Raw genomic sequence first — 72,089 nt, forward strand, 5'->3', positions numbered from 1 at the left:
AGACAGAAAGGACTAAGGTCCTTGGGCTACTGAGGCAAGAGATGGGAATGTATCTTCTTTAAGGTAACTTTTAATCAATAAAATAATATTTTCTGAAGTTGAACCATGTGAAAAACAACAAAGTCTGATGGAGATTAAGAGGTGGTAAGTGAAAAATTAGTGATGTTTCATATAGTGTGTAACAGTGATGGAGGTCTGGATTTAAATCTCAGATCTGCTATTTACTACCTGTGTGACCATGAGCAAAATCACTTTGCCCCTCTAGGACTCAGTTTCCTGATCTATACAATGATTTGGAGGTTGGACCAGATGTCCTCTAAGGTCATTTCCAGCTCTAAATACAATCTATGGTCCTATAATATTAACATTCATATTGATTCATAATGTACCACGTGAGCAGGAGCAACTTCTCTGGACTTCAGTTGAAAACAGGTTTCAGGAGAACCAAGGTTCAAATTTGGCCTCAGACACTAACTTGCTCTAAGACTTTGGGTAAATCATTTAAACCCCATTTGCCTAGCCCTTATCCTTATGTCTTAGAGTTATTATGAAGGCATAAAATAAGGGTTTAAAAGAAAAAGAAAATTTAGGTTGTAACTTGCCCAAGGTCACACAGCTACTAAGACTGTGACATTAGTTAGAAATTCAGATCTTCTTGCCTCAAAGGCCAGCATGCTATTCTCCCTGTGTATTGAAGACTAGATGATTTGAAGCAGTATTTCCTGCTCAAAATCGATAGCCTGTGGTTTGAAATTAATTTAAATATAAATAATTATCAAGCACATTTAGTTCTATTTGTTTTCAATATTCCATTCTTTTTTTTTTCTTTTAAACCCTTACCTTCTGTCTTGGAATCAATACTGTGTATTGGTTCCAAGGCAGAAGATGGTAAGGGCTAGGCAATGGGGGTTAAGTGACTTGCCCAGGGTCACACAGCTAGGAAGTGTCTGAGGTCAGATTTGAATCCAGGACCTCCCGTCTCTAGGCCTGGCTCTCATTCCACTGAGCCACCCAGCTTCCCCCTCAATATTGGATTCTTAATAAAGTATTTATATATATATATATATATATATATATATATATAGTATTTATATATATATAAAGTATTTATATATATATATAATAAATTAAATTTTAAAAGAAGTAAATCTTCAGGAAAGGATTTTAGTTTTAGAGAATATTGGGTCCTTAAAGTTCTCAACATGGAGTTATTGGTCACTTCACTGTGATTCCCATTAAAGTCTCACCTTCTAGAGGAAACCTTTCCCAAACCCTCTTAATTCAAGGTCTTTCTTTCTGTTGTCTATATTCTTATTAGCTTGTATAAAGTTTGTTCCTACAAAGCTGTTTGCATATTGTGTCCCCAGTTTAGAAGGTGATCTCTTTGGAATCAGAACATGTCTTTTTTTAAAGTTCTTACCTTTAGTCCTAGAATCAATACTAGGTATTGGTTCCAAGGCAAAAGAACAGTGAGGGCTAGACAATTGGAGCTAAATGACTTGCCCAGGGTCGCATAGCTAGGAAGTGTCTAAAGTCAAATTTGAATCCAGAACCTCCCATCTCTAGGCCTGGTTCTCTATTTATGAGCCACCTACCTGCCCCAAGAAAATATCTATTGATTTTTTTGATATCTCCTCTATTTATAGTGGCTGACACATAATTGGTCCTTAATAATTGTTTATCGACTGATTCTTTCACCTCTTAAGTACATTAAATCCTGTCTACCTCCAACTTAAAGTAAATTCTATGCCCCTTCTTGTCTATCCTATCCATTCATGCATATTACTACCATTTTCTTGTTTGTTTTCCTTTTAAGACCTTGGTCTCCAGAATAAAGAAGCGCCCTGATTTCTCTGTCACTGGCCAATGGGATGTTGAGACAGAAAAGGATGGGAAGCAGGAATCGGCTGTGTTTGATGGTGTTCTAATATGTTCAGGACATCATGTGTACCCCAATCTACCAAAAGATGACTTTACAGGTGAATCTAAATATGGCATGCAGTGAAGGCTTGATAAAACTGAGAGGCAAAACTTTTGATTACTTCCTTTGTGTGTGTGTGTGTGTGTGTGTGTGTGTGTGTGGTTGCTGCTCTCGTATTACTTCTCTAAATCCTAGGGTGGTAAAAACAAATCTCTGCTTTCCCCCATCCACTTTGAACCAAACCTAGTCATACATCATCAATGTGGGGAACTCCTTGTGTGGAATCTCCCTCCACTAATGTAGATTAATAACAACTTTACTCGAGAGTTTCCAGGGGAGTGCTGATAGGTTTAGTGATTTACCTATGATCATACAGTCCGTATGAGTCAGAGGCAGAACCTGAATCCCAGCCCTTCTGATTCTAAAGGCAGCGTTCCATCCACTGCTTCTGAAGACCTTTCTTTCTGAACAGCTATTTTTCAAATTGTCCATAGGCTTCACCGTAAAAAGTAAAGTGCTGCTATGAGAACATGGCACTTGCAAAATAATTTCTGCAGTTTGCCATAACACAGAGAGATGTAAAAGAATTGTAAAGATTCAAAGGAAAATATTTTTCCCATTTTCTTGCATAAATGAACTCATTTATTCTCCACTTTTCCCCTCAGGGCTAAAAGGGTTTAAAGGTGAATTCTACCACAGTCGGAAGTACAAGGGACCAGAAGGATTTAAGGGAAAGAGAGTGCTTGTGATTGGTCTGGGGAATTCAGGTTGTGATATCGCTACAGAGCTGAGTCACACAGCAGCACAGGTATGATTTTCCAAGATGCTTTGTCTTTTATTCTTGCCTTAAGTATCATTCCTATGGTAGGAAAGTACTATAATAAAGAGTCTGGGTTCAAATTTGGCCTCAGGCACTACCTAGCCTTATGACCCTGAGCATGTCACTTAACCACAACTTCTTTGTCCTTAGCAATCTTCTGCTTTTAGAATTGATGATTAGTTTCAATTCTAAGACAGAAGGTAGGGTCTTAAAAAGAAAATAAGGAGCCTGCAATGGCATAGTTGACTTGGAATTCAAGCCATTTGGATTATGTCAGTCTCCCTCTAAAAGTAGACTCCAGGGGGCAGTTAGGGAGCTCAGTGAATTGAGAGCCAGGCCAAGAGATGGAAGGTCCTAGGTTCAAATCGAGCCTCAGACACTTCCCAGCTGTGTGACTCTGGGCAAGTCACTTAACCCCCATTGCCTAACCCTTACCACTCTTCTGCCTTGGAATCAATATATAACATTGGGTAAAAGGTAAGGGTTTAAAAAAATAAAGGCAGAAGGTAAGAGTTGTGGTTTTTTTTTTTTAAGAATAAAAAATAAAATAAAAGTGGACTCCACCAAATATTAATATCCATTGGCTGGTAAAGTCAGAATATGCCTAAGAAAGTACCATTATAGTAAAAATCTGTTTCAAGACATCAATGTCTTCCTTTACAAATATTCTCACCTTGCCTTAGTTCCCATATGCTCTGGATTTTAGGTAAAATCTATCAATAATTCCTTAGGTCTGTCCTAAAGCCAATGTTATAAACAGTGAGAGTTTATCCCTAGAAATCATATCTAATGCTACTAGCCTAGGGGTTCCCTGCATGCTTCCAATACCAGAATCACTGAGTCTTATGGCTAGCAAGCATCATAAAGATCATCTGATTGGGGATGGAGACTCTAAATGATCACCCTGGTGAAATTATCAATAATACGGAAATAGGTCTTGATCAATGACACAAGTAAAACTCAATGGAATTGCACGTTGGCTATGGGGGTTGGGGGAGGAGGGGAGGGAAAGAAAATGAATCAGGTAACCATGGAAAAATATTCTAAATTAATTAAATAAATTTTTAATTAAAAAAATCATCTGGTTCAACTTGTTTGTGAACAAGAATCTTCTGTCCAAAATCCTAAGTGAATCAGAGGTAACCTAACACTATTTAAACTTCATAGTGCTGGAAATAAGAGAGTTCAAGTTATAAAATCGAAGAATTTCAGAGGTAAATGAAATCAACCCTACTCATACCCTACAATATTCATAGAGGATAATAGATTGAGAGTTGGAAGGGAGTCAGAAACCATCCAACTCAAAACCCCTGGTTTTACAAACGGGGGAAAGGGTTCAAGAAAGGTAAATGTTTTGCCCCAAATCACACAGTCAGGGTCAGATATGGGAAATGACCCCAGATGTTCTGTCTTGAGAGCCAGTGGTAGTTCTATTTTACCCTTCCCTCTTTAAAAATAGGAATCGTGGGAACTTTGCTTCCTGCAAGGCAGCCCCATTCCACTTTTGAAAAGGTCTAATTATTAGAAAATATTTAATGACAGCAACTCAAAAGGGATATTTCTCAAAGCAAAGAGGAGGTGTGACCCACATTGATTAAGCAAGTCTCTTGTATATTGACAATGTGAAAAAGCAGGTAGCCATAACTAGATCAATTAACAATAAGTGAATATTTATGAAAAATTTATTATATCTAAGGCACTGTGGGGGATCCAAAGAAATACAATCAAGAGTCTCCTTCTGTGGAGGAACTTGAAATCTTGCTGAGGACACTGCAAGTAGAAAGTCAAAGTAACAATACCAGAAAACAGCAAATAATTAAGCATCCTGAGGGAAGTGTTTAATGTTGTGAGAGAAAGAAGGAATTGTAGAGCAAAGTCTCCCAAAAGAGGAGGGTCTGGAGCTAATCTTTAAGAAATGAAAGAAATGAGACAGGGAAAGAAAAATGGAAGGGCATCTGAGGTGGGAAGTTAAGGCATGGAGGCAAGACTATGCTTTGTATATTTGGGAAACTGTCTAGTTTGATTAGGCCAAAGTATTTGTGATCAGGGAATAACGGGAGATAAACTCGGAGAGGTAGATTGAAACTACACTATAGAGAGTCTTGAATATCAATACTTGACCAAAAAGTGTAGACTTTGCCCTTTAAGGAACGAGAAATCACTAACAAATTTTGATCATGAGGACATGAGCAAACTACAAAATAAAGATAATTTTCCTTGAAAGATGGACTGAAGAAAAAAGTTAGAATTAGGGAAATAGGTCACCGATTTTTGAAATCACCTAGGTAAGTTTACCCAGTAACATTTTTTTTAAACCCTCACCTTCCATCTTGGAGTCAATACTGTGTATTGGCTCCAAGGCAGAAGAGTGATAAGGGCTAGGCAAGGGGGGTTAAGTGACTTGCCCAGGGTCACACAGCTGGGAAGTGTCTGAGGCCAGATTTGAACCTAGGACCTCCCATCTCTAGGCCTGGCTTTCAATCCACTAAGCTACCCAACTGCCCCCCCCCCCCCGTAACATTTTTAGAGAATATTTATCTCATAGTTGACAAGCAAAAAAAAAATAGGTCTGGATTCCTTCATATATATAAAATACTATGTACACGTACTTTATAAGGAGACATGTATAATGTCCCTTCTTGTGACCTCAACTTCAGAGTTTGTTGGGAGAGGTAAAATTAAAATTCACTTATCACCATCCTTCTATATTGAGAAATTGGTTAATAGGAAAGTGTGCTTGTGAAATAGAGTGATGATGATAGCATTTATATAGCTCTTTAAGGTTTATAAACAAGTACTTTATAAATGTTATCTCCTTTGATCTTCCCCATTTTATAGATGAGAAAATTGAGGCAGAGGTAAGTGACTTTCCCAATATCATACAGCTAGTAATTGTCTAAGGAAGGATTTGTACTCAGGTCTTCCTGACCCCAGGTTCAACTCTATTACATCCCCCTAACAGTCTGATATTGTTTATTATTACCAGGTAGGAATTTAATTCTACTTGCTTTCTACTTTTTTTCAGGTTGTCATTAGTTCTAGAAGTGGCTCGTGGATAATGAGTCGTGTCTGGGATGATGGCTATCCTTGGGACATGTTATATATAAACCGCTTTGATAACTTCCTAAGAAATAACCTCCCTACAGTCATTTCTGATTGGTGGTATATGAAGAAGATGAATGCAAGATTTAAGCACGAGAACTATGGACTAATGCCTTTATTTGGGTACAATATATTCAAATTCTTACACAGCTGAATCTTTTCATGTTAGTGCAAGCATTTTACAGGAGAGTTATTTGATTCTCCATCCACACACCTATTCACAATAGACATGAAATAACATCAGAATGGTGATTAAACCTCAAAACTTGGATCATGAGAATGAAACCCTCAGCAAAGGCATGTATTGACTGAGCCAGAGTTTACTTGAGTTCAGTAAACAATCTTGGGATGAAACTAAGACAAGGAGAAAGGAGGAAGTAAATAAGAAAGCGAAAATTTCTAGAGTGGCCCATGACAAGCTGTGAGTCCAATTGCATGTCAACAGAGATGCCAAACTTCAGATAGGCCCAATGAAAATAAGGTTGATTGTGGTTACCAGTTGTCTATCAGTCACTCAGTCACTCAGTCAATTCCAGGTACCATGCCAAGTTCCGGGAATACAAAAAGAGGCAAGAGACAGTCTCTGCCAAACTAAGTCATGAGGCATAAGTAGTTCAGTAGTAGAATGTTTCATCCTAGATGACTTCCAAAATCCTTTCCTACCCTTTCAGGGCATGAGGAACACTTGCAAGAATAAGGAAGAATTTCCTTTTCCAGGTTCTTCCTTTTGCTAAAATGATAGGTAGAGAGAGAAGGCCATTAATGACCTGTGTAGAATAAGAGGAGTTAGCATTTAAAGTGGACTCTAAGAGCAGATTAGGAATACCTTGGACAAAGAGGAGCCTAGTTCCAAGCAAGGTAAATACTGAAATGAATTCTCTTCCAAGTATAAAGAGTTGGTATTAGATCACTTCCTGAAATAAGGTTGTTGCTGTTGTTGTTTAAACCCTTACCTTCCATCTTAGAATCAATGCTGTGCATTGGTTCCAAAGCAAAAAAACAGTAAGGGCTAGATAATGGGAGTTAAGTGAGTTGCCCAAGGTCACACAGCTAGGAAGTGTCTGAGGCTAGATTTGAACTCAGGACCTCCCATCTCTAGATCTGGTTGTCAATCCATTGAGCTACCTAGCTGCCCCCTGAAATTTGTTTTTAATGTGTGTGTTGGGGGTCAAGGGAGATGGGTAAGAAGCTAGTTAGATCACTGGGTTGCTGAAATAAGGTTTTATTATGGGTGGTGAGGTTATGGGGAAATGGGTAAGGAGCTAGTTAGGTCACAGTGTCTGGGAAGGATGAATAAAAAGGATATAAAAATGCAGGCTTTGTGAGGGGATCTGGGCAAATACAAATATCATCAACTTTACAGCTTGCCTAGGAATGTTGTTTACTATAAATCAAGAAAAGTATAGTTGCACTTCCTATAGATTTCCCATATTTGGGGAACAAAGTGAAAACCATAAGCATTATAGTCTTTTCCTTTGTTTTATGTAAAGTCTGATTTTTTTAAAAAATTTTAAAATGTTATATTCTGAGCTGCTAGCTCTTTTTTCTATTCAGAACTCTGAGAAAAGAACCTGTGTTCAATGATGAGCTTCCAGCCCGCATCATCTGTGGTACAATATCCATCAAGCCCAATGTAAAGGAATTTACAGAGACATCCGCAGTGTTTCATGATGGGACAGTGTTTGAGGCCATTGACACTGTCATTTTTGCAACTGGATATGGTTATTCCTACCCTTTCCTCGATGACTCAATCGTCAAAAGCAAAAACAATGAAGTGACCCTTTTTAAAGGCATCTTCCCTCCCTACCTTGAGAAACCAACCCTCGCTGTCATTGGCCTCATCCAGTCCCTTGGTGCTGCCATACCTACTGTTGACCTGCAGGCCCGGTGGGCTGTAAGAGTAATAAAGGGTAGGTGGAGGGAGAGATAATCAATATAGGTGGGATCTCTCAGAAAAAGCTCTAAAGTGAATCAAAGATCCAGCTATCTATCCAAGCACAGGCAGGGCAGACAAATGGCAGTCCTGGTAACAGAGGAGTCTGGTCCAAAAAAGCAGAAAGTCATTATCAGAGAGGTCGAGAGATAGATAACTTAGAATCAGCATCATCATGGTGATATACCTCAGGGTAGTCTTGAACTTGGAATGTCTTGGAATGAAGTTCTTTCATGAACACATGTTGGCTATGTGACCACAGAGAAGTCACTTAGCCTCTTAGTACTATTAGAAAATAAGACTAAATCAGTAACAAATAAGTTATGGCTCTGCACCTGCAGAAGAAGTTCATACTAGGCATTCTCCTTTTATTGATGAAATTGCAAATGGAAACTGAAATAAATAAGAATAGAAATAGCATTTCTATAATGCTTTAAGGTTTGTAAGGTACTTTTTCAATATTATCCCATTTTTTTATCAGAACAATCTTGGAAGGTTTTTTACATTTTATAGATGTAAAAACTGAGGCATACACAGATTAAGTTACACAGCTAGTAAATACCACAGGTCACATTTGAACTGAGTTTTTCCTGACTAGTTTTAGCACTCAACACACTGCCACTGAACTACCTTGTTATCACATTCATTATGTAATTATTTTAATTGCTGTGACTAGTATAATGTCTTGGAAGAAGGGACAAAAACTTTCTGGGTAAATCAAAATAATCACTTGTGTTTTTGTTACTTCTTGGTTTTGTTTTTGTTTTTTAATTTATTTGTTTGTTACATTAAAATTCCCAAGTGATTCTTTTCTTTTCTCACTCCTCTTCCCCATTAGAAAAGGCAACATTTGACTATATATATATATATATATATATACGTATATATTTATAAATAAAACTGTCTTGCTTGTTTCTACTTATCAGTTCTTTCTCTGGAGGTGGACATATACAAATCATTCTTCAAGCAATATTTTTGTTGCTGTATATAATGTTTTCCTGGGTTCTGCTAATCTCACTTTTTGTAATTTCATGTAGATCTTTCCATATTTTTTAAACTGGTCTGTTCATTATTTCTTAAAGAGCAGTAATGTTCCATCACAATTATACGCCACAATTTGTACAGTATTTTATTAGTTAGTCAGTTAAGGCTAAAATTGTCACTGCACTTTATCAGATAAGACATACCACTTTGGATTCAAACCAGATTCTTAATTATTTGAGTAGTTTATGATTCAGGCTATTCATGGAATAAAGTAGCATTTTTCCACCCAAAATATAATTATGATTTTCTTTTCTAGGGACATGTCCTTTGCCCTCTGTAAGTGATATGACGAATGACATTGAGGAGAAAATGAGGAAAAGATTCAAATGGTAATATTATTTCCTTTTCCTTCTTTCTTTCTTTTTTCCTTCCTTTCTTCCCTGCTGAAAGCATGAATTTTGCAGATCAATTACAAAGGTAGTAATAAACACTGATGTTAATACCCATACTTCAATATAGTTTGTTAACTCCATCACTTTTTAAAAATGTATATTTTGTTTACTTTTCAGAATCCAGTTAAGTGATGCTATTGTTGATTTCTATTCAATATTAATATGTTTTATTGAGCTTATAAATGTGGTTAAATACCAACAAAATGGAGCAGGTTCAGAGAAGGGCGATCAAGATGAGCAAAAGAATGGAAATATAGTTTCTGTGAATTGATTAAAGGAACTGAGAATATTTTATCTGTGGAAGAGAATCCTTACAAAGGACATGATGGTTCTCATTAGACATCTGAAGAGATATTATGTTAGAAAAGGATCATATTTGACTTATCAAAGACTATAGAACTAATAGCTATGGGTATTTATAGAGGCATATTTCACTTAGAAATCAGGAAAAGCTTCTTATCATTAAAGGTGATCAAAACAGAAATGAAGTACCTAGGAAGATAATATGTTTCTCATTACTGAATAACTTTAAGTAGAATTTGAATGGCCACTTAGCAATATTGTGGAGAACTAGATGGCCTCTATGGTTTCCTTCTACTCAGAGATAATATGGATTACTGTGTCATTAAAAACCAATGTCAAACTCAGGTTCAAATAGATATGTAGGAATTCAGTGAGAAATTTATAGCTATGATACATAAATTATTAACAAAAATTCAAAAAGAAGATATTCTATGAACCTTTTTTTTCTGGAACAAAAATAGTCTGAATACTCATACTAAGGAAGGACAAAGCAAATAAAGAAAACTACAGACTAATATCAATAACAAATATCAATGTAAAATTTTTTAAATAAAATCCTAACAAAAGACTGCAAGAATATATATAGAAATAACCAAATTGTATTTATATCAAGGATGTAAAGATTGCAAGTGTTGGTGTCCTAAAACAATGGGGAGGACATCATCAGAAACATAAAGGATTTCTGATCATTTAAATCAATAGAAATCCTCAAAACTATAGTGTGGTAATATTAGAAAATATGATTTCTTGCAAAAGTCTAGAATTTTTTAAGCATGCCTCAAAGATTTCACAACATAGCACCTATAACAATTTATTTTGGCCTAAAAATAGATAATTGAGGTGGAGAAAGGAATGTTGAGTAAAAGGAGGAAAATCAAAATATAAGCCCTCATAATTCACGTGGAAGTAAGCACTCATTTTTCTCATTACGAGGGAAAAAAAGACATTGATGTTTAACCAGTCACTTGTCATGGATGCTCATAAATATACTTGAATTAATTTGATATTCATTTTCTCAGATATTTACAAAGAAATAAAAAAGAAACCTTAATGCCTGCATAAATTATCATCTTAGTCAGATTTCATCTACAAAGGGCATTTCTGCTAGTCAATTCGAGAAAGAGAATCTTCAGAAATACATTGTAAAAGAATACTTTTGTAAATAATCATAGTTCATTGAGGTGATCTGTAGCAGTCAGATGATCATAAATCTAAGTAGCATTAAAATATTTGTTGATGGGAATTATCAAGTTAACAATAAGTAGATTTCTGTCTTTTTATATTCAATTATTCTAAATCAAGAACTAGAATGATGCTGATATTATAATTTTCTACTAAAAAGGTGGTGGTTCTCTATGGATCAAGGATATATATGTATATATGTTAGCATTATAAACACACATATATCAAAAAAGAATTTGAAAAGAGAATATCTTTTAATTTGAATATAATTTTTCAAAGATAGCCTATGTCAGGAATGTGGTCTGTAGTAACGAGTGACTATTATTTAAATAATATGACACTTTTGCATCTTATTTCTTGACTGAATCTAGACACTAATGCCAGGATGTATTTTTCTTTCTTAAGGTTTGGCAACAGTCAGACTATACAGATAGACTATATCACATACATGGATGAAATTGCTTCCTTCATTGGTGCAAAGCCCAACATGCTTTGGCTGCTCCTCACAGACCCCAAACTGGCCATGGAAATTTACTTTGGTCCCTGCAGCCCATACCAGTTTCGACTGACAGGACCAGGAAAGTGGCAAGGAGCCAGAAATGCCATCCTGACACAATGGGACAGGACCTTGAAACCCATGCAGACCCGAGTTGTTGGTCACCCACAGAAACCTTACCCCTTCTTCGAATGGCTTAAACTGCTTGCTATTCCTATTATACTCATTGCAGTTTTTCTTGCTTTGAACTAATAATAAATGTCTGGAGGATGTCTAACTCAGAATTATGGCTATGCCTGGGATTGGAGAAATGCTATTTTTAAAATAAAGAGAATTTCATGTTTTCTTTTTTCTTGTTCAATCCTCCACAAAAGTGCCAAATTAGCAAGCTCTGCTTCTCTGGCTTAAAAAAAAAATGCATTTCCACACCTTTAAATAAATACTTATTAAATAAGAAGCAGCAACTTTCTCCTGTCTCAGAGAAGGATTGTGTCTTAGACATCACAGAGAGTTGTTATAAATTTGTATCTCATTTAAATTATCTCCAGGGAAGAATACTGTTCCACTTAAACTTGTTTCCATATGCAGAATTCTTTCCCTATCAGGATCTCTCATTATGCTTCAGTGTGATATTCTTTCTTTATTTAACCCTTCCCTTCTGTCTTAGAATCAATACTAAGTATCACTTCCAAAGCCAAAGAGCTATGAAGTTTAAGAAATTGGGGTTAAATGACTTCCCCAAGATCACACAGCTAGGAAGTGTCTGAGGTCAAATTTGAACCCATGATCTCCCATCTCTAGGCCTGGCTCTCTATTTACCGTGCCACCTAGATGCCTTGTGATATTCTTTCCTATAAGTAACCATTTGAGTTGAAAATTTCAGCAAGTTGGAATATTGTACCAAGAAGTATCTATAGTAATAAAGTTTAACTATGCTGAAATGTATCCCTTGTTGCTTCTTGATGCTATGAATGTCAAACTAATTCTGGTAACAACAATGGGATCCTATTATATATGGACAATTAGGAGCAGTGTAACTCCACTCTCAAGGCTCTGGTAAATCGAATATTGTCTCAATCCGCAGACCTTAGAAGACAATGCCTGTTTAGGTGCATATTAAGGATCTTATTTATATCCATCATCCCATATCTTAGAAGTCTTAAAAAGAGATACTATGAATTTCTAGAAATGAATAAGAGCTTTGTCAAGAGTATATTATCCAAAAGTGGAGGAATTCTGTGGGGACTGGAACAACCTCCAGGAATTGATGCAGAGTGAAAGGAGCAGAACCAGGAAAACATTGTACACAGAGACTGATACACCGTGGTACAATCGAATGTAATGGACTTCTCCATTAGTAGCAATGTAATGACCCTGAACAACTTGGAGGAATCTATGAGAAAAAACACTATCCACATTCAGAGGAAAAACTGTGGGAGCAGAAAAACAGAAGAAAAACAACTGCTTGAATACATGGGATATGGCTGGGGATGTAGACTCTAAGTGAACATCCTAATGCAAACACCAACAACATGGAAATAGGTTCTGATCAAGGACACATGTAATACCCAATGAAATTGTGCATCGGCTGCTTGTAGGTGGGTGGAGGGGAGGGAGGGAAATAATGTGATTATTGTAACCAAGGAATAATGTTCTAAATTGACTAAATAAATTAATTCAAATAAAAAAACTATCAGAAACAAACAAAAAAAGTATATTCTCTATAAAAAATGTATTAAAACTGCTTGAATCCATGGATTGAAAGGATATGGTTGGGGATGTAGACTCTAAATGAATATCCTAGTGCAAACATCAACAACATGGAAATAGGTTCTGATCAAGGACACATGTAATACCCAATGAAATTGCACGTTGGCTGCGGGGAAGGGTGGATGGTGGGGAAGGAGGGAAATAATGTGATTATTGTAACCAAGGAATAATATTCTAAATTGACTAAATAAACTAATTCAAATGGAAAAAGAAAAGAAAAGGGAAAAAAAATAAAACTCATCCTCTCAAAAAATGTATTAAGCACCTATGCTTTATTTTAATCAAAAAATTTCAAGCATTTATCACAATGATATTCTTTAGTGTGATGGACAGGTATTCAGGGGCATGGGGCAAATGCAGTTATCAGGAAGAAAGACAGTGAAGAATAGAGGTTCAGGGAACACCCATACTTATGTAAGAAGACAAAAGTCAGAAAAGCTAAGGGATGGAAAAGTCAGGGTGTTTGAAAGGGATAGGACTTGGGGAGGGAAATTTATATAATTCCTGCTATTAATCTTCCCAACATTCCTATGAGGTAGGTGCTATTATTATCCTCTTTTTACAGTTGAAGAAACTGAGGCTCAGTGATTTGCCCAGGGTGACACGGCCAGTAAGTGTCTGAGATTGGAGTTGATCTCAGGACTCCTAGTCTCCATGCCCACTGCTCTGTTCACTAAGCCACCAGCTGCCTCTGAGGTGGCAGAAAAGAAGGCTAATGATGGTACTAGGAAAGCGCATAGATAATAGCAATAAGGATCTGGAGAGGATAGAGTAAACTATACTTTTAGTAAGACAATCAATAAGAATGTATTAAGTATTATGCAACCTTCTTCCTTCAGTTTCCTTCTTTCTTCAATTTTACACATCTCTCTGATAGTCAAGATATATAATTACCTCTCTCTTTTCGCCATTTTTATGGTAGTAACATATATTGCCTTAAGTTAAAGTTAATTAAGTAGCCACGGGAATAGGTTAGAAAATGTAGTTTCTTTTCTTGAAGATTTTTAAATCTGACAGACATTTCTGAATGGCACAGACTAAATTTAGCAGTGTCTTAAAGAAGGAAAACAAACGTAATTAATTCTGACAGTCCTACACAACCCAAAGATTCCAGAAGTTAAAACAAACATGCTTTCTTCTTGTCTCCAGGCCTGCCCTTAAATCATTGAACATAATTAAATCCTTCTTCTCCTGTTTGGTAAAACCTACCATCACATGGATTTTGTAGGCAAAGTCTTCAAAACCCCAAAGCAACCTCCATGTTTGGATGAAACATCAACCTAAAACTTTTCAAGAGTGACCAGTAATGCAAAGTACCTTGCAAATCTTAAAAGAACTATAGGAATATGAGCTATTTATTATTATTGTGATAATGATGATGATAATGGTGGTGGCGATGGTGATGTTGCCTATATATATGTTGTTCAAAAACTAGTCTAGTTTACCTTGGAAAGACCCATCATAGATCTGGTTTTAGGATTCTGCAATTTTTTATACCCAACAATTCTCAAAGACTATCCTGGACTTCCTCTTAGCACTTAAAGATGGGCATTGCAAGGCAAAGAGAGGTACTTGGAGTGAAGAAAGGAGAAGGGAAGATAACCTATTTCATTTTTCTCATTCATACCACCAGAGCCCTCCGTGACTAAAATGAGCCCAGTGCTTCTTCTCCAGGTGGTGCTCTGGGGTTCAGAGGCTCCCTAGGAAACAAGACAAAGGGATAGAAGGATATATCAAAAACTATCTCACCCAAATTTTAGCTCTATTACTGTGACCATGTGAGAATATATCTCAATTAATCAATTCAAAGACTTTAAGACTAAGTTCAAAAAAGTTCTTGAACTAGAAAAAATTGCTCAAGAATTTTGTTAGGATAAAGAAATCTGGACATACCTGAGAGATCTGTAAATTATCCGGCAAGTTAAGAAGAGAGAAAATTCCTGATAGTGGAGTAAATATAGAGTTCTAGCTCTGAAGTGTAAAACATGCATCTTGCAATATTGAGTTGGAAAATATTTAACAAAAATAATAATAACAAAGACATTACAAAATAAAATAGTAAAAATATAATATGCCACAGAAAATTTGAATTTGTGGTTTTCTGAATCAATATGCAACCTGCAAGGTTCCTTTCTACTTGAATTTGACACCATTAGCCTAGTTGAATCACATAAAATGTCAGCTTAAACCAAGAGAAAAGACAGGGTCCCACTCAAGGAGAAATTGTAACTAATATCTCTGGGAGACAAAGTAGAATCACACTGAAGAGTTAGTTACCTTCGCCTACATGCCTATAGTTTACAAGGCCTTTATCTCTCTACTTTTTTAGAATTTTCTCTATCCACATTTCTCTCTCCTGAAAAATCTCTCCCAAGAAGTTCTAGGACCAACTCCATTCCTTACAGAGGTACACAGCATCACCCTCAGCCTTTTCTCTATCCATCTATATAGTTACAGCCCTTTCCACATATAGAACTGCATGCAAAATTCCACAGACTCATTTGGAAGCTTGGTTACACTGGAATAAGAAGGTGAGTGTTCCATCACATTCTATCTTGATCAGACCACTTTTAGAATTTTGTGCTCAGGTCTGGATGCCATCACTTAGGGAAGCTATTGATAAACTGGAGAGTATTGGACAGAGAACAATTAAGAAGGTAAAGGACCTTGAGACCATGTCAAATGAGGGTCATATGGAGGAACTGTTCAGAGAAAACTTAGAAAGTTGGGAGAAACATGATAGTTCTCTTCAAGTATATAAATGGCTGTCCTATGGAAGAAAGATTAGATTTTTTTCTTTTTTTGATGCAAGAGAAAAGAACCAAGTCTCAGCTCAAATTCCACCTTTGGGAGCAGGCATTTCCCAGTTCACAATACTGTCAAATAAAATGTAACTGAGATTCCTGGGTAACACTTAACTCCAATTGCCACTCTTCTGTCTTAGAATTGATACTAAGACAGAAGGTAAGGTATTTTGTTTTTTTTTTCCATGTAATTGGCAATTGTTTAATTAAATAAAAATATAATAAAATGTAAATGATGCTCATTTATAGTTTTATGTCAATTTATAGCCCATAAGAATCAGTTTAATAACTTTAATTTCTATTTGAGTTTTTCAGCACTATTATATATAATTATTTACATCTCTGCCTTTAGAATTTGAGATCCATACAAGAAAAAAACACTTTTTTCTTTATCTCCTTAGTACTTAGTATAATTCCTGGCATATTTTAAGCCTGTAATAAGTGCTTTTTTGATAGACTAATTGAATCAGGACCAATGGGTGGAAGTTGCTAATAGCCAAATTTGGACTTAATCTCTGGAAAAACTTCCTAACAGTTAGATTTGTTTTAAAGCGGAAAGGACTGCTTTGAGAGACCATAGATTCTCCCTTATTGGAATGGGATATTGTATTAAGGGATTACTTATCAGGAATGTCATAGTAGACATTCCTTTTAAGAATGGATGATATTAGGGGACAGTTATGTAGCTCAGTGGATTGAGAACCAGGCCTAAGGATTGGAGATCTTGGGTTCAAATCTGATCTCTTCTGGCCTCAGACCCTTCCTAGCTGTGTGACTCTGGAAAAGTCACTTAACCGGCCATTGCCTAGAATTTACCTCTCTTCTGCCTGGGAACCAATACACAGGATTAATACTAAGGCAGAAGGCAAGAGTTAAAAAAAAATAGGTAAGACTGGATGACCTTGTAACCCCAAGGTTCCATGTTTCTAAGTTGAACAGGAAGAAATGAGAGGCTGGATCACCATTGAAAAGTCATACCATGTGTTGAGTAACCCTCCCTCCCCCAAGTTTCTTCCTGAAAGATCTGTAAATACTCAGAAATTGGTCACCCTTCAAATTATTTAAAGTCACCAGAGTTGGCCAGTGAGGTTTTATCTTACTTATTTTTCGCACTACATTTTCATATCAACAGTTCCCCAACCCTTGGCTTCTGCACATAGCTTGTAAGCTAAATAAATATTATATAACTGTATAAAAACTAAGCCTTATCAGCCAAAAGTGGAGAGAGCCAAGAAGGAAACTGAGCAGTTGGCAAGAGATTGAAAATAAACAAAGTGAAACTCATTTTTTTTAATTCTCTGTAGAAGAACTCTGTTAGAGGAACACTGCCCAGTATAAAGAAATAGAAATGAGCCACTCCCCAGAATAAGTAAAGTAGATATGCTGAAACTAATCCTCAGGGACCCTGACCCAGATCTGAATCGCTTGGCTATTTACTGTCTTTAGATCGATTGATCATATTCCCAAAACTTCCCCTACTATATATCAATTGTTTTCATTTCTTTCTTCTCTTTATTTCCTTTATCTCTGTCTCTATCTCTTTGTCTCTGTCTCTACTTCTTTGCCTCTGTCTCTCTCTGGGTCTCTGTCTCTGTCTTTCTATATCTCAAACACATATAATTGAAAAATAAACCTATGTGCACAAGTAGGTGGCTTAGTGGATGGAGAAATAGGCTTGGAGATGGGAAGTACTTATGACCCTGGGCAAGTCACTTAACCTCCATTGCCTAACGCTTGCTGCTCCTCTGACTTGGAACCAATACTTAATGTTGATTCTAAGATGGAAGGTAAGGGTTTTAAAAAATAGGGTTATGGCATGTGGTAAGAAATCATTTTGAAGACATAGTGAAGAATAAGACCTCTTCAGATTCATGGATTTATATTGCTAAACTGAACCCATACTACCTTTGACATTTAAAATTTTTTGCATCTTTACTGATAGGTTTTTTGTTTTTATTCAGCCCTATTCCTTCCCTTACTCAGCAAGCCTCCCTTGTAAGAAAGATTTTAAAAGAGAGACAAGAAAAGTAATTCAGTAAAACTAGTCAATACATTATAACCATTTAAAGTTTACCTTTAGAGTTTGAGAAAGCTTGATTCCTCAAGATATATATGAAACTATGAATATTTAACTCATTTTTTTTTCAATTTTTATGATCCTGAGGGAAGTGTGAGATCTATCTTCACTTGGTCTTTTCTATTCGTGGTAATTCCCTCTATATGATGAATAGTGGATTCTTAGAGTCATTTGATGTATATTTTTTCCCCAAAATCCACAGTTTGTCTTATTTTTGTTACTTTGATTTTGTTCCTGTCAAACACTATCTTTAGTGATGTATTTCCCTGGTTTAATAATTTGTTTACAATCTCGCTAGCTAAAATTATAGAATGTATTTGGTCTCATTTATTTTATTGTTTTATTGGTGTGTGGTCTATTATATTCAGGGTGGCATTGAACCTTGAAATGTAGTTGCTTTGTGAAGAATAGGCCACTTGGGGAGAAAGCACCTTTTTATTATTGTCCTACAACAAAATTTCACTTGATCCCTCAGTAGTTGGAATTCAACACACAGCATACTACTAGGTCCACAATCAAAATCTTCTCAAGAGAACTCTTGATCTCGCCTTTGCTGCCCAGTAGACTTTAATGGAGATTCATTAAATCGCTGTGTCCTTTCAAAGTGATTCTCCTAATGGTTTTATTTTTATCCTCAGAAAAATCTACGTGAAATTGCCAGTGACTTCTATATATCCATTTTGCAGGACCCCAAGTAATTGTCCCATGATTGCACAACCAACATTATGGCTAAACCAAGACTAAAATCAAGGTCCCACAACCTCTGAAAAAATGTTCTTTCTAGTCATATAGCTTGTTATATAGAAAGTGTTAGAATTGGTGCTGTGACTCACAGATCTAGAAGTGGAAAGAATTTTATACTATTTAGCTCAGTTTTATCCCGTATTTCAGAGAAGAGGAAACTGAGACCAAAGTTGGTTAAGAACTTGCCTAAGGTCACAAGTTGTATTCATTAAAAGGGAGAATTTGAACCCAAGTCTTCTGACTCAAGAGCCAATTGCCTTTCTTCACTATACTATGCTACCTCTCACCATATCAAATAATCCAGTTAGTTCCCTGGTTGATAATCATTCCTTGGTTCAAGTATTCTCATTTGACAAAAAAGGTGATAGCTGTTCTGTAATAGTATCCAAATTGTGGTGGTACTAAGATAACACCTATACACCCTATATTTTTACTCTCCAAGTCTTTGCTTGTACTGTATGAACAATTCTTTAAAGGAATTGTTCACCAGATTTAATGGTGGCTGATACCTTGACAAGGAAGGGCTTAAAGAAAACACCTAAAATGGACAATATAATTGCATATCTTACATTACCACGATTAAGTTTCCACTTGATACCCCACGTGAAATTGCACACTATATTGCTTTTTTAATTCAATTGTACTATGGATTTCTGATGTCTGCAGAGACTTGTATTCTGACTGCTTTGAGATCAGATAACATGCCCATGGAAAGCTCAAGATTGCACCTTTCTTTAGGCAAATTCAAGGAAGGATGTCTTCTGGGACTTCAAATTCTCTTTTCTATCCTTTCTTTATTTGGAATCCCCTCTACCTTAAATATCTATCTAATAGCCCTCAGACTCTAAGGAAAGAACCTGAAATTGATTTAAACTAAGGTATAATAGTGACAGCTTTGAACTAGAACCTCTTGCAGAGGAATTTTAAAGAAGAATAAAACCAAGCTAAAGGAAGGAAGCTCTAAGTTTCAACTTTCAGAAAGAGCATAAGATGGGAAATAGCACTTGCTACTTTCCTTGAAACATAACAATAATAGTGAACACTTATATAGTGCCCACTAGATACCGTGTACTGACTAAGTGCTTTGTAATTATTACTTCATTTAATCCTCACAACAATTATGGGAAGTGCTATTATTATTCCCATTTTACAGTTGAAGAACCTGAGGCAAACAAAAATTAAGTGACTTACCCAATTCACACAGTTAGCAAGTATCTGAGGTTGGATTTGAATTTGGTTTTCTTGTCTCGAGGTCTGATCAGGAACTCTGTCTAACTTGCCCCATGGCAGCACAACATGACACATGGGTTATTGGGTTATTGCTTACTGAATCTAACTAAACTTCAACTTCAACTAACTAAATTACCTAACTAACTATACTAATAGCAGACCATATTAATGTTATTTCACTTTAAAAGAGATGCTTGTTAGAAATTCTAGACCAAAGACTTTCAAGAACCCACACGTAGCCCAGCATTGAATAAGGAGCACTGCCTTCTTGTTTACTTACTATCTATGATGAGGAGATGATGGTCCCATTGTACCCTTGGTAATACCATAACTATGGTGTCATGCTTTGTTCTAAGTAATACAACTTAAGAGGAATATTAATAAGCTGGAGAGCATCCAGATAAGGACAACCAGGATGATGAAGGACTTGGGGACTATGCTACATAAGAATTACTCAAATGAATGAGGAATGTTTACCCTAAGGAGGGTCACCTGATACTTATCTTCAAAGACCCTGACTACCCACAAAAGAAGGATCAGACTTGCTTTTATTGATTTCTAAGAGCAGAAATAAGAACAACATGTGACGTTTCAAAAAGGCTGATTTAGGTTTGAAATTTAAAAAAAAAAATTGCCCTAACAATGAGAGTTATCTAAAAGTACATTGGGCAATTTAAGAAATAGTAGAGGAATTCTAGGGTAAAATGCAGTTATCAGAAGGGACAACTTTGACCCCACTGATATGATGATTGAGTAAGGTCTTCAGATAGCTGTAGAAACCTAGGACTCCTATCCTAGAGCCTTTGATTTGATCAGACTTTAATCCAACCACTCCTGCCAATCGCTCCACCCAGTTTTCAATTAATCACATACAGAGCCTTGATTTCACCAAATGATAGTCACTCCTCCCCATGGCTGCCCATTCTGATCATACTTCCCTGTTGAAATTTATTTAAACCTGTCCTTCACCTTGAATCCAACATTCCAACAACTCCAACATTCTCCATCATGGTGACCCTGTTCCTCCTCCACCATGATTAAAGACTCTTATTGTTACTCTGGCATTTCTCTTTGTTTTCAGATTGACCCCAACAAGGGGTTGAATGACTATTTGTCAAGTATGCTATATGTAAGTTCCTAATTCAATTAAATTATGACTAAGCATTCAAGTGCTTACTATTGTTAACTTGGAAAAGACACAGAACTATTAAATAGTCAGAAAAACCAAGTCTTTAATCAGGAGAGGGATAGTGTTCAATATTTAGGCCTCCGCAGAGAGTCAAACATCCCAAACCACCCAGAGCCAAAGGCCCTGGTATTCTGGCAACAGTATCCCTGGAAGAAATCACTACATTAGATGATAGCTCCTATGAACAATAGAACTTGGGGAATTTATATACTTCTTGGGGAAATGGGGGCCTGAGAATATGATTGATTGACTTTACAGTGGCTACAAGGAAATGAAAAGTCCAAGACAGGATTATTATTATTTTTTTAAAAACCCTTACCTTCCATCTTGGAGTCAATCCTGTGTATTGGTTCCAAGGCAGAAGAGTGGTAAGGGCTAGGCAATGGGGGTTAAGTGACTTGCCCAGGGTCACATAGCTGAGAAGTGTCCAAGGTCAGATTTGAACCCAGGACCTCCCATCTCTAGGCCCGGCTCTCAATCCACTGAGCTACCCAGCTACCCACTCCAAGACAGGATTATAAGGGAGAGGCTGATACTTTACAATGGATACAAAAGGGGTAGATCCAGTTAAGGGCCAGGCTATCTGGGGAAAAAACTTTGATACAATGGGAGAAACTACCAGGACAAAAGGGTACTTAGCATCTCATTAGGTCAGCTAGCCCCACCTAACTGGGACTACCAAGTACTCTAAAGTCTATCTATTATTAATCTGAAACTTGTGAGACTCGCATCTCCCTCTTAGTGAAACTCTCATGTGATAAAATCAAATTTTGGGGTCTCCAGATCTCAAGTTGCTACAAACTTGGGGTTTCTAGATCCCAAGTTGACACTATGTGCCAGATATTATTGAAATACAGAAATTTTTTTTTTAAGTGGGCTACCTCCTGCCCTCAAGGGACTTTACATTCTATTAGAGGGATATAATTTGTTCACATATTCCATTTTCAGATTGATTTCTTATCCTCCTTCCCTCCATCCTTCTCTCTCTTACATATCTATGTCGATATCTATCTATCTATCTATCTAGGCATTCCTTAGTTCTTCCTATAAAAGAACTATATATCTATGAGAAAAGCATCTCAGTACAGTGGAAACAGTTATTAGATTTGGACTATCTACTCTGTTCTTACCATCTGTGTGTCCTAAACATATCACCTTTCTTTCCCTGGTTACCAGTTTTTCCATCTATAGAATAAGGGACTTTCACTAAATCAAGTAGCCTACGGTCCCTAAATGTATTCTTTAAAGTACTTTCATGTCCTTTATAATCCCATGTATTTTATTTTGTGCATTTGAAAACTTTACTCTAAGTAGGGATGCATTAACTTCACCAGTTCATGGTGACACACTATGCCAAAGGTGTTCATGACTCAACAAAGATTAAGAATTCCTTGACTAAATGATTTCCCTCTGTAACAGTTAAATTAGTTTCTCTACTAAAAGTATTATATTTTAGAGGTTTATTAAAGATTATTAGAAATCAAGGAAATAAGAAAATATAAATTAAGAAAAGCACATGCCTAGGGCACTAGCCCATTCACAATTCACTCACTATACCTTGCATGCATGCCGAGTAGAGAGACACAAGTCTTGGGAGGCAGAAAGCCCTTTAAATAAAAATTGTGTTCTCTCGCACTCAGGTGAGGACTCAAGTGAGATTATAGGGAATTCTGGGAAGTACCAAGGACTTCTGGAGATTGAAGTCTGGGATTCAAATCTCCAGTTTTACACCTCTCTCCTAGCTTTCTGGAATCCTATAAAAGATAACAGTATTATTTTAATCTTCTGATGTGAGGATTCAACTATGTTAAACTAAAATTGGTCTCTAATAGACAAGCTCAGATTTGTAGTTATGATCCGTTTAAAGGACAAAGAAAACATCTCATTAAAAGGGGTCTGAGTTTTGCTAACCCTTAAAAACCAGACAGGCACAGTTATCCTGTTCCCCTGAAAAACCAAAGAGCCACAGAGTGTGAAGCAACTTTATTTTCTTTAAGAGAGAAAACACACAAAAACAATGTGGAGGTTTGGCAGAGAACCCAGCTTGCAGAGGAGAAGGAAGTAGTTACAGGTTTTATCATGTTCTAAAAGAGAGGAAAGGGCGTCTCTGGTATTAGGCAGCAAGGAAGAAAGTTCTGCTGATCAACAGGAGATGTTTGATATCATGGAAGACAGCCTTGGTGTTAACTGCAGGGGCCCAGGGACTGTTTAAGACTGGATTAAACTGTTCTTGTGCAGGAATATATGCAGGATTACTTCCAGGGCATGCATTGTTTTATCAGATTAATCCTGCTATTGCTCACCAAGATCTAGAAAGCAAGGCAATTCTAAACAGCTCAAAGCAATTAGAAACAATAAATATTACCTTGACATTGCCCCCTTCTTGGCAAGGGGTCCCAGAAAGGACCCCAATAACCAAAGAGAAAAAACTTGGTGGAACAAAATTTTTAGTCACAACCCATTTTATCTCAACAAAATGATCATGAAAATATTAAGAAACAGAAGAGCTCATGACACAGATACAATGAACAAAAACCCAAGGTAATGGAGTAATAAATAGCAACATTAACAAAAATTAAGTGTCATTGTATATTAGTAGCCCATCAACAATGTCAATAACTTATCAGATGTCCTGTATGGTTGTTTGAACTCCAAAAACATCTTTTCTTCAATATCTGGGGACAGGTTTCCTCTCTAATAGACTTGATTCTTTGGTTCCAAGTTACTTGTAGAGAGTCCATAAATGTTCTGTTAAAATCTTTTGCAAAGCAAATCTCAATTAAAAATTAATACAACTTTTCAGATTTTTCTTCTTCAGTAATTCAATGTGGTAAAAAAAACATCAAAAACCTTTTGGTTCTGACATTATTAACAATACATTTATAAGAAGAATAGTAAATTAGGACCTCACAAGTTACTTAAAATTTAGAGATTTTAGGTTTTTACATATCGCATTAGGAGAATTTACATTTAACATATAGGAACATCTGACCTGTTGCTTTCCCGAAACTTTACACTCCAATTAATTCCAGTTCCTTTAGGAGGATCAGATGCTATTCGGAATCTAATCCTATATACATAAAAATATAAATAGCAACCCTTTTCCAGATAAAATTTCTCTACCCCTAAGTTTGAAGATTACACAGATGAATTTATTTACAAGAGATTGACTTTACTCAAACAACAAAAACTTGGGATGGGGTGTGCAAATTCACTTAAATAAGAAATTCCTATATGTAAGACGGTGTATATCAAATAGCTTGCCTAGAGTAGAACATATTAACCACATTCAAATGGAACAGATATTACATAAACATTATTTACATCCTTGAAAGAATGAACTATTATAGGGACTAAATCTTATATGTGTTTATATAAATATTAATAGGCAGATGACAAGTCCAAGAACTAATTCACTTTAGTTTTTTGGGATATGGATTTACTATACATTCAGATCAAAGACAGTAGCATCTTACATATTTGCATTTTGCTCATATTTTCTATTGACCATTTGCTCTGACTACAGAAATTTGCTATAAAAGGAAAAAGCAGAGATATGATTACAACAGCATATATCAGGATAAAAAAAACTTTAACTCTATTTGATATCAGGTAAGAACCATAGCTGATAATCTATTAGTCATGCAGAAATAATTCTCTCTCATAGCTAGACTCAGGTAAATTCAGATAGAGAACATCCCTATTCAAAAAGAAATAACACAATGGGGAAAGTGAGACCAAAAGGATCCTTACCTTTGGCTATACCAAGGTCATCTTCTCAGCTTTTTTCTAGATAAAGACCTCTACCTATCAGAGTTCAGGATCACATTTTTCCTGAATAACTTACAGCATTTCTCTTCAATAGCGTATGACTTAAATGACTTAATGATCCATTAGACAGCTATACCTGAATTTAAAAGACAAAATAATATAAGTTACAAAAGCTTTTACATCAAATGGCAAGTTTCACTAACCACAGTTCAAGATGAATATAGTTAATTTGACTCTCAGAGTTATAATAAATGTTTACAAGGACTCACATACACATAAGAAATTTCATTTGTTTTTCTTTTCTTGTGTGAGATAAAAAAATAATACACCACTCATTCATATAAACAAAATTACAGTCAGAATTTAGGAATAAAAAGAGGAAGTTGTTTATTCCCTTCATGAAAGAGAACGCTTCAGTGATGATAGGGCTAAGAAGTGCCAACTGATTAGGCAGCAAATGGGAAATATATACAAATTCCCAACACAAGGGTCCTTCCCTGTCCCCTATCACACCCTGGCACTGGTCCCTGACCTACAATCCAAAGTGCCTGTATTTCCAACCCTGTTCAGGTGAGGGAAGGGGAGCAGCCAAGTTGTTTATTGCCCTTTCTGTTGAAAGGACTGATGTTGACATCAGTCCATGATGCCTTGACAGAGTCACAGGTGGTAGCTGGGGAGACCACAGAGTGGTCCTTGATGAGATGTGACTGCCCACTCTATCCCCCTTGCATGACTTCGACTTCTTTCATCAATGCCCCTTACCTATGAATTGACATGATTATTATTCCTCCTAGTCTCAAAAAAAAGAATGCAAGAGCAAAACACATGTACCCTTATTCCCTAAAATATCACCAAAAGATCAAACCCTCAAACCCAATCCCAAAAGACTATCATGGGTTAACTTTTATTTAGGTGCATAATTCCCAGAAAAACCACAGCTACAGACCAAGCCAAAAACTTTCTCATGAAGCCAGCACACAAATCAATCATAGGGGCTCATACAATACATACAGGTACAGTACAGGTACACAAAGCTTCAATATGCCTCAGTGACTCAATTACACAAATCAGTAACTCAAACTCCTAGTAAGCCACCTGTGATGAAATCATTTATCTTGTATTCTGTCTGTAATCACAATACAAAAATACAGAATGTTATTCAAGTGATTTGTTAAAAGTTAATGTATCTCTTTTCCAATTATCTCTTTTTGATTTTGTATACCTGCAGGCCAAGAAAATGGGTATAAAAATAAATCCCAGGCCTGGGAATGTTGGAGCAGCTGAGATGCAAAACAATCCCATGGCCATTATGATTAAGCTGTCTTCCATTTGTTATTTATTTTATTTTATTTATTTTGACTGATCGTTCGCCACCTGTCAGGAACCCTGGAGTCGCAAGTGAGGCTGGACCCTGACCATGGCAAAAAAAGTCTATCCCCAGAATGTTAATCTTCTGGAGATGAGCTTTTCCAAAATTACATAGACTGGACACTGACCAACAACCACAGTCTATCACTGATTCAGAAGGACCAGTGCTTGTACTTCATTGTCAGCCTTCATGCTATGATGCAACATCAGAAAAAAACTGGTGGAGATTCTATTCATAAAATACTCAAATGAAATTTTTCTCTGTTTCTAATCTGATTTGTTGTTGGCGTCTGACATTCTACCAGTTTCTATCCATTCCCTTGCTTTGACTTTGTTACTTTAAAAAGTTCGGGTTGTGAAGATCATTTTAAGGTTCCCTGTAAGAGTAAATAATATATTAAGATATTCTTTTTCAAATACTTATATCAACACTTTTTGTGGTAGCAAAGAAATGAAAACAAAGCTGATGTTTATCAGTTGAAGATTGGATAAATATAGTCTGGTACCTGAATATAATATTACCATGCTATAAGAAACTATGAATATGATGAATATAGAGAGGCATGGAAAGACATATAAATTGATGCAAAGTGAAGTAAGCAGAGCCAGTAGGGCAATCTACACAGTGACTCTAAAATGTAAATGCAGAGACAAAAACATTCAAATAAAATAATCAAAACAGAGTGCTGCAAAATTATAACAACCAATCAGGGGCCCAAAGAAAATTCATGAGGCAACACTTCTGCCTACTTTTTTTACAAAGGTGGGGAAATATGAGTATGGGAAACTGTATATAGTGTCAGATGTTTTAATCATTTTGAATAGCTTTTTAAAAAATGTCCCTTTTTTATTCTTAAGTGTAACAGATGCTTCTCTGGGAGGGGTCCAAGAAAGGATATAGCAGAAAATATAAATATGAAGTTTCAAATGTCAATAAAATTTATATTTAAAAGGATATGATTTTTCATAAATATTTTTACATGAATTAGTATTTCAAAGCTTTTCCAGAGTCATTATTAATTGAAAGCAATAGCAGAAAGAATAGAAAGAGAGATCCAGAAAATAGAAGATCTACCTTTATTGGCAATAGAACAAGGGAAACAATAAAAAAAAAGATGATGTTGGATTAGAGTTTAACACTCAACACTGATGGCCTGCTGAATGTACAGACAATACCCTACAAGAATGAGGCAAAGAAGTATCTGATGAGCAAAAGGAAGGGAGGGGAGGTCTTAAACTTAGGGAGAGAAGCACTAGTGAAAGAAAGACTGTCCAAAAGTAAATTTGGCTTACTTTGCAGTTTTGCCCAGGACTGGCCCTGGTAATGCCTTCCTGTTTATTGGTTTTATCTGGCTTTCACTAGCACAGGTTACTTTTGCCTACTTAAGTCAAGACATCGCAGACACAAAGAAAACAAAACTTTCCTTCAGAGTACAATACGATTTGTCCTTAGGATCCAGGTGCAGCACCTGTTTTTGTACACTTTATTGTTCCAAAGGATTAATTAACAAAAGAATGTCTGTTCCCTTAATCTCCCACATATCTCAATTTACAGTTCTGGTGTTGCTGGGAAATGCCTACATTTATTCTCTTCAATTATGACCAAAGGGTACTTGTTAAACCCATTTTTTCCTCCCAGAGTCCTATTATTCTCCCACAGGTTTTTGCTAGGACTTGCTTTATATAAAACACAAAATGAAAAGAATATTTCTCTTTAAGAATAACTCCTCCCCAGTCTCCAATTTTTACCTTAAAATCACATCGTTCCCTCCTTTGTAGACCTACTCAAGGATCTGTAAGGAGAAAGACTGACTGATCCAAAGGTAAGAACAGAGAAGTCCAAAGAGAAAAGAGAAAGTATCTCTTGGAAAAGCCAGGAACACACACCTATTCTAGACTCAATGTTATCCAAGGAAGTCAACAAACAAATTACCAGCATATACAGTACTAGTCAGTATTTAGAAACTTGGCATATTCAAGCCAAAAATCTTCTCAAATTATGTAGTATCATAAAAAAAAAAATCAGTGAATCATAGATCTTAAGGACTTCCAGTCTAGTCGATATGTCTGCCTTTATTTTCATTTTATGGATGAGGTAATTAGTCATTTTTTTCCTCTCATTTTCAGAGTAGACTGCCTAGACCCAGAGAGAAGTGTTCTGTTCAATGGCATACAAGTAATTAGGTCCTTGATGAAGTTTTTAGATAGGGCCAAAATTACATCTGTGATGAAGAATTTTTTAAACTATTCAGAATAAGTTAAATAAGATTAAAGCAGAATAATAAGGGTTAAAATCCTGGCTTTACTATTTACCATGATTTGTAAAATGAAAAAGCTAGACTAAATGATTTCTGAGTTCTTTTCTCACCCCTAGACTTTTGATTCTGAGTTGTGTTCAATTGACTCTACCTCTTCCCCATCTCTGTCTCCTTTATTGATCCAGAAAGGATAAAGAAGATTAGAATTGGGCTTGTTAGCATATAACTATGTATATATGCTAGTCCATAGGGGGATGCAGATGAACCATGTCTTAGTGTATTTCCTATGAAGCCCCAAGTGATAATGTTGCTGGAGAACCTCTGCTTGGACCTCTGTTCCCACAGGAGACCATGGGGAAGAAAGTGGCAATCGTTGGAGCTGGAGTGAGTGGCCTGGCCTCCATCAGAGCCTGTTTGGAAGAAGGGCTTGAGCCTACCTGCTTTGAGAAGAGCAATGATGTTGGAGGCTTGTGGAAATTCTCAGTGAGTAGGATTTCATGATGCCACCCTGGAGATTTGAACAAGGGTTTCCATAGCAACATAAATTAAGTGGAAACTTTGTGTTCAAGGGATAGGAAAATCTTCAGACCTGTCCTCCCTCACTGGGCTGAAACTATACCAGTGTAAGTTAGCAACATCCCATTTCCCATCTGAAAATTGCACCTAAGACATCCTCAGCATTATGAGAACTCAGAGTAGAGAATGCCAGACCAGGAAGAGTGGCTGATGTTTTAAGCATCTAAGTGGCATAATATTGAGTGTTGTGCTTGGAGTGAGGAAGATCTGAGTTTGTATCCTGCCTCAAACACTTACTAGCTGTGCAATGTTGACAAATAACTTTACTTCTCTCATTTTCAGTTTCCTCAGCTATGAGATGAGTATAATGACAGCACAGACTTTAGACAGTTGTTGTGAGGATGATATGAGTTGACATGGGCAATGCCTTTTGAAAAATGTAAAGCACTATATAAATGCTAGATACTATTATAGTTACCAATTTCATGGAATTCTCTGGGAATCACCCAAATCTATTTCTCCAAAAGAACAGAATATCATAGAACAAGAGCCAGAAGAGTCTTCAAAGGCTATCAGAGCTTAATTACTTCATATTGGGGGTTTAGGGAGAATGTGTCAATCTTACACAGAGTAATCATCAGAGTCAGGATTTGAACCTAGGTCTTCTGCCTATAGAGCCAGGGGTTTTTGCATTATACCAAATTGTCTTCCTATTGCACTTTGGACACCAGTTGAAACCTTCTCCAACCCTTTAGTAAATAGTCTCTTTGGTTTGTTGTAGCTAAAAAAAGAAAAAAGAAAAGAAAATGTCTCTTGGTCAGCCTTTTGGTAATAAGTAATAATATCTGCCAAACTTAACTAGACTCATCCTCAGCAAATAGACACACTGCTTGTCAATGTGCATGTAAATAAGACCTTTCAAACTTGTTAGGATTTGCCCTTTGTTGGCAAGATGAATTTAGGCCCCCAAAACAAGACTCTTGCAAGGCTGAAGAAAGGTGGTCCCTCCATCATTCATCCCTCTCAAATTCAAATCAGCCCATTTTATTGAGGGGAGAAATAAACTCGAGTCATGGATATAAAGTGGCTTTGGGAAAAGTATCAAAAAGACCAGAAGATCATACCTATACTGGGATTTCCTTTCTACCACTTTAAAGCCCAAAAGCAATGAAAATATTCATGGGAGCCATAGCAGAAAAGGTTGGACATGTTCCTGTCAATTTCACAGCAAAGCAGTCCAATGAAAATTGAGGTTTCATGAGAGGGAGGTACCTAATTTTGTTTGCCAAAGCCTGGGTTACTTAGATTTAGCCCAAGGTTGTGTCTGCTTGGGGTGGAAAAGAACAATTGACAGCTCATAATTCCCAGTGGTATTACCTCCATTTGTGACCTTAGGGAAGTCAGGTTGATAAGCTAAAAGGACAAATATCTATCTTTAATTCATTTCTCACAGACAATCTGGTCAGATGGAAGAACAATGGAATTTAGAGTAAGAAGACCATGTTTTGGGTCTGGATTCTTACACTTTCAAAGTAAATTAATATGGGCAAATTACTTTACTTGTCCAAAATCCAGTTTTCTCATCCATAAAATGGGAATTAAAATATTTATTTTGGGGAAAGTTTTAAGGGCAGTGCTTTATTTTTTTTTTAAACCCTTACCTTCTGTCTTGGAGTCAATACTGTGTATTGGCTCCAAGGCAGAAGAGTGGTAAGGGCTAGGCAATGGGGGTCAAGTGACTTGCCCAGGGTCACACAGCTAGGAAGTGGCTGAGGTCAGATTTGAACCTAGGACCTCCCGTCTCTAGGCCTGGTTCTCAATCCACTGAGCTACCCAGCTGCCCCCTGGGCAGTGCTTTATTAACAGTAAAGTGCAATGTAAAAAATGTAAGCTAGTAGAAAGCAATCTATTAGTTCTGGCGTTCAAACCTTATCTCTGACACCATTTACGTGACCTTGGGCAGGTCATTTAGTCTTGATTCATGTTCATTTCCTATCTATAAAATAAGAGGATTGAACCAGTTGATCTCTGAGGTCCCTTTATGCTAAAAATCTATGCAATGCTGATGCTGAAGATGCTAATGATGATAAAGATGGTTATGATGAAAGTTTGTCTTTTAGAGAAACATAATTTTAGAAAAATTCCAGCAACATGTCAGTGATCTGCAAGAGCCATTGACTTCTACTCTATAATGCAAAAATTAGCTTGGACCCTCTGTTCTATGTGCCCAGAGTCTACAAAGCAGTTTCTCATGTCCTTACAAAAGCCCTTCAGAACATCCCTCATCTCCATCAGCCCGTGGAAAGCTTTTGTCTCTGCCCCCTTTCATATACTCCCAGTCACACAAGGCACTGGATGAGAGGGGCAGGGAAAAAAAAAAGACAACTAGGACCTTTTGGGGAATGTCTTCACCCTCTTTAAGACCTCCACACCAAAGATGGTAAGGCAGCCAAGCTCAGAGGTGGGTTTATCCCATGACACATGGCAAGAACTAATGAGATTCTTCCAAAGAGACTCAATTCCAGGCAAAACATTCATGGCAGGGGGCAACTGGGTGGTTTAGTGGATTGAGAGCCTGGCCCAGAGATGGGAGGCCCTGGGTTCAAATCTGACCTCAGACACTTCCTAGCTATGTAACACTGGGTAAATTACTTAATCCCCATTGCCTAATCCTTATCACTCTTCTTACAAAATCGCCTCATAGTACTTATAAGTTCAGTCACTGAGCATCTATTAAGCATCTAATGTGTGCCAGGCACTAAGCCTTATAAGCACTGGTGATGTAAATAAAATAAAAGGCAACTTCTGTTCAAGAAATTTATAGTCTAATTGGGAGGTAATATGCAAACAACTAAGGACAAACAAAATACATACATGATTGAAGATAATCAAAAGATTCAGTTCTCTGGATCCTCCATTCCTTTGCTTCTAAGCATTTACAGATAGGAGAAAAAAAACTGAGGTCACCTCAATTTCCTCCTTAAGTTAACAGTCTTTCAGTTTTGGGTGAAGCAAATTCACCAATTGTGTTACTTTAATAGATGAATTAATGAGACCTAGACGTTAACTTTTATTCTTTCTTTAAAAGAGAGAAAATGTTTATGTTCACACCTGTTGCCCTGTACCCACATACAAACATCCTTCCCATGGGGAGTTCTTTCTCACTTTTTGCCAGTATGGAAAGGGTGCTGTTGGAGTACTCTAATCCACTTATCATATATCATGCTTTTCTCTTAATTAGCCCATCCCTCTCCTGGTCATGTAGCCCCTTGATGTCATCTTATACTCTTATTAGTTTTCAGAGTTCCATACTGGTTACATGATAATATAACCAACAAACAGTGGGTATATCAGGAACAGAGAATGCAGATAAATAAAAGCTAAGCTCAGAGTTGGATAGAAAAAAGATAGAAAGCCAGGTTATTTTCTAGAAATTACAAAGCCCTTTCACCAACCTCATGTTGACATGAAAGCAAAGGCCATCTTTCAGGAACAAACATTTCAGTTATGTTGCTATATGGCAACAAACAGACCATTATTGCCTACGAAGAACTAAAAGTGAATGTAATACAGAAGGCAGTGGGGAGATATTCGACAGGTGTGAACGGGTTCTTCTTCACATTTTCACATTATCTATAACCAATGAGAAATCATTGAATTTGAAGTGAATTTGAACTCTAAACCCCCACCAATATATAACCTTAAGTAAGTTCACTACCTTCTTTGCATTTTATATCATACATATCTCTATATCATCTATTTGTGCAAAGGAAATTTCTACCCCCTTCTTCTGGGGTCGAACAGATGACCATTGAGTGAATTGGGTCATGAGGAAAGAATGGCAGCCAGGAAAAGGCAGCAATAAAATCAAGAGATCACAAAACCAGGGACAGGACTGCTCCCTGTACTGCCCCCCTGGGTAGCCCAGGGAAAATAGAAAGCCACAGTTGGCTCCTAAGATGTGATGTGTGAGAGTTAGTGGGCAGAGAAAAGGTTTGGTAAACTGAGGCAAGAGTGGATTTTCAGGTTCTTCTCTTCTGTGTTTATTGATAGTTGGACTTCCCTGTGTAGTGTGGCTAAGGGGATCCTAATGGTGGCCACAGAATAGCAAGCTAAATGAAGCAATAAGGAAAGTATCCTATATATCTCTCCTATTTTTCCATCTTTTCCCCCTATTATTTTTGATTAATAAAATTATTAATTTATGGCCAGTCTCATAATTTTCTCTCTTACATATTTATCGGCCAATAAGTAAAGAAATTAGACTAGATAGTATATGAAATCTTTCTAGCTTTAGCGTACAATGAATATGTAACATTTTCTGCTTTTCTATTCTTTAAACCTTGCTTTTCTTTCTAGGACCATGCAGAAGAAGGAAGAGCCAGCATTTACCAATCTGTAGTCACCAACTCTTGCAAAGAAATGATGTGTTTCCCAGACTTCCCTTATCCTGATGACTATCCTAACTACATGCATAACACTAAACTCCAGGAATATATAAAAATGTTTGCTAAAAAGAAGAATCTTTTAAAATATATACAATTTGAGGTAAGATTTCTATTATCTGCTTTTTTCTTAATGTTTAAACGTATAGGATGAGGAGAGCACACTTGTACAAATGGCACCTTATTAGAGAAATGGATATTAACTGATCATACCTTTCACAGATCTAATGTAAATTTGGACTGTCATTTATAGAATTATTCATATGTTCATCATGATATCTCTTCAGGGCAATACTCCCATCCACCCTAGAATCAAAGTATACTGAAAAAAAAAACAGGAAAATGTCGTCAAGAAACATACAGAAACAAGTTACTTTTAAAACCTATATGGCCCTAGTATTCCAAAAATAACCCAAGAACTCTTGAGTAGTGGTTTATATTTCTATAGACAAAAGCTAGCTCTGGGCTCCCCTCCAGTTGGTCTTGCTTCAAAGGAACATGGCACCTAATGGGTACTATGTTACTAAGCACAGAGAATATTAGGCAAATGACTATTCCATTTGATTCCCTTGTCTTCTGCTAAATTAGTGAATTTCATCTTTACACCGAACCAGAGGAGTAAAATACAGGCATTATTTAAAAAAATAATAATAATGTTTGATAGGTTCTTAGAACTCTACCAATTTTACATAAAAACATGGGGAAACATAAACTTTCAGAATCATGTATTAGTTTCTACTTGCACTCTTTCTTTGAAGGGTAATCCTTCAATCTGTTTTGTTTTGTTTTTTCCCGAAAATAAAGCTAAATGGAAGTGCCCCAGTAACTATCACAGATTTAATTAACTTTACTAATTTAAATTAAACTCAGATTACCTAGAAACTTTGTCCCATGTAGCCATTCCCTTCTTTTTCCACATCCAACAGTACACTCTCATCCCAAGCATAAGAGCTATGAATGTCATGATCTGTAGGTAGTTTATTAATCAATCAAAAAAAACATTTGTTAAGCTGTTACTATGTGCCAGGAACTGAAATAAGCACTATGGATTCAGAGAAAGGTAAAAATAGTCTTTGCCTTCCAGGAGTTCACACTTTAACAGAGAACTGAACAAGTAAATGATTATACACATAAAAGATATATACATACAGATATATATATATATATATATATATATATAAAGTAGATGAAAAATCATTTTAGAGATGCTAATCTTATTAGCTACTGAAGGAACTAGAAAAATTCACCTAAAGAAGATAGATGTGAGGGGGGAGAATATTTTCTACTCATGAGGAACAGTGAGAACTTGGCTTTTATTACTGCGTTGATTCAGCACCATGTTGTTCCTCTTCTGAGATGATACTGAAGTTTCTAGGGCAAATATCTATTTAGAGGATTCAATTGACTCCTCTCTTCTCCTTTAATCAGTCTCAGAGAAAGAAGTAATGCTCCTGCTAGTAGACACCAACCTCTCTAATTGTGCCTGTGATCCTGCCTCTTCTGTGTCTTCTGGAAACTTGCCCCTTGGTTCACACTCTCTCCCTCATTTTTTATTTTCCTTATACAATGGATCCTTCCCTGTTGCTTACACATATGCCTTGATCTTCTCTGTCATTAAACAAGCTTTCACTAGGCCCTACCAACTGATTGATTTCATTGATTTCTCTTCCCTTTCATAGCCAAACTTCTGGGGAAAAAATGCTATCTTTACTCACCTCCGTATCCTCTCTGCCCATTCATTTCTGTGCCCCCAAGATTTTTAAATCATGTAACACATTTCCCAGTGTTCATGACAAAGAACAAAATTTATTGATCATTTACCTGCAGAAACACTGCAAAAATCAGAGAATCACAAATTTCTATGTAAGTGTATGGATGCTTACCCACACATGCATGTTTATATATTTATATGGAATCTTTTTTCTCTGGGTTCCTTTAAGACACTGGTCACTAGCATAAAGAAATGTGCTAATTTCCCAGTCACTGGTCAATGGGATATTGTCACTGAAAGGGATGGAAATCAGGAATCATCCGTATTTGATGCTGTGCTGATTTGCTCAGGACACCATGTGTACCCCAAACTGCCTGTTGATTCCTTTCCTGGTAAGTATGGCAGGTATATCATTTTCCACACAATTTCCATAAAACCCAGAAATTTTGACACAAATAACCAATATATAAAAAAAGATGAACAAAGATAACATGCTTTTAAAAATTAAGTTTTATTGATATATTCTATGTTTATAGTTCAAACATTTACATTTATGTTTTTTAATCCTAGAAAACAAAAATAAATGGACCTTTTCTTAAAGGTATTTATAATGTGTATATATATATATATATATATATATATACATATATAGAAAGGAAAGGAAAGGAAAGGAAAGGAAAGGAAAGGAAAGGAAAGGAAAGGAAAGGAAAGGAAAGGAAAGGAAAGGAAAGGAAAGGAAAGGAAAGGAAAGGAAAGGAAAGGAAAGGAAAGGAAAGGAAAGGAAAGGAAAGGAAAGGAAAGGAAAGGAAAGGAAAGGAAAGGAAAGGAAAGGAAAGGAAAGGAAAGGAAAGGAAAGGAAAGGAGAAAAATCAAGTCAACAAAGAGATGATCAGAAAGATAGGAAAAAAATATATCTTAAAAACCTGAATAGTGTGTCAAGGAGAAGTTGATTGACAATGTAAAAAACTGTGGAAGTCAAGCTGTATGTATGAGGCTTGTGAAAAGGCCATCATATTTGGCAATTAAGAGATGGCTGGTGATTTTGGAAATTGAATTCTCAGTAAAATGATTAGGTTAGAAGACAGACTTTAAAGAGGGGAAGGGAAAGAAGTAGAGAAAATGATTGTAGAGAGTGTTCTCAAGTAGGTTAGCCACAAAAGCTAGGAGAAGTATAGGATTATAGCTATTGGAGAAGGACAAATCAAATGAGGGTTTTATGAGGTGGGGGAGACTTGGGCATGTTTATAGACAGTAGAGAGTGGCCAGGATGCAAGAATAGATTGACTATTAGTGAAAGAATGGGTGATAAAGGCTTCAGTCTGTTGGAGAAGAGAAAATTAGCATTTAGAAGACTTACCTTGGCAAGAAAATTCACCTTGTCATGTGAAAGAGAGGTGAAAGAAGAGGTGATTATTAGTGATATGAGATGAGGAAGAGGGAGGAAAAAATTCTATTCTCTCCTGTGTTCTTTCACCATGTCTCATGTTCATTTAGGGGTTAGAGAAAATGATGCTAAGGCCACAAGTTTAATAAACATTCTAAACAGTTATCTTGGCTCTGGACTGTGCCCCTAATATCATCCAGCTAACTTACAAATGCATGTATTAGAACCACTAGGAACATAGATTAGAAAAATATGGATGACATTCAAATCTTTTTTTTTTCCTATGTCCTTTTTTTCCCTATGTGTGGGGAGGTCAAAAAAAGATTGTTGACTGTTAAAAAAGAAAAAAGAAAAATATGGATGGATGGATGGATGGATCAGCCAGTATTCTATAGGAAAAATAACTCAAAAGAATGGCTACCATGGTATAGACATATCGTCAGAGAGCCACACATTAGCTCAAGAGCATAAACAAGTATAGCAGGCATTCCCAGAGCTATTTCTTCTTTCCTATTACAGGGTAATATACAAGCCACATACACTTTAGAGCATCCCGAAGAAGGAGTACTAAAGTTTCAGCACCCTTCTCTCTGACATTTCCTACCTCTACTTTCAAAGTTTTATAGAATAGCCTGTTTCTTCTATAATCCCCTAGCTAAAGAGAGAGTCAAACCCCAGATACACCATATTGTGGCAAGTTTTTCACAATAGTATGGTGCAATTGGCTATATAATACATTAATGTTATTGAAAAATGACAAGTAGACAGATACTGTATAGGGTCAGCCTATATAAAAATGGACATTGGAGAATCAGGGAAATTCATAACATACAGTGTGATTTAGCAAGGATATAGACCTTGTGTTCAACCTCGGTTTGACCAGGGTTTTCTATACAACCCTGGACCCTATATCCCCACTTTACAGATTAGTTTATCACGTTGTCAGTGATTGTGTGAAGAAATATGACTTTTATTTTGTCTATACATATATGTTTGCATATTGTATCCCCAATAGAATATAAGCTACCTGGAGGTAAAGACTACTTCATTTTTGGCTTTGTATCCCCAGCACCTAGCACAGTGCTGGGCACAGATAATGAAGAAGCGATTATCAACATTTTATAGTATATAATGTAGAGGAGAAAATCAACCTATAAACTCAAAGAAGACTTAAAACCTCTCAGATATGGATCAGTTTGGAAATGTCTATGAATTCAATTTGCTTTCCAATCCTTTCACAGGACTAGCAAAGTTTCAAGGCAACTATATGCACAGCCGGGATTATAAGAGTCCAGAAGCCTTCAAAGGAAAGAGAGTGCTTGTGATTGGCCTAGGGAATTCTGGGTCAGATATTGCTGTTGAACTCAGCCACACAGCATCACAGGTATGGTAACAAAAAGCTTGCAGAAAGGAACCATCCATTCTTATTTTTAAATATATATATATATATGCTATTTTTCCCAATTACATGTAAAAAATAATTTTTAACACTCATTTTTAAAAAAAACCCTCACCTTCTGTCCCTAGAATTAATACTATATATTGGTTCTAAGGTAGAAGAGTGGTAAGGGCTAGGCAATAGGGGTTAACTGACTTGCCCAGGGTCACACAACTAGTAAATGTCTGAGGACAGATTTGAACTTAGGACCTCCCATCTCTAGGCCTGGCTCTCAAGCCACCGAGCCACCCAGCTTCCCCCTTAACATTCATTTAAAAAAATTTTCAGTTTCAAATTTCTCCATCCTTCCCACTCCCTCTCCTTCACTCCCTCCCAGAGACAGTAAGCAATGTGATATACAATGTGATTTACATATTCAAGCATGTAAAACAGCCTGCCATACTAGCCATTTTACAGAAGAAGAAGAAGGAGGAGGAGGAGGGGGAGGGGGAGGGGAGGAGAGGGGGAGAAGGGGGAGGGGGAGAAGGAGGAGGGGGGAGGGGGGAGAAGGGGGGAGGGGGAGAAGAAGAAGAAGAAGAAGAAGAAGAAGAAGAAGAAGAAGAAGAAGAAGAAGAAGAAGAAGAAGAAGAAGAAGAAGAAGAAGAAGAAGAAGAAGAAGAAGAAGAAGAAGAAGAAGAAGAAGAAGAAGAAGAAGAAGAAGAAGAAGAAGAAGAAGAAGAAGAAGAAGAAGAAGAAGAAGAAGAAGAAGAAGAAGAGAAGAAGAAGAAGAAGAGAAGGAGAAGGAGAAGGAGAAGGAGAAGGAGAAGGAGAAGGAGAAGGAGAAGGAGAAGGAGAAGGAGAAGGAGAAGGAGAAGGAGAAGGAGAAGGAGAAGGAGAAGGAGAAGGAGAAGGAGAAGGAGAAGGAGAAGGAGAAGGAGGAGAAGGAGAAGGAGAAGAAGGAGGAGGAGGAGGAGAAGGAGAAGGAGAAGAAGGAGGAGGAGGAGGAGGAGGAGGAGAAGGAGAAGGAGAAGGAGAAGGAGAAGGAGAAGGAGAAGGAGAGAAAGAAAGAGAGAAAGAGAGAAAGAGAGAAAGAGAGAAAGAAAGAAAGAAAGAAAGAAAGAAAGAAAGAAAGAAAGAAAGAAAGAAAGAAAGAAAGAAAGAAGAAAGAAAGAAAGAAAGAAAGAAAGAAAGAAAGAAAGAAAGAAAGAAAGAAAGAAAGAAAGAAAGAAAGAAGAAAGAAAGAAAGAAAAAAGAAAGAAAGAAAGAAAGAAAGAAAGAAAGAAAGAAAGAAAGAAAGAAAGAAAGAAAGAAAGAAAGAAAGAAAGAAAGAAAGAAAGAAAGAAAGAAGAAAGAAAGAAAGAAAAAAGAAAGAAAAAAGAAAGAAAAAAAGAAAGAAAAAAGAAAGAAAAAAAGAAAGAAAGAAAAAAAGAAATCTCATATGTTTTAGTTTGTATTCAAACTCTATCATCCCATCCACTCTTCTGACTTATTTTCATCTCCTGGCTGTTGTTTAATGCACTCTACCATCCTGCTTTGTGGAGATTTGCAATTTCATAAGTATTTATCAAACTGAGTAAGGCAACAAGCAGGCTCTAATATATATATAAAGAAAAACATACAACCATGGTTCCTGACCTCAAGGAATTTTCAATGAGAGAGAAGAATGGGTGCAGAAAGAGAAGACTTGTCATGAAAACAATGCACATGTACATGAAAATAAGGGGCTTAACTTTGGAGGATGTGTAGCATCTCAAATTCAGTTGTTTCGGTCCCTTCATTTTTAGGCACATTTTAAGGACAATAACAAGCTAGAAAGTGACCAGAGGGGTATAGCCAGGATTTTGAGAGGACAACTATTCCTATACAAAGATTGATTAAACTAGAACTTAAATGAGAGATGTGGGTTTAGCCTGAAGAGTAGAAGACTTAGGGAAAGGAGTTTGGTTGCTCTTCTCAAATATTTCAAATATTGAAAGGATATTATGTTTATTTGGTACAATCTTAGTAAAGAAAGTCTTCAACTAACATTTGTGATTTTGTGGTTTAAAAAATATTTGGATATCTATATTTCAGCATAATTGGTTTCCTTTGTACATTATTTTATTCTTCTAAAAACAATCTCCTGAGAAAAGGTCCAAAGGGTTCACCAGACTAACAAAGGGGTCTATGATACAAATGTGGGCTAAGAACCTCTGTACCAGTTGATGGGAGGTACAGAGATAGACTGAAGCTCAATGTGGAGAAAAACTCTCTAAAAATTAGAATGGTCCACAATTAGGAGTCATTCATGAGGCAACAACTTCTCACTCAGTGCAGATTCCTCAATGAATCTGAAAGATTCCCATTCATTCTGGTAGGACTAGTTGACTTCTTGTCTAAGATGATACAGAGAGTAGTATTCTTTTTGTAGTATTTTTTTTGGTAATTTATTATATTTTTAAAGCCTTATCTTCTGTCCCAGAGTTAATACTAAGTATATTGCCTCAAGACAATTAAGGTTAAGTGACTTGGCCAGTGGCACATAGTTAGGAAGTGTCTGAGATCAGTTTTAAATTCAGGTCAGACTTTCTATCCACCAACTAGATGCTCCACTTTACTATTTATTTTTAACTTTCTTTTTTTTTTAATTTTGGGTTCCAAATTCTCTCCTTCCTTCTCGCCCCTTCTCTACCCATTCAGAAATTAAGCAGCATGATAGTAATTGAGTATTCCTTTTTTAAAAATTCTTCAACTTTATTTCATTTGCAGTCCATACTCTCTCCCTTCTACCTCCCCTTACACCTGTTGAGAAAGCAAGAAAAACAAAATCTGTTGAAAATATATATAGTCAAGCAAAACAATTCTCAGAGGAAATAAGTTCAATAAATGTATATACACAAAATATACATATATATTTAGTTATCAGTTCTGCATAAGTAATCTCTTTCTGGAGGTGGATATCTGAACATTCCATCATTAGCCCTATAGAATCATGGCTGTTCATTGTGTTGATAAAGTTCTTAACTTTTTCAAAGCTGTTAGTCTATACAATACTGTTGTTAGTGTATAAATTGTCCTTCTGGTCCTGCTTTCTTCACTCTTCAACAGACTATATTAGTCTTCCCAGGTTTCTCTGAAACCATCCCTTCCATCATTTTCACATAAGAGTATTTTTTTCATATTCATACATGATAATTTGTCCAGTCATTGCTCAACTAATGGGCATCCCCTCAGCTTCCAATTCTTTACCATCACAAAGAAAAATTAGTATGAAGTGGGGGGGGGGGTTGTGTATGGATATGAGCCCCTTTCCTCTTTGTTTGAACTCTCTGGGCTATAGACCTACTAGTGACATTTCTGGGCCAAAAGGTATACACAGTTTATAGCTCTGGGAGCATAGTTCCAAATTGCTTTCCAGAATGATTGGATCAGTTCACACAGTTCCACCAACAGTGATTTTATGTACCTGTCACTCTACATCCCTTCTAGTATTTGTTCTTTTCCTTTTTGGTCAATTTTGTCAATTTTATGTCTGGGAGCTGGTGGTACCTCAAAGTGGTTTTAATTCACATTTCTCTTAGTATTATTAATTTAGAATATTTTTCAGATGACTATTTATAGCTTGGAATGGTTCCTCTAAAAAATGGCCATTCATTTCCTTTGACCATATATCATTTGTGAAATATCTCTTGTTCTTAGAAATTTGAATCAATTTCCTACATATCTTAAAAATGAGAACTTTATCAGATAAATTTACTATAAAGACTTCCCCCCTATCCTCTCCTTACTGTTTTGTTTATGCAAAAAATGGTTTTATGTCATCAAAATTGTTCATTTTATATCCTATAAACCTTCCTATTATTTGTTTAATCATGAACTCCTCTCCTATCCATATATTTAGAAAGGAATTTCTTCTATATTTCTCTAACTTCTTTATAATGTCTGAATCGTGTACCCATTTGGAGCTTATCTTGTTATTCTGTGTGAAGAAGCTGGTCTTTACCTAATTTCTGCAAGACACCTTTGTGCTTTTTCCTAACAGCTTTTGTCAAATAATGAGCTCTTTCCCTAATGGCTAGAATCTTGAATTATCTTTGTCAAACAGGCTAATATGCTCATTGGCTTCTATATATTGTGATCCAGATCTCTTCCAATGATCAAGTTCTCTTTTTCTGGTGTACACTCATTCAGTTATCTCTGTGAGATTTTCTTGGAAATACCAAAAATTGGTTTGCCATTTCCTTCCCCAGTAGATTAAGATAAACAGAGGTCAAGTAATTTGCCCAGAGTCATGCAGCTAATAAATATCTGAGATTGGACTCAGGTCTTCCTGATTCCAGGTGAATAAAATAAAATATGCAAAGGAAACCAATTATATTGAAATATAGTTATCAAAATATTTTTAAACCACAAAATTATAGACCTTAGGTTAAAGCCTTCTTTACTAAGGCTGCACAGAAAAAGCCTAATACCTCTTCAAACTTCAAATATTTGACAAGAGCAATCTGTTTTGATAATTGCTGCTACATGGCATAGTTTAAGATCTGATAATGCCTAATCCACTTCCTTCCCATGAGACTTTGAGCAAATGATTTAACTTCTCTGAACTGTTTGTCTGAAAATGGATATGATAATTACTTCAACCCATGCCTCATGGAGTTGTGAGGATTGAATGAAATTATGTATACATAACATTTTTTAAGCATTATGGCAATATTTAGGTGTGAAAATGCTATTATAGTCATTAATTGTCCTAGTTCTCCTACTTCCTAACCTTCTGTCCTTGGATAAGTCACATAACCTCTCTGTGTTTGCTTTTTCATGTATAAAATGAGAATGAGATGCAATTGTGGTGTGGTAGATAGAGAGAAGGGAAGACCTGGATTTAAGTCTTGTCTGTAATGCATTCTGGCTATGGGTCACTTATGCCTCTCAGTGGTCTAGGCAACTTTATAAGACTATGAGTTGCAAAAGAGATATTAGCCTGCACTAGAAGAGTTACTCATTGAGAGTTCTTTACCGATTAAATCACAGGTCTATGAAAAGAATGAAAATCATAATATAGGAACTGCCAAGAATGGCTGAAGGATCAAATGAAATAATATCTCCGAAGTCTTTGCATGCTATTTATATTAGGCTAATTCCTTTATCATGAAAATTGATTTGTCTACAATCACACAAATTGTCCCAATGCTTCTTGGCTTAGAAATCAAGCCTCTTCACCTATTGAATCCCTCTTCTGCCCTACCGTACCCCCAGTTTAGGAATAATTTCATTACACACTATTGCTCTGTTTCAAACCCAGGCAAAATCCTCTAGGGAAAGGTAGAGACATACTTCTAACATAAGTCTAGTCCAAAAGTAAATAGACAATAGACTCTCACTGAGCATCACATCCATCATACTTTAGTTTAGCCTAATTCAACATGTTTTTTTTAAAAAATATGTGAATGAATCATTTCATGAAATATTTATTGAGTCCACAGAACCAGCTGGTTGACTTCCAGGATTGGGAGAAGCTAAGCATTCCCCTACCTGGTTTTAGCTATGGACTTCTCCTTCTGCTGCAGAGAATTTTTTAAAAGAGGCTTCTATCCAAGATCTTGAGAGGGGTGCATGGAGATTGCCCAAGATATAGTTGTACAGTTGCCTTTCTATTCTTCACAGGTTAATCATTGAAACTTGTTGCCTTTTTTCCCCTCTTTCCAGGTCTTTATCAGCACCAGAAGTGGTTCTTGGCTAATGACTCGTGTTTGGGATGATGGTTACCCTTGGGACATGGTGTATATAACTCGGTTCAAAACTTTTCTCTGGAATCTCCTCCCTAACTTTGTCTCTGATTGGTTATATGTTAGGAGGATGAACTCACGATTTAAACATGAGAACTATGGCCTGATGCCTTCCAATAGGTATGAAATGAATTTTATCATTTAAAAAGTGAATGGTAGCTGTGTGACCATGGGCAAGTCAGTTAATCACAATTGCCAATCCCTTATTGCTTTTCTGCCTTGGAACCAATATTTAGTATTGATTTAGAGATGGAAGGTAAGGTTGTGTTTTGTTTTTTAAAGTGAGCCAATGTCTTATGACAACTCTCTGATTGTTTCCTTATATACTTGATTTGAGCTAGTGAGATCCCTTTGAGGATTAGTTGGATAATATGGTGATGCCCAGAGTTATATATAACTGATAGTTACTTCCCATCTATACCAACCATTCACCAATACATTGGCACAAAATTTCTTACTAGTTCTTTGCTGCCAATGCTGCTATACATATTTTGGCATATAGTAAACCTTTATTTCCATCTTTGACTTTTTTGAGACCAATTCATAGATTCACCAGGGATTCATCAGTTATCCTTCAAACCTGACTACTCCTATTTTTGGGAAGAAGGAATTTTACCAATTTTCAGAATAGGAGATAAAAATCCCAAATTGTTTTAATTTGTATTCTTTTATTGTTAGTGACTTGGAGCATATTTCTAAATGGTTATTATCAGTTTGTATTTATTTTGAAAATTGTTCACATTCTTTGGCCACACATCTATTAAGGAAGAAAACATTTTTCAGAGAAAAAAATCATTGTGTTACTTTTTTAAAAATAAGGAAGTATAATACTTGTAAGGAATGCCTTTTCCCAACTTAATATGAGCTAATCTATTCTGAGTCAATAACTAATTTATTTTATCTTATCACTTTATTTTTTTATTTCATGAGAGAGTAGTGGCATAGACTGTTAGGCTTGAAGTGGGAGGTATTTTGGGCAGTTTCACTGGCTCTCCCCCATGCTTGGAATACTCTTTCTCCCCCCTTCCCCACCACATAACTTGACTGGCTTTCTTCAATTCTCAGTTACAAGAAACCTTTCCTCAGTTCTTCTTAATCTTAGCACTTTCCCTCTGAGATTATATCCAGTTTGTCAGAAAGATAATAGATAGAAAGATAAACAGATAGCTGAATGGATGTAGATGGACAGAGATAAAATGAAACAGATAGATGGAGATAGAGATAAATACAATTAAGAGAGGGAGATAGTAGATAGATACTTTTTGTAGCTGCTTGCCTTTTTTCTCCTCCATTAGAATATGAGCTCCTTAAGAGCAGGGACCTTGGTTTTGTTTGTTTGTTTGTTTGTTTTATTTGTTTTTTGTGTGTTTGTTTGTTTACCTTTCTTTGTAGCTCAAGCATTTAGCACTGTACCTGGCACTTATTAGACACTTAATAAGTGCTTTTTGACTCTTGTTGGCTTAGGTTCAAGAACATTGCTTTTGACACTTACTAGTTGTGTGGCTTTAGGAAATTCCTTTAGCCTCTCTCTGATTTAGGCAGTTAATTGGGACTTATCAATATAGGGCCTGCCCTATTCAAAATATTTTTCAAATGACTGTTGACCTGCCGTATTAACTCATATAGATAATGTTGAACTTCATGGAGAGCCTTCTGCAAAGGGAGTTCCTCAAGCTAATAGTTAGTCAACATCCCATTTTATTTTATTTCTTTTTTCTTCAAATGGCTTTTATGCAGGCTGGAATTTGCCCAAATGTTTAAGTTCTGGGGATTTCATATAGTTTTTGTACCTTAGGGTCATTATAACAGGCAAAATGCCTCTTTGCACAGACTTATGGGCAATAAATTCTGGTTTTGGAAATTCAGTACCAAAAAAATCCTATATTTCTCTTCTCAATGAAATACGAAGTGATCCAGTGGGTTCACTGGCATTCCTTACCAAAGTGAATCGGGGCATTCTCTGCTATCTAGAATGATAGAGAGTAACCTAGGGCACCGAAGGGTCAGATGACTTGCTCATGATCATATAGTCAGATTATGACAGAGGCAGGACTTGAACACAAACAGGTCTTCCTAGTTCTATAGCAGCGAGTTCACCATCCATTACACCATACTATCACAATTTTTACAAATTACTTTTTTTAATATTTTTTCACACTTATCAACGTCCACCATAAAAACGGCAAAAGATATTGAAAGCTACTACATGCTATGTTCTGAAATGTAAGAAATTGGATTACATGATTTGCAGAGGTGAAAAAATTTTATGTTCCCAAATATAGGGAGTAGAGGGAAAGGGAGAGGGAACAGGAATTCATTAACCACGTACTATGTGCCAGGCACCATTCTAAATGATTCCCAAACAATATTTTATTTGATCTTCATAAGTACCATAAAAGGTAGCTACTGTTATCCTTATTTTACAGTCAAGAAAATTGAGGAAAAAACGTACTTATCTGGGGTTGCAGAGCTAGGAAGTGTCTGAGATTGGATGTGGCTTCAGATCTTCTTGAGTCCTATCTAGAACTCTATATACTGTGCCACCTAGCTAACTGATGAAGTAGAAAGCGAAATCCCATGGTTTGTAAAGCTTCACTTGTCTTGGGTTTCCAAGACACAAGAAGGAACACTAGAATACCCTAAAGGGGAAAAAAAGAGCTGAATTAGAGTAGTGAGGGACATAAGTGGTATAATGGTTAGAATTATTAACCTGGAATCAGGATGATCTGAGTTTAAATCCAGCCTCAGATACTGACTAGCTATGTGATCTTGGGCCAAGTCCCTCAATCTGTTTGCCTCAGTTTCTTCATCTGTATAATTGTCCATGAACAAGTAATTTAACCAGTCTGCGTCTGATAGAGTTGTTGTAAAGGTAAAATTGGATAATATTTGTAAAGTGCTTTGTAAACCTTAAAGTACCATATAACATTATTATTTGTTATTAGTCGTGCAAGATTTTAGCACATGAAACTACACCAAAAATCACTATAACTAGTTTTATGATTAAATTGAAGAAAATGAATGAAAGATCACCATCTATTAACTCAGTCTCTTTGGAACAATCAGGATGAGGGTGAGGTTGATGGACATCAATGCAGATCAGTAAGTCAGCAAAAATGCCTTCGCATTGCAGCATGGTTTTAAGTTTCAAGACACTTTCATAATTGTGCTCCCTATTTATTCTCATCCATTTGGTGAACAACTAATTAAATATCTAGTATAAGTAGCAGAAAGATTTGAATTGTGAATTATTATTAATTATAAAAGCAGAATCATCAAAAGGAATATAATTTTCTAAGGATAAAAATGGAAATGTGTCACACATGGTGAGTGCCATATAAATGTTTATCATCATCACCTTAAATATCTATTTAAACCATATAAAATTCAGCTCCAAAAGAAGGTCCCTCAGTAAAGGAGGAAAAGCATTCCTGGGACATTTGTTTGCCCTTTCTGTGCAGGGCCTCAAGAAAAGAGCCTTTGTTCAATGACGAGCTTCCAGCCCGCATCATCTGTGGTGCAGTGTCCATCAAGCCCAACGTAAAGGAGTTCACAGAGACGTCCGCAGTGTTTCAGGACGGGACCGAGTTTGGCTCCATAGACTCTGTCATCTTTGCAACTGGCTATGGTTATGCCTACCCTTTCCTGGATGACTCAATCATCAAAAGCAGAGACAATGAAGTGACACTATATAAAGGCATCTTCCCTCCTCCTCTTGAGAAGCCGACCCTGGCTGTCATTGGCCTCGTCCAGTCGCTCGGTGCTGCCATCCCTACGGCTGACCTACAAGCCCGCTGGGCTGCCAAAGTCCTTACAGGTAGAAGATGCCATAAATTCCATGTCAGGGATTCAAAGAAAGGTTAGAGTTTGGTCAAAGGAGCATTGATGTATTTCTGGGGAAATTCTGAAGAAATCAGGATGTTTTAAAACTCAATCTACAGGAACAGCTGGGTGGCTCAATGAGAGCCAGGCCTAGAGATGGGAAGTCCTGGGTTCAAATTTGACCTCAGACACTTCCTAGCTGTGTGACCCTAAGCAAGTTACTCAGCACCTATTGCCTAGCCCTGAGCACTCTTCTGCCTTGGAACTAATACACAGTATTGATTTGTAAATGTGTAATTTTTTTCAGAGCTTATATAGAAAGATAGATAATTATATATTATTATCTATATTAATTATTATAAAATTAATATAGTATTGTTGATTATAATATATTAAGATATAATTAATAAAATTAATATTATATTATAGTACTGATATAATATATGTGTATATAGAGATAAATCAATAAAGTAGCATGGGTTATATGTATGCATATATATAAATGTATACACATATGCATTTTTATTATGTATTTACTATGTGACCATGGGCAAGTGATTCTCTTAGAGCTTCATTCAACTCTTAAGATTACATAAGATACAGACAAGTTGTTGAACTGCATTAAAAGAAGAAATTTCCATACGGTGAAGAAATCAGACATCCAGACCAAACTTTTAAATATATGCTATATATGTGTGTATGTATGTCTCTAAAGTAATCAAAAAAACATACTTAATATGTTCCTAAAAAGCTATAAGAAAATCAGATAAATTTTAAATGCACCAGGGAAGTTATTATTGAAAAAACTCTGCAATGAATAGTTGGGGATATGAAGAATCATTTGTCACATGGGTGATTGCTTATAATTCTATTATAATTATATTTGCATATATAATTATAATAAACAGATTCATCTGTTCTGTGATTTCCTCATTTGCAACACTGGATTTTCTTAAAGTAGAATCAGAGTAGTTCTAATGTTAGAGGATACAGATTTCCAGTGTAAGGGAAGAAATGAGATACTGTCCTTGACCACAAATAGCTTGTAATAGATGGGGTGTTATGGCAGGAAATCTGACTGTGGTGCATCTTGGGGTTACAGCTAGCAGTCATGAATGTGTAGACAAATATGATGATGATTTTCATGCATCATAAAGGCAAACAGTATGCTGTTGGCTACCATTTTCTTATGCCACCAGGGCAGAACAGGGCATGCCTTATCCATAAAATAAATAGGCCACAGCCCAAGTGGTGGGAAAGGAAACCCAAAGATTTAATCATGTGTCCTTATCTAGTTCTCATTTGGGAGAACATTATTCATGGACATTTCTTTCTCCTTTTCTGCCTAGGTTCTTGCACTTTGCCTTCTTGCAAGGCTATGATGGATGACATTGATGAGAAAATGGGGAAAAAGCTCAAGTGGTAAGTGAATGCATATGCTAAAAAATAATTCCTGAAGTTATCCTTTATCTAGACCCAAGAACACCATAACATGCAGTCAGGTATTGTGGGGAGTGAGAGCTAATTCATTTCTATTGGTTATGTCCTCTGGAAAGATTCCATGTTCAAGATCACAGAATCAGAGATAGAGACTTGGAAGGGCTCTTTGAGGTCATCCAGTCTAACTCCACCATTTTTCAGAAGACAAAACTGAGAGCCAGAGATATTGAATGACTTACCTGCTGTTATTTGGCTAGTAAATAGCCGAGCCAAGGGGTAATTTAGGCCATTGTTGTTGTTCAGTTCTTTCCATCATCTCCAACTCTCCATGATGACCTTATGAGTTTTCTTGACAGAAATAATGCAATGGTTTGCCCTTTCCTTCTCCAGCTCATTTTACAAATGAAGAAACTGAGGCAAACAGGCTTAAATGTCTTGCCCAGGGTCACACAGCTAATAAGGGTCTGAGGTCAGATTTGAACTCAGGAAGATGAGTCTTCTAGACTCACCACTACAGCACCAGCTGCCCAGACAAAATCATCTGACTCCAAATCTAGCACCCTTTCCACCTTCCCACCTTGTTCCATATAGCCCCAAAGATCTCCATATTGATAGCAATGACTCAGGCTCACATAGAAATCACTATGAACCAGTTCTGTGACTTGATACTCCATTTAAATGATTTTTTTTCATGTTGATAACCCTGGAAAGGGAGTAACCTTCCACAGTGATGTTTTCCAAAGGGTTTTGAAAGAATAATTAAGTAATGAAACCTGGATGAGCAAGCAAGGCTGGAGCTAGATCTTAAGCCCCAAAGGAAGTCCCTTAATTCTTTCAGAGCTTTAGTTAGTGGGTGTGAGTGCCCTAAAGTAGAACTGGTCTGACTCACAGGTGAAGGGAGGGACTTGCCCATAGTCAAACAGCTGGCAAACTGAGGATTTGGGCACTGGAACTCCAATTTTAGGACTCCAAAGCTATTTCTTCCACAGTAACCACTCATCAAAGTTTGGGACAAACTAGGATCAGTCATTCACACATTCTACCAGCACATATTTGCAGTCACCTACTGATTGTCAATACACACTTTCTGAATTTGTCAACAACAAAAGCCAAGCTGAGCTACTAGGAAAGTGAATAAAATAAAATTATTTTTTGAGCTGATGCCTGGGTGGGGAAATCCCTGGTTAATTTGGAAAGGAAATGACCAAAACAAACAATGACCTAAAAAAAAAATAAACTCCTCTTCTGAAGAATGTCTTTATAGAAGGAAAAAGCTCCAGATTTTTCAAAGTAATAATTTTAATAGTATTTATATTATGCTTGAAGGTTTGCAAAACAATTTAAATATCTCATTTGAGCCTCACAACACCTTGTAAAATAAGTTCTATTATTATCCCCATTTTATAGATGAGGAAACTGAGATCGTGACTTCCACAGGATCAAACAGGTAGTAAATATTTGAGGCCAGATTTGAACACATTTCTTCGTAACTCCAGTCCCAGCTTTCTCTGAATTCTGACACTTAGCTGCGCCCTATACAAAGCTCATTATTTCATTTGAGCCTCATAAAAACCTTCTGAAATAGTTCCAATTATTAATGCCATTTTTCAGAGGAAGAAAATGAGACTGACCAACAAGAGAACTGCTTCTCAAATGTGAAAAATGGAACCAAAAGAAAAGAACTGTCCAAGGTCCCCCAAATGGTCATGGCTAGAACTTTGTCTCCTGACATATTTAGCACACCAAGTTTCTGACGTCAATTCCAAGTCCTAAAATAATTATTTCAAAGCATAATAGTGAGTTTAGGATTCTTCCAACAAAGATTGTGTGCACTAATACAGTAAATTTCTATAACACATTATTTGTTAGTAAGTATGATCTTCTTACCAGGGGAAATATTGAGATAATTTCTAAGTCTCAAAAGTGATCTTATTAATATGTTTTTTCATTAAAAAAGTACTTATTTCCAGCAGCCTTGGGGAGGTAGGTAGTTCAAGTATTATTGTCACATTTTTACAGATGGTGAAACTGAGGCATTGTTGGGCTGAAGTCACCTAGCCATAATTAATAGAGGGGAAAATATCCAATACAGGCTTTACAATTATCTTCCAAGTTCCAAGTAATTTTATGAGTGATTCTCTGCTCTCTCCCTTCCAAGAGTATCATGATCCTCAGGATGTGATCAATCCATAGATGTGATACATGTGAAGTACTTTGGGAGCTTTGGGGAAGATAAGAGCACTTGAGAGGAAGGAAAAGAGGGAACCAGAAAAGATTTCATAGAAGAAGTTATGCCTGATCTAGCATTTAAAGGAGAGAAAGGTTTTCTAGTTAGATGACGCACTGGATGGTGTTGATTAAATTTTTCTGGGGGCAGCGGGGTAGCTCAGTGGATTGAGAGCCATGCCTAGAGATGGGAAGTCCTAGGTTCAAATTTGGCCTCAGACACTTCCCAGCTGTGTGACCCTGGGCAAGTCACTTAACCCTCATTGCCTAGGCCTTACCACTCTTCTGCCTTGGAACCAATACACATTATTGGTTCCAAGACAGAAGGTAAGGGTTTAAAAAAAATTAAAAATTTCTGGAAATTGCTGCTCTTCCAATCTATTTTTGAAACACTTGCAAACAAACAAAAAAAAAAGACAAGAACAACTGGAAAATATGCAAAAAATAGTCACTTTCCCCAAAGTTCCTTCTTGACAATTTCAGCTTCTCAGGAATCCAGAACTTATATAACAAAATTTTCTACACTACCCCTAAGTCATTGTTATGTGACAAGAAAAAAAAACTCAGAAAAAGGAGTTCAGACTCCTGGGTGGTTGCCAAATTGTTAAGATTAAAGTTCTCCGCAGATTGTATATCAATTATTTATTAAATAGTGAAAGCAATTGGAGAGAAAAAAGGTGCATAATTACATGGCCAGTCAGCTGGCTAACCTTAGCTTGCCACTGATCACTCCTACTGCTTCCTAGCCTAGAGAAGGCAAACTTCCCTGATCCATAATATATACCCCTGGTGACATCCCTTTTTTCTGGGTCTCCCTGGTTGGATAGACAACCTCAGTCCAGGTCAGAGACCAATCTTCCAAACTCCAGGAGTCATGTGGGAAAAGAGGCAAGCATCTTCCAGGATACCAGAAAGCCATGTTCATAACCCAGTCAAAGGGTAGGGATGAGACCAAAATGGATTTCCAAAACTTTCCTTTTAAAAAGGAAAGAGGAGTAAACTTTTATTTTAAATCCACACAAAAGAGTGGCCAGGCCTAGAATCAGAAGACTCATCTTTGTAAGTTCAAATCCAGCCTCAAACACTTATTAGTGGTGTGACTTTGGGCAAGGGAAGTCACTGAGCCCTGCCTCAGTTTCCTCATCTCTAAAAGAGGTGGAAAATGAAATAGCAAATCACTCTAGTATATTTGTCAAGAAAACCCCAAATGGGGTGATGGAGAGTTAGACACAATTGAAAAAAAAAATGTCTGAACAAAGGATTGCTATAAGCAGAAGTCATGGGGAATGCATTCCAAGTGTGGGAGATGGCATGAGCAGAGATGGGCAGGCAGGAAGGAATAGCACCCAACTAGAGAATAATAAAAGCACCCCTTGAAATAATGGCCCAAATTTATGAATGGCTTTGCTGCTATGGCTGTGAGGTAGGGAACACAAGACTACTGGTTTAACCTAAGCATCAAGTTCTTTAGAAAAGTAAAGTAAAAGAAATAAATTAGAAAGGAAGCTTGGAGTCAGATAGCAGATCTGGAATACCCAGAGGTGGAGCTGGCAAAAGGCAACGTGGAGCCAAAAATGACTCTAGAACCGAGAAGTGAGGGCATCCGAGCTGTGAATAAAGACAAATTACTCTGCCAGCAAGCGGGATGCAGAGGAAAGAGATGGAGGACAAAGGAGCCATTCCTGCATTACATTTATTAATTGCCTCATAAAATGTACTGTTTTGAGCATTGGAAGAGATGCCAGGAAACCTTAAGTCATTGACAATTCTTAAGAGGCAGATAGTCCAAAAGGGAACATAAGGTAGGTAGGTGTGTGTGTGTGTGTGTGTGTGTGTGTGTGTGTGTGTGTGTGTGTGTGTGTGTGTAAAGCACAGTGGATAGAGCACCGGACTTGGAATGAGGAAGACTCATCTTCATGAGTTCAAATCCAGCCTCAGACACCAATTCGCTGTGTTGCCTAGAGTAAGTGATTTAACTCTGTTTGCCTCAGCTCCTCATCTATAAAATGAGCTGGATAAGGAAATGGCTGACCACTCCAGTATCTTTGCCAGGAAAATCCTAAAATGGGGTCACAAAAAGTCAGGCATGTTCTAAACAATTAAACAAGAAATTATTATCCACAGTTCACACAGATCAGAAAACTGAGACTTAGATCAAACAACTTTCCTCTGAATATCAGAAGTTAGATTTGGACTGAGGTCCTCTAGAGTTTAAGGCAAGGACTCTATCTACTAGGTTATGCTTAAGAGGGCGAAAAGAAAGAATTATGCATTAACTCTTCTGAAGAAGATATTTGTGGTATTGAGATTGTTTGTGGAATTTAATTTGCTATGTTATCTCTTTGATTTGGTCACTTAATCAATCGCCATACTGTTTAAAGTTTCTTGACTTGTGTTATAGAATAGTAGGAAAAAGGAAAGCAATTAACATTTATTAAGCACCTACTGTGTTGCTTTATAAATATTACCTCAATCAGTCCTCACTACAACCCTGTGAGATCAGTACTAATATGAATCCCATTTAACAGCTAAAGAAACTGAGGCAGACAGTGGTAAAATAATTTGCCCAGGGTCCCATAAGTGGTAAGTATCTAAAACTTGATTTTAACTAGGACCTTCCTGATTCCTATCCGCTGTCCCAACTAGTTGATAGATGTTGTTGTACTTCTGGGTACTATTTTGAAGTCCACTCCAATGTTCTTTTCTCTTCCAAGGTTTGGCCAGAGTCAGACATTACAGACTGATTACATCACATACATGGATGAACTCGCCTCCTTTATAGGAACAAAGCCCAATATATTGTGGCTTTTTCTAACAGACCCCAAACTGGCAGTGGAAGTTTACTTTGGCCCCTGCAGCCCTTACCAATTTCGTCTGACTGGGCCAGGAAAGTGGGATGGAGCCAGAAATGCCATCTTGACCCAGTGGGACCGAACAGTGAAGCCTTCCAGGACAAGGGCTGTCAGCTGTGCCCAGAAACCACAGCATTTTCTCTATCTGCTTAAAATATTCTCCTTCTCTGTATTCCTTCTAGCTATTATGCTTGCATATCATTAATAGTCAATTAATAGCCAATTACTGCCAGGGCCAGAAGGGTATTCTCAAAAGTCAATACTCCCACCCCTGCAAAGAATATTCAAAACATTTTTCAATATACTAGCTTTATCACTCATTCTTGTTAAGAAGGTACTGATGAGGTAGAAGTCACAGTTATCACCCCTAGTTCAATGAATCAATCAATAAACGTTTTAAATGACTAGGATCAAAAGTTCGGCTTCTCAAACTTTTTTTCATTTAACTCTTTTCTTATAGCTTTAGCAGATTTGGCAAGTGCCTAAAAGAAATCAAATAGAGAGTAGTAAAAAGTGGATTTATAAGAAATTAAATGTACCATATTTCTTGTTTCTACTTCTTTTTTAATTAGTTTGATGGAAGACCAAGGGAATAGACTTCTTGGAAGGCTTCTTATATAGTCTGATGGTGTGGATAGGATCGCAGAATCATGTTTATGATTAAGAACCTTAGAGATTATCTAGTCCTACCCTCACATTTTATAGAAGAAAAAATTATGGTTCAGACCTAAGTCTAAATCCCCTAATTCCAAATCCAGCACAATTTCTCAAAGGAAAAGAGGGAAACACAGTATTGGGGTCTTAGGCTTTCTAAAGGTGGTTCGGCAAAAGTGTTCTGATTGGCAGTAGAATGACACTGCCCAATAAGCTTTCTCCTGAGCAATTTTATGGAATTGACTTTGAGTAAAAAGTAAATAAAGATGGAAAAAATTGATCCCCGTGACCTTATGAATTAACCCAATAGTATTGGGGGAAATGGTATTGAGTTTCTGGGTGTTTGTTCTGAATGTAGATGTTTGAAGAGCAACTATCAGATTTTTAGTCTCCAAGCAAGCTGCCATGAGTACAAACATATCCTGAATAACACCACTGAAAGGCATACCCCAAGTAATGTCACTCAAAAGAGTATTAGAGTAAGTATGGTGGTTTGATTGGATTCAACCTACACTCATTAGATATCTTCTATGTGCAAAATACTGTCCTGGGACTAGGGATATAAAGACAAACATGAAACAAAATAGTCCCCAACCCTCAAGGATCTTTCATTCTGCTGGGAGGGATAGTGATGGGAGCTAGAAAATGTCCTGAGAAGTAAAGACAAGGCAACAAATGACTTTGAGAAGGGACAGAGTATTAGATTAGCTGCCATGGAGGAGGAATTTGCCTGAACTAAGCCTTGACAGTGAATAAGGATCTAGAGAGGCATAGGTGAGGAGTGGAGAAAGGAATACATCCCAAATGGAATGGATAGTTTCATTGAATACATGGAGGTTGGAGATCAAAGAACAGCTAGTTATCCAACTTAGCAAGAACAAAGAATATATGGAGGCAGGTATAAACTAAGAATGGAAAGGTAGGTTGGAGCCAGTTTGAGAAAGGCTTCAAATACTATAATATTATACTCTAGAAGCAACATAGAGCCACTGTAGTTTGTTGTGGTTGTGGTGATTGTTGTTATTTGAGGCAGGGAAATGACATTTTCAGATTCACTCCATGGGAAGATTGTTTTGGCAGCTGTGTAGAGGATTGGTGATGGAAGCACCTGAAAGCAAGGAGAATGATTGGAGTATAGCAATAATATGTGAGAGTTTGACCTGGGGTTATGGTCATACAGGTGGAGAGAAAGATGTGAATGTGAACCTTATTAAGTTAAATGAACAAGATTTGGTAACTGACTGGATGTGGGGTGTGAGGAAGAGCTAGGGTGTCTCCAAGGGCATGTGTATGAGTGCCTCAGAAAATGGTTAGAGCCTTCAGAGGAATGATGGTCTCATCAGTTTTCTTTTTGTGGTACTCACTTGTATATCTGTTTTATATCCCTATAACATACTCTTTGAACACAAGACCTGTTTCTTTTTTCTCTTGATCTTCATATATAGATTAGCAGCATTTTGCACATAGTGGGAGCTAAATGAGCCCTAATTCAATTAAATTGTGTTGGAGGAAAGGAAGACTTAGATGATGATGAACTCCATTCTGGACAAGAAGCATTTGCAATGCAATGGGGAATGGGATAGAGCTGTCCAGTAGTATTTAGTGATGTAAGACTAGAATTAAGAAGAAAGGTGGGGGCTGGATATTTAGAGTCATTGAACATTGTCATCAAACATTTGATCTGCTTCTTGGGCAATCTGATCAATGATGATAAAATTGGGGTCTATGACATCTTGGTGCAGTTTAGTTAAAATTTATCAAAATGTCATAAAGCAACATTGTTAATGGTATCATTATATGAGAGTCATACTTGAAATGATGGATATGGAGAATATTGGTTTATTTTCATTCACAATTGAAAAATCTAAAGAATATAATGTTTTTCTGGATTTTTTGAATTATCAAATCCATAAGAAATACAACTCACCCTTTTTTAAACTCAATTCAAAACATTAACTACCATTAACCAAAATTAAAAGATTTTTTAAAAAAAGTAAATTGGATATAGACTCTGCTCTCAAAGAGTTTGTGATATAGTAGAGAAAATTAAGGCATATAAAAAATGTTATACAAAGTTGATTGTGAACTTGCCTAAGAGAAATGTCAATAATGTGCTGTGAAAAGCCAAAGACACATACTATTGCCTGAGCAATTTCCCTAAAGTTATTAGTCTGTTCGTGCCACTCTTCCTTTTTATTTGTTTCTTTGGAAAAGTCCTTATCTTCTATCTCAGAATCAGTACTATGGCAGTAAGGCATGGGTAATGGGGATTACCCAAAGTCACACAGCTAGGAAGTATCTGAGGCCAGATATTTAGCACCAAATTACACTAAAGCCCAGATGGCACTTAAGTATTATATAGAAGGTCCTCTGTAATCTGACTTCTTGCAGTCCACCTCTTGATCCTTATCTCCCACTATTTCTCATCATGCAGGACTAGAATTCCATTCAAAGACAATCACACCCCATGGGCCTGACTGACTGGACAGCTGTACACATGCTTCCTAGAATGCTTTTTCTCATTTTAAGCCTTTCAAAGTCTACTCAGCTTTCAAAAGTCAGCTGGAAAAGAACCTCCTCCATGAAAGGTCCTGGAAGCTGGAAATAATCTTGCCCTTCTCTGAACTTTGCCTACTGCTCTGTGTACCTACGTAACACAAGCTCCATGTTAGGCTACCAGGTCTGTGAGATTGGAGACCAAAGCTTTGCACAAAATAGATGTTCATTCATTTTTAGTTGTGGTCATTTTTTAGTTTTCTTATTTGTTTGTTTGTTGGTGAAGGAATAGTTTTTCAAGAACCATTCAGAAACCCAAATCCCCATGGGTATTAAAAGGAGCTAGATTCATTGCTGCTTTACTAAGTGCATTTTGTTGAAAAATGAGAGAAATAATGGATTGGATAGTTATTAGTGTTTATTGGATAGGGAAAGAATATTTACTTAGTAAGCTTTATCTGCCTGTACCTTTACAATAACTAAGTAAGCTGGCATCCCTCTGGGGCTCTAAACCTTTTTGGTGGAGTGTGGATCCCTTGGGCAGCCTGCTGAAACCTATGGCCCCTTTTTCAGACTAATATTTCTAAATGCATAAAATACAATTCAAGAGATTACAAAGGAAACCACTTATATTGAAATAAACCGTAACTTTTTTTCCATTCAAGTTCACAAGCATATTGAAATCTATTCATGGACTCTTTTTGGGTCCATGGACTCTAGATTAAGGATTTCTTTAGAATTCAATCTAATACCTAACAAATGCTGGGGATTGGATAAGTAGGGAAAGAACATCTAAGGGGAGAAAGCCACCTATGCACTAGATAGATAGATGATAGATAGATAGATAGATAGATAGATAGATAGATAGATAGATAGATAGATAGATGGATGGACAGACAGACGGAAGGACGGATGGACGGACAGACGGAAGGATGGACAGACGGACAGACGGAAGGACGGACAGACGGATGGACAGACAGACAGACAGACAGACAGACAGACAGATAGATAGATAGATAGATAGATAGATAGATAGATAGATAGATAGATAGATAGAAACAGTATCATCCACCCATAGCACCCAGGTCTCATGGACAGTACCTATGCGCCACCAGAAGTATAATCTCCTAAACAAGGAAAGAACCACAATCAAAAAACATCTCTCTGTAATAATTTCCTGATCCAACAGAGACACACCCATGTATTTTAGTAAGACTTTAAACAAAATGAATGTTAGGGCAGAATATTTGTCAGCCTTTAATGTGTCCAAGTTCAACATGTCTTAAGTCTTCAGAGGAGGGAACCAAACCCTATCAGATACTTTTCTATGCTTATAAGGAACAGAGTTAACAAATTATTATACTAATATCTTTCACTAAAGAGATGCCAGCAGACCTTTGTTTCATGACTTTGCTCATTTTTTTTTTCTCTACGATGGGAAATAGCTCAAATTCTCTCTTTTCACTGAAGGATGAGTGAGTATGTGATATATCTCCAAGGTTATTTCCAGCACTATACCTATGGTCCAATAACTTATTTTAGCATTTATAGCACATACAAAGCCCTTGGCTGAAGGTTTTTCAAATACTAGTGCTAACTGGTATAGTCTATATCAGATATTTATCTTCTCAAGGAGGGAGTGGAGAGGGAAATAGGGAGGGAGACAGTATGGATCACAAAATGACAGCAAACAATTGTTAAATATTGTTTCTACATATACTTGAAAGAAATACAACTAAAAAAAAAATACTAGTGCTAAAGATGTCCTGGCTCCATCAAGCTGTCCCTTCATCAGGGCAAACCTAGAGCCTTTTTCAGAGTTCAGGAATCCTAGGCTCAGAACCATCATTGTCCTCACATGGTGAGCACACTTTTGCATTCCAGAAGAGTAAATAGGATATTCACAGAAAAAAAAAAAACCTAGATTGGTTACTTAGCATTAGAAATCAACTCATGGTGTTGTAATCCTGTTAGGAAAAAAATGAGTTGATGAAAAACTTACAAAGAACCCATCAGTTATGGTGGAAAGAGTGGCAATGTTAATGTCACAGCACCTGGTGTTCCTGGTGTTTGTTCCTTGTATGGCCTCAATTTCCTCATGTGTAAAATGAGCTTGAACTGGATAATTCTTATCCTGGGATCCATGAACTTTTTTCTTAAACCCTTACCTTCCATCTTAGAATCAATACTAAATAATGATTCCAATGTAGAAGAATGGTAAGGGCTAGGCAATGAGGATTAATTGGCTTGCCCAAGGTCAAATAGAAACTAGGACCTCCCATCTGCAGATCTAGCTCTCTATCCACTGAGTTGTCTAACTGGCCTAGTCCATGAACTTAAAAAAAAACTGTATAATTGTTTTTCTACATAATCCTATGTATTAGCCACAGCTAAGTGGTACAATGGATAGGGTTTTGGGTCTTGAATCAAAACAATCTCAATTCAAATATGACCACAATTAGCTAAGTGACCCTAAGCAAGTCACTTACCTATAGCATGGACATCATAATTATACTACCCTCCTAGAGTTGTAAAGATAATCAAATGAGATGATATTTATAAAGTGCTTAGCCCAAATGTTTATTTCCTTCTCCTACCCTATTTATTTTCTTCACTAAAAAGTTATTCTGAGAAAAGGTCCATAATCTTAATCAAATTGACAATGAGGTCCATGATGCAAAAAAAAAAAATATTTAAGAAGTCCTGGACTACTAGATGAATGAATGAATGATAGATTTGTGAAAGATATGATAAATAATGGCAGAATCAATCTGTTAATCACTTCTTATATGCCAGGCACTAGACAAGTAATAGGGATACATATAAAAGAAAGCCAGCTTTCTAAGGTCCCTTCCAGCTCTAAACGTATGGTCCTCTGATTCATTCAGGAAATTCAATCAAAAAAATTGTGGGGGAGGTTATTCTAAATTTGTGATTTTGTTATCTTTGAAAACTCTCAGTGTGGGAATGACCTCCCCCCTCCCAGCAAGCATAGCTCCACAGTTGCCTGAAGACACTGAGAAGTTGTCACTTGTCCAACAGTTATATGGCGGATATGTGTTGGTTTCCATCTATTCAAATTCTTAAGGACCACATTTCCAAACCCAACCAAAATTTTAGATACAAAATTGAATTCAACATGAGAAAAATTCAGCTATGACAGAATCTAATGAAGTTCTGCAATCAATGAACCTCAGATGAAGAGAAGCCAATGGCAATATCTATGTAGAGTTTCACAGATGACAAAATACCTCCCTCACAATAACCCTGCAAGATTGGCCTCCTTATTTCATGGAGAAGAAGACTGAGGCTCAGAGGAACTTGTCCACTTACCTGACATTGAATGATTTGCCAAAGGATGCATGTGCCACAAGAGGCAAAGCTAGAACTATGACCAAGACTTTTCAGTCCAGGAACCCAGATTGTTTGACGTCAGGTCCAGGGTTCCTTATGTCATACTTGCCAATTGAGTGTGGCATGTGGAGCCCAGTCTCAGCTTTGGATCCTTTTTTGCTGCTCTTCTATGTAGTTATTCTGGTATGTTAGCCAAGAGCTTCATATTACTATTCTCTCTTTATGCCTGACTAACAACTGGACATTACATTACAATTTTCATTGTTATCCCAGAAGAGAATCACAGCTTCTGTGCAGTTCATTGGACCATGCCTTGACAGAACAAACTACTTGTGATGTGCTAGCCAGGCATAAAAAGAATGGCAAAACTGGGCAAAATTAGAGGCAAAATGCATTAGAGATGAGTAAACAGCTAAGCGATTTTGTTGTCGTTTAGTCATTGCAGTAGTGTCTAGCTCTCCATGACCCCATTTGGAGTGTTCTTGATAAAGATACTGTAGTGGTTTGCCATTTCTTTCTCCAACTCATTTTATAGATAAAGAAACTGAGGCCAGCAGGGTTAAGTGACATGCCCAGGGTCACACAACAATGTTTGAGCCTGGGTTTGAAAGCAGGAAGGTGAGTCTTTCTGATTCTAGCCCTGGCACTCTATCCACTGCACCATCTAGCTGCCCTCATACCGCCTAACAGGCCAGAGGTTTCAGGAAAGCAAAACTTCTAAGACTGAAAATAGTGGGAACTGAACTATCAATCCATTAGCTTCCTCATTGGTCTTCTTGGCTGAGCTATCTAACTCCCTGAGAGAACTCTACTCTGAAGGCAAACCCATAGTATGTTGATAACCCACTATCATATTAAGCATCTTCCTTTTCTTCTTCCTTCCTTCCCTCCCTCCCTCCTTACTTTCTTCCTTCCCTCCCTCCTTTTTTCTTCCTTCCTTCTTTCCCTCCTTCCTTCCTTCCCTCCTTCCTTTCTTCTGTTCCAGCTAAAATCCCACCTTTCTAAAGGAAGCCTTCCCAGATCACCTTTAACTCTATTTCCTTCCCTCTGTTTATTTTCTCTAAATTATCTTGTATTTAGTTTATCTGTACATAATTGTTTGCATGTTGTCCCCCTCATTAGACTGAGATCCTCAAGAGGAGGGTCTGTCTTTTAACTTTCTTCATATCCCCAGCATGGCACATAATGAGTTCTTAATGTTTATTGATTAATAAATATACCCAAATGTTAAAAGCAAATTAGATTGACAAGAATAATTACCAGCATTTACATTCTGCTTTAAGATTTTTCAAAGTGCTTTACATATATTATCTCATTTGATCATCACAACAACCACACAAGATAAGTGTTTTTATTATTATTCCCATTTCACAGTTGAGGAAACTGAGGCTACCAAAGGATAAGTGATTGTGTGATTTGCCATTTATATAAAAACCCATTGCCTCTGACAGATAGACCTAAAGAAACCAGAGAAAGGACACTAACTTTCCACTAGTCCCCACAACACAGAATCACAGATGCTCAGAGTTGGAAAGCACCTTGAATTTTAATCTGTACTTGACAATAAAACTCTCTTTACAACATTCCTGGCAAGTAGTCATCCAGACTTTGGTTGATTTGCCCTAGCCAGGGGAACCTTCCAAAGCAGAAAATATTTCATTTTTGGTTAGCTTTAATTATTTTTTATTTTCTTTCTTCATTTTTTCATTTTTATTAATTTGTTAGCTGGTTACATTAAAACTCTCAAGTCCCTCACCCTCTCCTTCCCTCACCTATATCATAGAAATAGATATAAATTATGTCTTATGTGTTTCTATTTATTAATTCTTTCTCTGGAGGTGGGCATTCATGAGTTGTTTTATTTCAAATAATTTTAATTCTTTAGCTATATTTAATGTTCTCTTCATTTTTCTCATTTCACTCTTCATAATTTCATGCAGGTCTTTCCATTTTTTAAATTAATCTCTTTACCATTTCATATACAACTTATTCAGCCATTCCTCAATTGATGGACATCCCTTTAATTTTCAGTTCTTTGCCACCACATAAAGAGCTGCTATTAGGTTCTTTTCCTTTCTCCTTGATCTCCTTGGGAAACAGACCAAATAGTGGTATTACTAGGTCTGAAGGTATAAAGAGTTTTCTAAGTCTCTGGGCATAATTCCAAATTGCTCTCCAAAATGGATGGATCAGTACACAGTCCCACATCAGTGTTCCCATATTTCCACATTCCCTCCTTCATTTGCCATTTTGCTTTTTTAGCATTTTAGTAAATCCTATAGAAGTGAGATGATATGTCAAAATCATTTTAATTTTCATTTTTCTAATCACTAATGATTTAGAGAATTTTTCATATGGCTTTGGCTTTTTAATCCAAAAACTGTCTGTTAATATCCTTTGACCTTATAAATTTGACAAAGTTCGCTGTTTTAGTTAAGAGATAGAATGTTTTCTGTGAAGAACAAGGGGGATTTTAACGTAACTAACAAACAAATACACCAATGAAATTTTTAAAAGAAAGAAAAAATAACTCGATCAAACCAAAAATGAAATATTTTCTGCTTTGGAAGGTTTCCCTTGCTAGGCCATATCAATAAAAGTCTGGATGAGTCAAGACCTCTGAAAGATATAAAATTTTCCACATTTTTCTCCTTTCTTTCTTTCTAATCTTTGCTACATTCATTTTATTTATACAAAATGCTTTTTAAGTTAATGTAATAAAAATTGTCCATTTTACATCTCATCATGCTTTCTATCTCTTCTTTGTTCATAAATTCCTCCCCTATTCATCAATTTGATAGGTAACATTTTCTCTGTTCAGATTTGCTTATGATAACTTCCTTTATGTCTCAATCATGTATCCATTTTGATCTTATCTTATGGAATTGTATAAAATATTGTTCTATACTAGTTTCTGCCAAACAACTTTCCAATTGTCCCAGCAATTTTCACCAAATAGTGAATTCTTATCCCCAAAACTTGGATCTATACTTTTGTCAAATATAAGATATTTGCTATTTTTTTAGTAAGTCTGTTATGTTTCACTGATCTACCTTCCTATTTCTTCACCAGCATCAGATTGTTTTGATAATTACATCATATATAATATATAATAATATTATAAAATATATAACTGCTATATTATACATTTTAAAATCTGATAATGGTAGACCTTCTTTTGCATTTTTATTAAGTTTGCTTTAATTGGAAGAAATATTTTAATGAAGTTGAAACCTGCCTCTTTGTTATTCACAATCATAAATTTAAATCTAGACATAACCTTAGAGGTTATCATGTCTAATCCTCTCATTTTACAGATGAAGAAACTGATCCCCATATTATAAAGGTATCCATCTCTCCTGTTTTTCCTAAATCTATAGCACCAGCCTATTTTGGTCTTGTACAGAACTTTGATTTCATCATACTGGGTAAAAAGTACACACATACACACCCCCATTACCATACTGAGGTGCCATGGCTTTGGAATTCAACACCTCCCTTAACTTTTTTCACATACTCTAGACCACAAGTCTTTTTTCCCAGGGCATTTATTTACAAGAGGAAAGAGCACTTGCAGAATTACAGGCCATCAAAAGTGCATCTAAAAATATTCTAGCCATCAGTGAAAGAATGATCAACATGCATCAGGTACTATCCACCCTACTTAGGGGAGAATCATGAATGATCCTTACTTGTAGATGGCCCTCTAATAAGCCTCTCCACCGGTTTTCTGGGCTAGCCAAGTCCTCTAGACAAAATGATTTATCTATGTTGCAATTCTGAACTTCCTCAAGCTATGGTTGCTTTAATCATATATACTTCACCATTATCTCCACCATTGTCCCCTTATTCCCATATGAACCCAAGATGTTTAGGCAATTGAATATCTCCGCATCTCCCCGCTTCACTATACCTAAAGGAGAGCATCAAACTATCCCATCACAAATTGTCTGTCGTACAGACACCCCCAAATGAGGTTGGATGGATCCCTCCCATATCGACACCCTAGATTGCTAGTTTTCATTTCACATTTTTTCTCTTTCACCCAACTAGAAGCTCAAAGAAAGTTAGAGACCATGTTTTATCTTTCTCTGTATCCCCCAAAGTATCTAATTCCTTGCTGTTCATATCAGATGTTCAACAAATATTTGTTAAAAGGAGAGTTTTTGTGGAGAGAGGAGGGACATATATCCAGAAATTACTGAGTTGTTGTGATGAAAACAAAAGGTATCAATAAGAATGATGGGTGAGAACCATTCTGGAAGGCAATTTGGAATTAAATTCACCCACTTTCCTGTGCTCACATAACCCTGATAGTCTATTCCATGCCAGAAGAGGAAATGAAGTTAGGGTGAACTAGAGGTCCTGCAGGGCCTCAGTAGTCCAGTATCTCCCTTACTGTGACTAGTTTACATACTTGGTAGTTGTCATTATGTCTGGTTGAGTATGCAGGCATGCTACTGCTTCCCGAATTCTCAGGATCTTCTCTCTTCATTGTCAATATCTTTTCACTGGAAAGGAGCTGATCAATTAATTTGCACTAAGGAACAAGTGTCTAATAAATTAGATTGATGTCTCCTGCTCATGGGTATTTGCATTTTAATCAATCAAACACAATTAAGAAATATTTGTTGAGCATTTATTTTATGCAAGATATTGACTGGGCATCTTAGAGGGACTTGGAGTAATTAATAGAGTGCCAGACCTGAAATCAGGAAGACTCATCTTCCTGAGTTCAAATCTAGCCTCAGGTACTCACTAGCTCTGTGAGCAAGTTACTTAACCCCGTTTTCCTCAGTTTCTTCATCTGTAAAATGAGATGAGAGAAGGAAATGGCAAACCACTCCAGTAACTTTGCCCAGAAAACCCCAAAAGATGATGTGGAGTCTGAAAAAATGACTAAACCACAACAATCTGAGAAAGCCACGGAAGCCCAGATCCTTGAGGCAAAGGAATGAAGTTCTCCCAGTGAAATTTCAGGTTTTAAGTAGGTCTGTGGGAGGTATTTGCTTGGGCAGGAACTTCCCAACATACCTGGGACCACAAACATGATGATTGTCTTCTACTCTGCCCAGGCCAAAATCCAGCTCTAATATTTGCCCTGATGCTCAGTCCTGAGTTCTCTGCTCTTCCCTCTGTCTTCTCACCTTCAGAAAGACAATGCTCACTCTGTCTTGTATTTTCAGCTCTCACCTCTAATAGGCTAGTGACTTCCAAAACTCCAGTTAAGATTCAATTACTTGTCTCTATCCCAGTACAAGATTTCTTTTCTTGGATGCACTGTCATGGCTACAGACTTAACAATTCAGATGAATTCAATTCAGTGAGCATTTCTTTACTTTAAGCTCCTGCTATGTGCCAGGAACTATTTGGGACTAGCGATGTAGAAACAAAAATAAATCAGACCTTGCCTTCAAGGAACTGATATTCTACAATGTGAAAAGGTGGGAATAATATATAATAAGCTTATAAATTAGTAGACAGAAAATATATGCAGGGGCAGTTATGGGTCAGTGAATAGAAAGCGGGGCTGGAGGTAAGACTTTCTTGGTTCAAAAATGGCCTCAGACATTTCTTAGTGGTGTGAACTTGGATAAATCACTTCATCCCAGTTGTCTAACCTTTAATGCTCTTCTGCCTTGTAATGGATACTCAGCAATTCTAGGATGGAAGGTAAGGTGTGTGTGTGTGTGTGTGTGTGTGTGTGTGTGTGTAGTAAAAAATATATATTTATATATAAAATTAAATTAAATTAAAATATTTATACATAAAGTAAAAATACATTTCTATGTAAAGTTAAAAATACATATATTTATATAAAAAGTAAAAAATATATTTATATATGTAAATTTAAAAATATATACAGTAAAAATGTATATTTACATAAAGTAAATATATATCGATATATAAAGTAAAATATATTTATATAAGTAAAAATATATTTATATATAAAGTAAAACTATGTACTTAGATAAATTAAAAAATATATATAAAGTAAAATATATATTTACATATATAAAGTACAAAATATACATATAAAGTAAAAATATATTTATATATAAATAAAATATACATTTATATGTAAAGTAAAATATATATTTACATATATAAAGTAAAAATATATACATATATAAAGTAAATATATATAAAGTAAAAATATATTTATATATAAAGTAAAATATACATTTATCTGTAAATTAAAATATATATATTTACATATATAAAGTAAAAATATATATTTATATATATATATATAAAGTAAAAAATATATACTTATATATACAAAGTAAAAATGAGGTGGAAGTGAGGGAGAACATTCTATGCACAGGGGCAGCTTGTCTCAAAGCAGACATCATCATCTCCTCTCCTCCCAAATTAACTCTCTTTTTCTCAGCTTCCTTTTTCTGCCATTGACATCATAGTTCTCTCGTTCTCTAAAGCATTAAAAACTGAATCTCCTACCTTCATCCCAACCCCTCTTCCATGTTCAATTAGTTATCAAGTCTGATACACAGAACCATACTTTGGGGCTTTTATGACCAAGGGCTCGAGCCAGGGCAAGTCAGAATGTATTCCTTGTGTCTCATCCCTTCACTTCCCATGAAGTAAAATGAGAAGTTGGCATAAGCATCTAGAACAGCCTTTCAAGAGGAAAATAAATAACATTCTACAGACTGGGGGGTGCATGTGTGCGTGTGTGCATGCACATGTAGGGAGACATTGTCTGATTTATGTGTGAGTTCCTATCCTTTTTTAAAGACCAGTTGAGGGCACCTCTTTCTTTCCTAGTCCTGTCTCTACTCACTACCCTAGCAGACTCTCCAGGTTCCAGCTAACGTTGCACCTCTATCTCCATTAATCCAAGTGCCTTCCCTCTATTGATCATTTCCACTTTATCCCATCTATAGTTTGTTTCTTCATGTTGTCTTCCCCCGTTATACTGTGAGCTCTTTGAGAGCAATGACTATCTTTTACCTTTTTTGTAGCTCTGTCCCTTAACATAGTATGACTTACATAGTAGGTTCTTAATAAATGTTTATTGACTGAATGGCTGACTTGAGGTTCTCCTAGCCTCCAAGTTCCTAGGATTTGGGAGTTTAAAAGGATTTTGAGACCATCTAATTAGGAAGAGTTTTTAACCTTGACTATGACCTGAATCCCTTGGGTATTCTGGAGATGACTATGGACTCTTTCTTCCCCCCAAAAAATCTTAGGAATGATAAGAATATGGAAATGGGAATAGGAATAGGAATTATAATAATAAATGCTAAGTTTCTGTTAGGAGTTAATGAAAATAAAGCAATTATTCTTTTTTCCTTTCCAAGTTCATGGGCCTCCCTAAACTCTACAGGCTCAAGAACCCCTAATATAGTACATCCTCTTTTTCCCAATAAGGAGACTCAGGCACAAAAAGGTTGGTCTACTCATCTAAGGTCATAAAGTACTATTATTTTAGTTGTCCCCTCCCCACTCCCATGGGAGGAGAGTGGACTGAGTTAGTTCTTTTCTTAAAAGCCATTGAATGTCATTAAGAGTTAATTGGTTTCAGAGATTAGGGGGATTAGATTTAGCCTGATTTCCTGAGTATAAAAAATCATGAAAAACTTCAGCACCTCCCTGATGTTTGACCTCATAGTCATGAATAACTCAAAGGAAGGAAAACCACATTCAACTGAATCTTCACTAAATATTCTTATTAAGTATCTTTCCCTTGCAATATAGGACTGAGTCAATCTCCCTTTGTCAACTGTAAAATGGGCTTCCAATCTCACCAAAGAGGAAACTAGCCTGGTCAGCATTTACTAGCAATTCCTTCATCCGGTGCCTCCAAATCTATGACCCTTTCCACCACATCCTGCCACTTCTGACTGTTTTGTTGTTGCTGTTGCTGCTGCTGCTACTGTTGTCATTTACGTGTTCCTTTGTTTGTTTTTTAATTTTATTCAAAAATATTTTATGTTCCTATCAAAAGATAATTTAAAAAGAGGGGAAAAAAGAAAAACAAAAAATAAATTTTTTAAGAGACTCAATAAGTTAAAATGATATGTATCCCTATAAGAAAAGAGGTCATTGGTAACTCTTAAAAACTGTTGCTATTACCTGGACAGAAAAAGAAGTATACTTAGAGGGAACAGCAACAAATTGTATAGGATGAAAGGACAAGACATAAATAGGTATATAGATATATGCATGCAAAAATATATACGCATAAGTATGCATATATATATATATATAACTAGAGCTTAAAAATAGGTTAATATTAAAAGAAATGGGAAAAGAAACAAATGGGGGTAAATTTATATGTCATAAAGAAGCTCATGGTGGGAGGGGGGAGAACATCAATACACTGGAAGGGTAAAGAGGTCGGAGACAGGAAATACTCAACTCTTACGTGATTTGAAAGTGAGGGAAAAACAATCCAATCCATTGGGGGCAGAGAATAGATTTGCACCCTATAGGGGAGTAGAAGGGTAACAAACGGTCTGGTGGGGAGGGGAAGGAAGCAGTACAAGAGAGGGAGGGAGAGGGGGGTAATTTTAGAAAGATAAGGGAAAATAAGGGGGGGATAAATAGGGAGGGGGTAGAAAGGGAAGTAAAATAAGGGTGGAAACAAGGGGGACTGTTCAAAAGCAAACATTGGTGTAGAAGGAAATAGTGAAAGAAGAAAAGGCAGGAAAAGGAGCAGAAATCAAAATGCTGGGAAATACACAGCTAGTAATCATAACTCTGAATGTGAATGGAATGAACTCACCCATAAAACGCAAGCCAATAGCAGAGTGGATTAGAGTCCAAAACCCTAATGACTTGAACATAAAGAAGGAAACTATAAGTAAATTAGATGAGCACAGAATAGTATACATGTCAGACCTTTGGGAAGGGAAAGATTTTAAAACCAAGCAAGACTTAGAGTCACAAAATGTAAAATAAATAATTTTGATTACATCAAATTAAAAAGTTTTTGTACAAACAAAACCAATGTAACCAAAATCAGAAGGGTAGCAACAAATTGGGAAATAATCTTCATAAAAACCTCTGACAAAGGTTTAATTACTCAAATTTACAAAGAGCTAAATGAATTGTACAAAAAATCAAGCCATTCTCCAATTGATAAATGGGCAAGGGACATGAACAGGCAGTTCTCAGCCAAAGAAATCAAAACTATTAATAACCACATGAAAAAGTGTTCTACATCTCTTATAATCAGAGAGATGCAAATCAAAACAACTCTGAGGTATCACCTCACACCTAGCAGATTGGCTAACATGACAGCTATGGAAAGTAATGCATGCTGGAGGGGATGTGGCAAAGTTGGGACACTAATTCATTGCTGGTGGAGTTGTGAATTGATCCAACCATTCTGGAGGGCAATTTGGAACTATGCCCAAGGGACGATAAAATACTGTCTGCCCTTTGATCCAGCCATAGCACTGCTGGATTTGTAACCCCAAAGAGATAATAAGGAAAAAGACTTGTACAAGAATATTCATAGCTGCGCTCTTTGTGGTGGCCAAAAGTTGGAAAATGAGGGGATGCCCTTCAATTGGGGAATGGCTGAACAAATTGTGGTATATGTTGGTGATGGAATACTATTGTGCTCAAAGGAATAATAAAGTGGAGGAATTCCATGGAGACTGGAACAACCTCCAGGAAGTGATGCAGAGCGAAAGGAGCGGAACCAGGAAAACATTGTACACAGAGACTGATACATTGTGGTACAATCGAAGGTAATGGACTTCTCCATTAGGGTCAATGCAATGTCCCTGAACAATCTGCAGGGATCTAAAAAACACTATCCACAAGCAGAGGATAAACCGTGGGAGTTAAAACACCGATGAAAAGCAACTGCTTGAATACAGGGGTGGAGAGGATATGACTGAGGAGAGACTCTAATGCAAATACCAACAACATGGAAATGGGTTTGAATTAAGAACACATGTGATACCCAATGGAATCACGCGTGGGCTATGGGAGAGGTGGTGGGAGGGGGAGGGAAGAAAAGAAAATGATCTTTGTTTCCAATGAATAGTGTTTGGAAATGACCAAATAAAAATTTAAAAAATTTAAAAAATGTATCTTATGTTCCTAATGACACATCAGAGCAATTTTCAACATACATTTTCTGAAATTATAAAATCCAAATTGCCTCCCTTCTTCCCTTTCCTCCCCACTCTCAGAGAGGGCAGAGCAGGCAATTTGATCTGGATTATACATATTTTATCATGAAAAACACTTCCATATTGTTCAGTGTTCTAAGAGAATATTCATAGGAAACCAAAACCCCCAAGTAAAACCATAAATAAACTAATGTGAAAGATAGTCTGCTTTGATCTACATCTGACTCCAAGAGCCCTCTCTGGAGGCGGATAGCATTCATTGTCATAAGTCCTGCAGAATTGTCCCAGGTCATTGCCTTTGTTTATTTTTTAGAGACTGAGTCTACCTATCTCAACCAGGTTGGAAGTACAGTGGTGATTCATGAGCCCAGTCCCATGGATTGACCTTGAAGCTTTGCCATGCTGTTTCCTATCTGGACCTCTTTGTCCTAACTTGGGCAGCCTTCCCACCCAGACCCCTACCCCCACCCCCAGAGCACTATATTGGTGATGGGATTTAGGGTAAACCCTCAAATGACTTTAGTCCTACTGAAGTCCAGAACTCCAGAGATCAAGAGAACTACCAACTTAAGCCTGCTCAATAAGAGAGATTATAGGAAGATATCACTAGACCCAGCTACTTTTACTACTTCTAATGCATTCTGCACTGTGCCAAAAAAAAAAAAATAATAACTTAGATCATGTCACACTGGCTACTCAAGAATCTACTGTTTGGATGATTAAATCAAAAATCTTAGGTCATTCAAAGTACCTCAATAATTTGCTTATTTCTCTCATTTCATCCTTTTAGAATCAGGATAATCTCAGTGCTACTGACATTTCTCTCTCTCTCTCTCTCTCTCTCTCTCTCTCTCTCTCTCTCTCTCTCTCTCACACACACACACACACACACACACACACACACACACACACACACACATCTCATCTCTTGCCTTGGTCTGTGTTCCACCCTCTATCTGGAATGTCCACCCCCTTTCTCTTCAATATTTTAAATTCTATACTTCCTTTAAGATTGCTTTACTCAAAGGTCACTTCTTCCATAAAGTTTTCCCAGACTTTTCTCACTCAACACTAATATGTTCCTTGCTCTGAATTACTTCAGTAAATATTTTTCAATCATTCATTTGTTTATTCATCCAACTGGTATTTATTGAATGCCTCCTACACACAAAGAACCAAAGAACACAAAAAATAATAAGATACTTGAAAGCTCTCAAAATCAGACTTTAGAGCGTCAGAGATAACACAGACATTCCTGGCATGATTCTTGATGTTGTTGTTCAACTGACTTCTTGATGCCATTTAGGTTTTTTTGGCAAAGATACTGAAGTGGTTTGTCATTTTCTTCTTCAATTCATTTTACATATGAGAAAACTGAAGAAAACAAGGTTAAGTGACTTACTCAAGGTCATATAGTTAATAAGAGCCTGGGGTCAAATTTGAACTCGGGTCTTCCTAACTTGAAATCTGACAGTCTATCCACTCTACTACCTAGATACCATAAACAACTTTTTACAAAACAAT

At 36.6% G+C, this 72,089-nt stretch overlaps 2 protein-coding genes across 2 annotated transcripts in view; both read left to right on the top strand.

Moving 5' to 3' along the window:
* Positions 1–11,537, top strand: part of LOC100020096 (flavin-containing monooxygenase 3) — a 22,713-nt gene extending 11,176 nt beyond the window's left edge. The window contains exons 4-9 of the mRNA XM_001372689.4: positions 1,817–1,979; positions 2,587–2,729; positions 5,767–5,966; positions 7,398–7,753; positions 9,077–9,149; positions 11,103–11,537. Of these exons, the coding sequence (XP_001372726.1) occupies positions 1,817–1,979; positions 2,587–2,729; positions 5,767–5,966; positions 7,398–7,753; positions 9,077–9,149; positions 11,103–11,445 (1,278 nt within the window). The 3' untranslated portion in view covers positions 11,446–11,537. The remainder of the gene's footprint in view (positions 1–1,816; positions 1,980–2,586; positions 2,730–5,766; positions 5,967–7,397; positions 7,754–9,076; positions 9,150–11,102) is intronic.
* Positions 11,538–28,755: 17,218 nt separating this feature from the next.
* Positions 28,756–54,389, top strand: LOC100020127 (putative dimethylaniline monooxygenase [N-oxide-forming] 6). The gene is made up of 8 exons (XM_001372711.4): positions 28,756–28,887; positions 33,280–33,468; positions 35,306–35,468; positions 37,702–37,844; positions 43,527–43,726; positions 47,068–47,423; positions 48,778–48,850; positions 53,809–54,389. Exons 1-8 carry the CDS (start codon positions 28,756–28,758, stop codon positions 54,149–54,151), a joined length of 1,599 nt encoding a protein of 532 aa, XP_001372748.2. The 3' UTR covers positions 54,152–54,389.
* Positions 54,390–72,089: the final 17,700 nt, after the last annotated feature.

Source organism: Monodelphis domestica, chromosome 2, assembly GCF_027887165.1.
Source record: "Monodelphis domestica isolate mMonDom1 chromosome 2, mMonDom1.pri, whole genome shotgun sequence".
NCBI classification, from domain to species: domain Eukaryota; kingdom Metazoa; phylum Chordata; class Mammalia; order Didelphimorphia; family Didelphidae; genus Monodelphis; species Monodelphis domestica.

Coding starts and splice junctions, on each gene's coding strand:
- LOC100020127 (XM_001372711.4), top strand. CDS start 28,756: ATGGGGAAGAAAGTGGCAATCGTTGGAGCTGGAGTGAGTGGCCTGGCC. Junction 33,469..35,305: donor TAAAATATATACAATTTGAG/GTAAGATTTCTA, acceptor GGTTCCTTTAAG/ACACTGGTCACTAGCATAAA. Junction 47,424..48,777: donor GGCTGCCAAAGTCCTTACAG/GTAGAAGATGCC, acceptor TTTTCTGCCTAG/GTTCTTGCACTTTGCCTTCT.